This window comes from Lepus europaeus, chromosome 12 (genome assembly GCF_033115175.1).
Source record: "Lepus europaeus isolate LE1 chromosome 12, mLepTim1.pri, whole genome shotgun sequence".
In the NCBI taxonomy this organism is placed as follows: Eukaryota; Metazoa; Chordata; class Mammalia; order Lagomorpha; family Leporidae; genus Lepus; species Lepus europaeus.
The window spans coordinates 53506938-53579026 of record NC_084838.1 but is presented as its reverse complement, the minus strand read 5'-3'; positions in this window follow the sequence as shown (position 1 = coordinate 53579026).

Here is a 72089-nt window from a genome sequence, read left to right as displayed (position 1 = left end):
CTTTTTCATTCTCCTGTGCAATTCTTCCTTTATGTAGATTATATTTGGATCTCCTTTCCAAAATAACTTCTCTCTCTCCAGATGCAGCAATAGAGCCAACCTAAATTTATTTGTGAAAAGTCTCTGAAGTCTAGAGACAATTTAAAAAGTCAGAAAAAATTTGCAAGTGGAAAGCTGGGTTTAAAAAATGGGCAAAGAGCAATCTGGCTCATACAAATTCCATGAATGTTCTTCTAGGAATTCTTTCAATGGCCAAGTAATTAGTCAAGAATCAGCAAGTGAAATCACTCACTTTTCTGAAAAGTTAAGCAATTAAATTGAACATATTTCCAAAGCATGCAAACTATGAAGGTGGTTTGCAACCCAGTACCTATATCATTTTCTTATAATTCATCTGTTATGTTACCTTGTACCTGTTTGATGATTCTGCTCACTACAGATCTTTTTGGACTTATGGATTTTGAATCTCAAATTTAACAAATTATCTTTGCTGTCATTTTTCTAATTCGCATGTCTCATGGCACTATGCAATCAATGTAAGGCAAATGCTCCCACTTTATTGTCTTATATAAGCAGAAATGCTGGAACTTTACTATTTAAGAAAGGTTTTCTGTTTTTGTTGCATATATGCAGAGAATCTGCCTGTTCCACCAATATAAACTGCCATGAGGATCACCTTTTCACTTACATACCTTTACTCAAATACTCAGAATAATAACTTAAACATGAACTTTTTTATCAAATGGAATTTGCTGTCAAAGACATAGATATAATAATGTCTTAAAAATACTGATAATCTTTAACAGCATATAAATACATGAAATATTTGCAACTCGCAGGCAAGGCAAAGTCCAACGATCCTCACTTAAAACTAAAATTTTCTTCATCCAAGAATAACACACATCTTTTTCAAACTGAACATTAAATAAAATTTAGGTAACAGTTAATACATTCTCTATAAAGCTTTCCCTTGCTACTCTGCAATAGGATATTGCTTACCTGAATTCCTAACGAATTCCTTCCCAAAATTTGGCTATTTGACCAGCACTTTCACAATTTTTGTCATATTCAAGTATCATAATTGTCTTCACATTGTATTTAAGTTATTTAACTTTGAAAATCTTAAGTTTAAATTTTTTTTTTTTGTAAAATTTATGAAAGGCAGAGTGAGAGAGGGAGAGAGAGAGAGAGAGACAACAAGCTTCCATTCTTGGTTCACTTCCCAAATAGCCACAGTAGATGGAACAGGGCTAGGCTGAAGCCAGGAGCCAGCAACTCCATTCAGGTCCATCATCCGCTGCTTCCCAGACACATTATCAGCAAGCTGAATCAACAGTTGAGTAACTAAGACTCAAACTGGCCCAAGCAGTGGCTTAACTCACCACACTAAAATGCCCACTCCAACAAAGTTTCTTTTGAAAATAAACTCCAATGTATATTTCCTAGTAGATATTAAAAATAAAATATTCATATATGAATAAATATCATCTAAGTTTCAGTGAGAATTAACAGTACTAGATAGGTGTTAATGTGGTTTTGAGACAGGTGTTGATGGAATAGGAAACCCATTGTCATGGATGCTCCTAGGCTTCACACCTCTGCATCTGCATTTCTAGGTGGTCACAGCTGAAAGCAGATGGGCCCAACATGCAAATCTCCTATGGGTCTAGCTGTCTGGTTGCTACAAACATATGGTAAACAATTAAAATCCTACAAATGAAAACATTATAACCATGCTTAGAATAAAACAGTTGAATTTTATTAAAATTCCAAGCATTTCAAAAGCAACCTTTTGTAGAAGTGAAGGGAAGGGGGGAAAGATTGGAAGAGATTTATATACAATATCTTAGATCCTCTTTCTATTTCTAGTGTTTCTTATCATTTTCAAAAGTTTCATATACTTTATCTGATGTGAGTCTCTTAATAGGCCAAAGAGATAGAAAGTGACAAAGTCAAAGAATCATTATCATTGTATTTACAGACTTTTAAACAGTATATGAAAAGCAGGACTTTTCCTCCAGATAAAGCTAACTCAAATACCACATTTCTTTTTCAACTGAAACCAGCAAGTGATTCAGGTTGGATGAGAACAAAAGTTTTCTGCCTCTTGCTTAAAACTGTTTTTTTTTTTTCATATTTGAATTAGATAACAAAAAATAAATGAAGAAGTTTTAAATAAAAGTAATTATTGCTAAAATCTCAAACTATTTCCTTTTTGTAAATTATCTTCCATTTTGCCTATACACTTAGTTTTGTTATTTTTGTTTCCCCTTTTTTCTTTCTAAAATATCATATAATCTCTCCTACAATTATCCTCAACTTAAAAATGAGACAATAGAAAAAATGATCTTCCCAAATCATATCTACTGCTTAAATGATACAGCTAGAGCCCAGATCTTTTTATATTTTATTCTGAAGATCTTTCTACTTTTCACTGTCTGACATAGAACTAGACAGCCCAATTAAAAGAAAACAACCACAAGAATCTAAAGAAATAAATTAATTAAGATATGATCTTTTGGTTTACAGAAAGATTTACCAGTGCAAAAGTCTCCTATAAATCTTGAAATTCACCCTCTACATAATTAGACTTAGTCGTTAGCCTCAAGGAGCTCATGTATCATTTACAATTTGACAGAAATCCTAGAGAAAAAGGAAAATTTAGAGGTAAAGGATTTGGGTCAAGATCAAGTCAATCAGAAAAGAAAACATCTTGGAAACTGTAATGTGAACCAATGGAGAAAAGAATATTGAAGTTAAAAACAACTCTGCAGAAGCATATGGGCAACCCATGGTGCCATGCTCCTGTGTGCAGTTATCTGGGCTGTTTATATAAGAAACCTCAGAGAATAAAGCACAATTATACAACGTTGTTCCAGTTTTCCATAAGCACAGATGCAGTGGGACAGCAGGCTCATTTCAAGAGCATGCCTGAGTTCCTTACTAGGATCTATGTAAGATTTTTAAAAACCTGCCCTCTGACTTAGGATGCAAGAAAAATATTCTCAAAATACAGAATATTGTTAAACTGGATTGAAATCAATAGGGTGCACCTTAAAAATGATTTCTACATGATACCCATTTGTTATGCATCAACTAAAAATAAACAGAAAAATTAAAATTTTAGTGAATATTCTTAAGCCTTACTTATGATCTATTAAATCAGGAAATTTAGGGAATGGTTTGAGGATCTGCATTTTTAAGCAAACTCTCCAGGTATAACATTAAAGTCTGAAAACCAATGACATGGAGAAGTGATTGGATTCTTTTGACTATGAATTTCTTAGCCTCTCACTTTGATTTTCTCATGCCCCAGGTTTTGAGGTATCTCCTCCTTGATTGTTCACTTAGAAATACAAAAGAAGGTTCAGGTGTTTAGTAATTATAATAAAACACATTCATATGTGAAAGGTTGATATAAGTAAGTTCAAAGTTAATTTCCATGCTTGGAATCCAGCTCATCAATTGCACTGAAGACAGGGGAACAGTGGGTATCTCTATAATTGATGTAGGTGAGGATATGGGAAACTGGGAAAAGCAGAGGCAGACAAAACAAACTCATGAAACAAGTTTTTAAAACTGATAGGCCTATTGGCTTATGACAAATTACTTTCACTATCAAGATAAAGAATGAACAACGTGATATGGCTCTGTTTTCAGCTATTGCTGCTATGTGGGTTCATGAAAGTCTTTGTGGGCAACATGAGCTTGTATAGTGACCTTCCAGGAATTGTGGCTATTATTCTGTGTATTTATTTCTGGCTAAAAACTTCAATAATTGAAAGAAAAAAATAAGATGATGCATATACATGTCACAAAGAGAAGCAATACATTTGTAGATACCTTAGAAAAGTACTTAATACTGTTTAAGGTACTTTATACTAACATAGTTAATTTTAAATTGTCTTTAAACTGATCACCCAAGAACACTTACAAAATTCGTAGACTAAAATCACCATACTTTCGTGCTATACATTTTTGTTAAATTAATAGCTCAGATTAATATAGTCTTAAGCAGCATGAAATACAGGTACAATAAGCACTTTCTGGATATGGTAGCTATAATACCCTCTATAACAATAAATAATAATAGTTGAGAATACTGTTATTTTATTTATTTGGGAAGTATCCAAATAAATAAAAGCTATAGTTTATACAAAATTCTTGCTAAAACCTTAAGGCTTAAAAAAACACATATCAAATAGTATTTACTAAACATTCTTACTTTTTAAAGTGAATCTGTGAAAGATCCTCTTAAAGCAGATCTATGAAAACTCCAGAAATAAAAGAAGGAAAGATTGTAAACTAACCAGGAGAGAATTTGAGACCCTAGATAATAGACTCTTTGTCCTCTCAAAATTTGTCTTGACATAGAATTCTTTATGTATTATAGTTCCCACATAGAATTTCCACACATTTCACATAAGATTATGTTTCTAATTAAAAAGTTAACTTTTTAGTAGTAAAATTATTAAAATTGTTGAGTGCTTACTAAGATGCATATATCAGAAATTTGATAGACACTAAATCTTTAGACAAATGGTAAGCATCATCTGGATAAAATATCTTATTTTTTTATCTCAAGAATCCTGTAAGGTCAATATTCTTCTTCTCATTTTACAATTGAGAAAACTGTGGCTCAGAGGACAAATGATTTTTCCAAAAATATATGGGTTATAGGTGAGAATTTACTTTGAAGCCCATGATTTTCTCACTGTAATAATTTGACTTCCATGAGTCTGTGGACACAGTGATACATTTATAGTGACTGCTTTAAGAAGTTATGTTTTACAGGAGTCACTGTGCACTTACTCCCCATGTAGGATCTCTGTCCTTAATGTGTTGTACATTGTGAACTAACGGTATAACTAGTGCTCAAACAGTACTTTATACTGTGTGTTTCTGTGTGGGTGCAAACTGTTGAAATCTTTACTTAGTATATACTAAATTGATCTTTTGTATATAAAGATAATTGAAAATGAATCTTGATGAAGAATGGGATGGGAGAGGGAGTGGGAGATGGGATGGTTGTGGGTGGGAGGGAGGTTATGGGGGGGAAAAGCCACTATAATCCAAAAGCTGTACTTTGGAAATTTATATTTATTAAATAAAAGTTAAAAAAAAAAAGAAGTTATGTTTTGTGTGCCAAGAACTCAACATTATTTATTTATTTATTTATTGTTACTTGTGAGCCAGAGTTTCATCAAAGCCGTTTATAATGAGGAAAATAATTTTTTGACATCTCTCTTCTATGGCTATGTTTACAGTTTCAAAAATACACATTGAGGGTCTAACATGTGTTAAGCTCTGGAGATACAGTAGTTAACTAGGAGAAGTTTCCTCACCCTCAAGGAACTTCCATTCTTCCTTTTTCAAGCTTTCTTTCTTTATTTGAAAGTCAGAGTTAGAGAAAGACAGCAAGATGTCTTCCATCTACTGGCCCAAGTGGCTGCAAAGGCCAGGCCCAAGTCAGGCTGAAACCAGGAGACAGGAGCTTCATCTGTCTCCCACGTGGGTAGCTGGGGCCCAAGCACTTGGACCATGTTCACTACTTTTCCAGGCCATTAGCAGGGACCTAGATCAGAAGCAGAGCAGCTGGGACATAAACCAGCATCCATATGGGATGCTGGCATCATAGGCAGTGGCTTTATCCACTATGCTGTAACACTGGCCTCAAGGAGCTTACATTCTAGTGTAGGAGATAACAGTCACACACACAATAAAAAGTACACAAATATGTTCAGGTAGCAACCTGTGTTTTTGAAAAAGCAAAGCACAGTAATGGGATGAAGGGTAACTGCAGTTACCCTTTAGATAATGTGGTTAAGAAAGGCTTCTCTGCACAAGCAATGTTCTCACTGCAATCCAAACAACTAGAAAGAAGCAAGCAAGCCAAGGGGCAGGGAGTTCTTCCGTGTTTCCAAAGAACAGCCAGAGGGCCAGTGTGGCTAGAACGGAGTGAATGACTCAGTGCCTGGTAGGAGGGGAGAAGTCCAAGGAAGGGCACACATCCATAGTAACACATAGAGGAATGGTATACAGATGGCATGGACGCTGTCAGACAGGAAAGATGGCAATATGTTGGCATAGCAGGTTCTCAGTTCAACAGCTATGCCAGCATCTTGCCTCCTCTCCAGATCCAAGTTAAAGGAGCAATTCTAGGTCTCTTCAGAGCTTTACTTCTCCACAATCTTCCCTTGCACCTGAGGAAGGGAAAACACACTCATTAAAAGAAAAATATAAGCTTGTTTTTGGACACAAATACAGTCTGTCTTCCTTAGGTGGTCCAATCTTAAAGACATAGTTCAGCACAGGAAAGTTGCAGCTGGTTTCTTGTCCCCCCCCTTCAATGGTCTTTGATCCAAGATGAACTCAGAATGTTTACTGACTTCTTGTGAACTGCAGGGGGAAATCCTGACAAAAATTTTAAATCAATGAAGTCAAAAGTCGTTGACAGTTAATTGCAGGTTACTAAGCCATATTTGGAGTACACAGCACATCCTAGTGACTCTCAGTACAGTTTTTACTCTAATAATTCTACTAGTCCAGTTTCTGCCACTAATATGTACTTAAACAATAACAAGCTGTCACCTTTTAGTGTGTAATTAGCTCACTGCCTATATGATTGATATTTGCTAAATAAATAATGGTACGGTAAAATAATAGAGTATTTTGTGATACTTGTAAAAGATTAGGGCATAAGAAAGATACATGAGTGATTAATTATTTTAAAAGCTTAGGATTATTTTTAAAATAGTTGAGTAGCATTTTAGTATATTTTTGTCTTCCTTCTTACATGTTTCTATTTAAAAACTAATAAAAATTATTTACAAGCAATAAATGAGCACAAGATAGACCTACAAAAGTGAAACATTTATTTATGTAGTGCTACCATGGTACAGGTAAGGAAGAAACATACTAACTTGAATGACTCTAGAAACCAAAGTTCTGTGTTTCCTAAGGCAGGTACTAGGGATATACACAGTCTCTCACTTATAAATGTGAAGGACATAATGTGTACTTCCTGTGATGGTACAGGTGGTTATGAAGTTTCAATTGCACAAGGCCCTGTAAATCTTGTCCTGAAGCTAGGAAACTGGTAGATAAGGTAATAATTAACTTTCTAGAATACAACTCAATTTGATAGCATGATCTATTAATTGAAGATATTTAGGTGTTTTTGGCTTATCAAGTACAAAGCAATGAATTAAAATCAATGGCAAATAAAAGACAGATTAGGTAATGAAATATATCATTAAATCAAGAAGACTTAGCTGAGTAAACTTCTCCAAAAAATTCCTTTTTTAAAAACCTTGTTTATTGATTTATTTTATTTATTTGAAATGCAGAAAGACAAACAGATCTCTTATCCACTGGTTCACTCACTAAATGCCAAGAACAGTCAGGGCTGGTCCAGGCCAACGCTAGGTGACAGAATTCAATCTGCATCTTTCATGTGTATAACAGGAATCCAAGTAATTGAGCCATCACTTGCTACTTCCCAGGGTGAACAACAGCAAAAAGGCAGAATCAGGAGTGGAGTAGCTAGGAGTCAAACTCAGAGTGTCTTAACTGCTGCCAAATGCCCACTCTGTCTTTTCAATATTCCTAATACCTACTATTTCTTAATTGTGAAGTAGCTGCAGATTGCATTATTTTAAAAGGACATGATACATATTTGAAAACAACAGTTACTTGTGACATTTTTAGCCTTTTCATAAGAAAATTAAAGATTCACTTTGCAAAGACCACTGAATACTAGCATTATCTGATTTACTAGTTGGATGAAGCAGATATCTGAGAAGTCATATAGGCTGCTTTATATGAAGATCCGCAGAAGGGAAAAGGTAGAGTAATACAGTAATTCATGCCCTAACTTCTTTTTCCTATTTATTTGCATATTTAAAAACAGGAAGAAATTTTTTACATTGTCAAATAATTTCCCAATTTGTAGTATAAAAATCTAGAGGAAGACTACTCTGTCCCATTAAAAAAGTTTTCACTGTTGAAACTTGGGTCCTTTTTTAATTTCCCTGTTGTATCCAATTAGTATGCAGACATGAAGAATGAGAACAACTCACAGTTAACCAAAACACAAATACTCAGTGTATCTTTTCAGAACTAGAATATAATTTTCCTAATGGCTCATATTTAGAAAAAAAAAGTTTTTTAAATAAGGATGGAGTTGGATGAGCTGATTATGTATAAAGAGCTAGAATATCCTATTTTTCAAGTACAGAATTATGGAAAAATTTGTGGTCCAATCAAGAACATGACTGTGGGGAAAAAAAATAACATTCAATGAATGTGTTGGTATTGCTTTTGGGAACAGACAATTTAACAGGATGTGCTTAAAGCTACTCCCTAACTGATAGAAGCCAGATGTTCGTCTGCACTACAACTGGGGGTGGGGGTGTTGTAAAAAAGAAAGAAGCAAATTCAAATGAATAAACAGCATCTTACAAATTGTCAAAGGCAACCTCATGGCCAAAGGAGAGGCACAAAACCTATGGAGAAGCCCATACCTTAATGCCAGACACTGCACACTCAGTTACTTCTCATTCATAAACAAAAATTTCCCAATATGGGAAAAATAATTACTGTAAAATATTTTCAATTCATTTGTGTTTAAACACCCGACTATGAGGTTACTGAGGAGAAATACTGGAAAATCAATATTTTTAGAATAAAATAGATGACTTATAGGACTAATCAGGAAAAGAAAAGGCATTCGTGAGATTTAGGCTTTTCAAAGTGTCTTTACAATAGTAAGACTGAATATGAATATGTATATGTGTGGATTTTTACATACACATATGTAGTTTTAATTTTCATATAATTTCTTCCTATGGAAGAAAAACACCAAAAATGGATATAACTGTTTTAAATTTAGAAATATTAAAAACACACACTGCAAATCTTTATCACACATTAGAAATAATCCCTTGGCTGGAACTACATACTTAAAGAGAAACTGGCAAAATGAGTTAGATTTTTGTTCCCTGCCTTCCTCACTAGACCCCAATCTTGTCTGCTTGATGACCACATACTCTCCTCTCTGCCTATCCAATACACATCCCACCCCTGCTCACCCCCACTATGCTATTTATCAGCCTAGACTTCCCTCAAAGAGTCCATTTCCCAAAATTATACTCCTTTACTCATTCTAAACTCCCCTTTCCTTTTTTAAATATGTTCTTTATTGGAATGAGAGAGAGGAAATCCATCATTATAGGAATTCAAGATAAACTATAAGTAGTTAATCTTAAGCCTCTGAAGGGGCCTAAAGTTTTTAAATCAATATTATACAAAATTAGTTTTTAATTAGTAGAAAATATAGAAGATATTTTAATAGGGAGATCTATGGCTCCAGCACCACTTGCCCAAAATGGCTAAAATTAAACAACTCCCTATTTTTAAAAATTCATATAAATCCAGCAAAAAGAAAAAATGTGGGGATGGGGAAAGAAGCAACTATTTTTTCTGAGTAAACAGTGTGTATATAGTTTTCTCTACTTAAAGCTCAGAAAAATGACTGTGGTAGATATTATTATATCCTACTTATAAATGATTAAGTTGATAGCCGGTGCTGCAGCTCAATAGGCTAATCCTCCGCCTGCGGCGCCGGCACTCCAGGTTCTAGTCCTGGTCGGGGCGCCGGATTCTGTCCCGGTTACCCCTCTTCCAGGCCAGCTCTCTGCTATGGCCCGGGAGTGCAGTGGAGGATGGCCCAAGTGCTTGGGCCCTGCACCCACATGGGAGACCAGGAGGAAGCACCTGGCTCCTGGCTTCAGATCAGCACGGTGAACCGGCCGCAGTGCGCCGGCCGCGGTGGCCATTGGAGGGTGAACCAACGGCAAAAGGAAGACCTTTCTATCTCTCTCTCACTGTCCACTCTGCCTGTCAAAAATAAATAAATAAATAAATAAATAAATAATTAAGTTGAGGGTGAGAAAGTTTCATTATTGCAAAGAAACAGCCCAAGGTCATCATCCCACTGAATAATTGCATTCAGTTTATGTTTATTTGGCATTTATTATAAACCTGGAACTATGCTGAAGACAGGACCTCACAGTGGGTTCCCAAGTGGGAGTTGGAGATGAGGAGAAACCTTTAGTACAGTAAATATTTTCACATAATTTACTAAATCCTGTGATCAAGTTATGCACAAAGTATAATAAGAATACTGTGATGGATTACAATGATGGCCCCAATTCTGCCTGTATCCACTTCCTGGTCAAGTGATGTTGCAGTGCACAATCTGACTCTGAAGTTGGCTACATCATTTGTTTTGGTCACATCATGCAATTATCACCATAATTTGATAATAATGATATGGTGATTTAGGATATAGGCTGCATGACAGAAGACTGTGTCCCAACCCTAACTTGTACTTGAAAACTGCATAAAAAGCAAATTACTTAAATTATCTAAGCTTTGTTTTTCTATCTCTAATACAGACAATGCTTGCCTTACAAGGTTGTATGAGAAACAAATGAGATAATGTATATAAGAAAATAATGTATGTATGCGTTTACCACAATAGCTAGCAAATAATAAATCTTCAATGCAAACTAACATGCAAACCAGTTTTTCCCCCTTTTTCTAGTCTTCTGAATAATGAGTAAATGTTATCAAATAAAGGATAATGATTAGTGTTGTAGATTGAATGTTTGTCTTCCCCTGCCCCAAGAATTCATGTTAAAGCTCTAGCTTCTAGTGTGGCTATATTGCAGGTGGTGCCTCTATGGAATTAATTAAGGTTAAACTGAGATCATAAGGAGTGGACCTGATCCAACAGGATTTGTGACTTTATAAGAGACACCAGAAAGCTAGTCCTCTTTCTCTGTTTACACACACATATACTGAGGAAAGGCTGTATAAAAGCATAGCAAGAAGTCGGTCATCTGCAAGCCAGAAAGAAAGTCCTTACTAGAAACTGGATCAGCTGGAAACTTGCTATGGATTCTAGACTTTAGAATTATGAAACATAAACTAAATCATGTGCAACCCACCTCATCTATGCTGTTTGGTTATGACAGTCCAAACAGACTAACAAAATTGTGATAGTAATGTTTGACACAGCAGTTAAAGCACTGCTTGGGATACCAGCATCCCAAACTGGAGTGCCAAAGTTTGAGTCCCAGCTCTGCTTCCAAATTCAGCTCCCTGTTGTTGCACACTCTAGAAAGTAGCAGTGATGGCTCATGTGACTGGGATCCTGATGACCATGTGGGAGCCTTGGATTGATTGCCAGGCTCCTGCCTCTGGTGAGGCCCAGTCCCAGCTGTTGTGGGCATTTGGGGAGCAAATAAGCACCTTTCTTTGACTCTGCCTTTCAAACAGCAAATTAAAAAAAAAAAAAAAAAAAAAAAAACACTGAACAACAACAACAACAAAATTAGGATAAATGCCTTACTCTAACAAAGAAACAGACTAAGGAATTCTGAGTTATATTTGGTGGAGGATTTTACTTGTTTATTTTGAAATTTTCCCTTGTAGGTTATTTTGGTGTTGTGGATAAAGGAATATCAGCAAACGGGGCACAATCACTGTTTAGTTTTGAAGAGGCTTTTGTTCTAATTTAAACTGAATGCCCTGAGCCACTAAGGCAGTTTTCAGACCTACAGACTACCAAGGTTCCACAAAGAGCTAGATTCCAGAGGGGCTTTTGGGAAAGAATATGGCTTGCCCACATCAAAGAGACGGAAGTGAAGGTCAGAATGAACAGGTTACAAGAAATCCAGGATTGGGAGGGGAGGGTTAGACAGTCTGTAGGAGAGAACAGAAGTGATACCAACAACAACAGCTGTCATTTGTTTCTGCTCTATGCAGACAGGATGCTGGGCTTTATACATGTTATTATGGAATTATTTCCAAGCTTCCCCAGAGCCCTGCAGGCAAGCATCATCATTCCCATTTTAGTCTCTTTGTGGAGCATGTGCAGCACTGATGCTTCATAACCCAAATCTAGTTCATGAGAGGAATTCTGCTTCATTTAAAAACAAAATAATGCATGTTTTTCCTTGGTACCTTCTCCAGTTATGCTACTCGTTCACTAAATATATTGCCAAAGTCCTATCCAGGGCTAAAATTCTTTAATCTTAATACTCACCAGGGAAAGAAAAAAATATTAATACATGTTAAATAAGAATGAGAGTAAGTGCTCGTGTTTTTAGATGTTTCGTCTAAACACGTTAAAGTGCTGTGGAAATACTTCTTAAAATGTAGAAATCACTTAAGGCATAAGTCGCCATAAGAATCTCAAACTTAAGATAAAGAGAGGAAGCAAGGAAACCAAAAGAAATCTGGAGAACCAAAGATACATCTCTTACTGGAGTGAAGAGAAGCAAAGTCCCAACAGTACTAGGACTTGGTGAGTGCTATCAGGGCTGACCACGGGCCACTGTGGCAGTATCAGACTCAAACTGTCACCACTGGCCTTCTGTGTGACTCCTCCCACCAGCATTTGGTAATCAGATACAACCACAAGGGAAAAGTGTTTATTCATCCATATGCTGAAGAAGCCCCTTTCCTTGGCATTTTTATTTTTCACAGAGCTAGGTACATTACTGCAAATCTGTTTATTTTTTATTAAAATAAAGAGCTATTCACATAGTCTTAATTAAAATTGTTTGTTTTTGCCTGTATGAAGAGAGATTATCTTTGATTATGATGCCAGCCTAAGAATGTTCTCTCCAATACACAAGAAGCACAAAATCAAAACAATTTCATTTCCTGATGACAGCCATTAATGGACTTAGTTTTCCTAGTTATTTTATAATAGTTTTCTCTTCTAGATTTTTAGCAAGCAAAAAATACTTTAAAAGGAATGGAGAATGTTTCAGCAAGGTGATTTCAATTTTGATTGATGCCAGAAGGAAACACAAACTGTTCTACTTATTACATTGCAAAGAAACTACTACTGTAAAAACAATGACCTGAAATAAATACACAGAGCAGACTGAACTCAGAGGAAGCAAATACGACATAAGGCACTTTCAAACATCATGGGACGCTCAGGATAGAACCAAGAACTATATAGGCTTCATGAGCATACCGGTAAAAAGAAAACGCAAACCAAAAAAAATTTACAACTTATTGTTTAGCCATTTGAAACACTAGGCCATACATTTTAGAAATGTCTTCATATAATAACTGCCTCACATAAAATCTTTACAATCTTTACTTTTATAAGGAAGAAACATGTATTTTTAGAAATACTATTCTCTTTAAGTTATGCCTAGTAATAGTACTGAAATTTACTGTCATTTAATTCTATTGAGACATTTCAGAAACATCGGAAATATGAATATCCCTGATTAAATTGTATGTGTTCCCCAATAAACTTAAATATTTATATTTTTAAATAAATGCAGAAATATATAGCAAATTTATACTTAAAGTATCTGATGGGATAACAGTAGATACATCTTTGTATCTACGTACCTCTTTACATCTTCAAGCACATATTATAAGCACAGATATTTGTCTTTGTAATACAGTTTATTTTTTCCAAAGAAATATTCTATTTAATGAATACAAATTTTATAACTACAACTTTAGGAATATAGTTATTCTTCAAACCATACCTGCCCTCACACCCACACTTCCACCCTCCTCCTCCCTCTCCCATTCCCAGTCCCATTCTCCATTAAGATTCATTTTCAATTAACTTTGTAAACAGAAGACTAACTATACTAAGTAAATATTTCAACAATTTGCACACAAAGACACACACAAAAAAATGAGAAGAAGTTTTACAGTTAACTCTCATAATACAACTCATTAAAAACAAAGGTCCTGCATGGGAAGTTAGTGCAGTGACTCCTGTTGTTAATTTAACAATTAACACTCATGTATGACATCAGTGATCACCTGAGGCTCTTGACATGAGCTATCTAGGCTATCTAGGCTTTTGAATCCACAAAATCGGTCATTACTTAGACAAGGCTATAAGAAAAGTGGAAGTTCTCTCCTCCCTTCAGAGAAAAGTACATCCTTTTCTGATGGCCACTTCTTTCCTCTGGGGTCTCACTCATAGAGCTCCTTCATGTAGAACATTTTTTTGCCATGATGTCTTGGCTTTCCATGCCTGGAATGCTCTCATGGGCTTTCCAGCCAGATTAGGATGCTTTAAGGGCTGATTCTGAGGTCAGAGTGTTACTTAAAGGAATTGTCATTCTATGAGTCTGCTCTGTGGACTGCTTCTCATGTTGGAACATTCTCTCCCTTTTAATGCTATCTATTAATATTACCAGACACTTGATCCTATTTACATGTCCACTTTAGCACTTAATATGATTACCTTAACACTTAAGATGGCATTTTTACCACCAAGCTTAATGGGATTTGGAGTTCCATGGCAAGTTTTTAAACTATACCCTCAGAAGTAAGTCTATAGGGATATATGCAGAACCATATAGTTTTACAGTTACAAACTTCCTCCTCCCTCTCTTATTCCCACTCTTATTTTTTAATGAGATCCATCCTTAATTGACTTTATACACATATGATTAACTCTATGTCAAGTAAAGAAATAGTATGAATGAAAAAAAAAAAAGGAAAAGAAAACAAAAACTATTCCTCAACAGTCACAATAAGGGCCACTCAAGTCATCCCCTCTTGAAGTGTCAATTTGACTTCTACAGATTTCCTTTTAAGTGCTCTATTGGTTCTCAGAGATCAGGGAGAACATATGGTATTTGTCCCTTTGGGACTGGCTTATTTCACTAAGTATGGTGTTTTCCATTTCATGTTGCAAGTTACTGGATTTCATTTTTTTCTACTGTGTAGTTTCCCATAGTGTATATATCCCATAATTTCTTTATCCAGTCTTTAGTTGACAGGCATTTAGGTAGACTCCATGTCTTAGCTTTTGTGAATTGAGCTGCAATAAACATAGGAGTGCAGATACTATTTGCTGATTTCATTTCCCTTGGGTAAATTCCCAGGAGTGGGATGGCTGGGTTATGTGGTAGGTCTATATTCAGATTTCTGAGGTATCTCCATACTATCTTCCATAGTGGCTTTACCAGTTTACATTCCCACCAACAATGGATTAGGGTACCTTTTCCCCACATCCTTGCCAGCATTTGTTGTTTGTTGATTGCTATATGAAAGCCATTTTAACCAGGTGAGGTGAAACCTCATTGTGGTATTGATTTGCATTTCCTTGACAGCTAGTGATCATGAACATTTTTTCATGTGTCTGCTGGCCATTTGGAATTCCTCCTTTGAAAAATGTCAGTTTAAGTCCTTTGCCCATCTCTTAACTGGGTTTTTTGTTTTGTTATTGTGGAGTTTCTTGATCTCTTTGTAGATTCTGGTTTTTAATCCTTTATTAGTTGCATAGTTTGCAAATAATTTCTCCCGTTATGTCAGTTGCCTCTTCACTTTCCTGAGTGTTTCTTTTACAGTACAGAAACTTCTCAATCCCATTTGTTAATTTTGCCTTTGATTGCCTGTGCCTCTAGGGCTTTTTCAAAGAACTCTTTGCCTGTGCCAATGTCTTGCAGGGTTTCCCTGATGTTCTCTAATAATTTGATGGTGTCGGGTCAGAGATTTAGATCTTTAAACCATGTTGAGTGGATTTTTGTGTAAGGTGTAAGGTAGGGATCTTGTTTCATACTTCTGCACGTGGACATTCAGTTTCCCCAGCACCATTTGTTGAAGAGACTGGCCTTGCTCCAGGGATTGATTTTAGCTCCTTGGTCAAATATAATTGGATTGATTTCTGGCATTTCTATTCTATTCCATTGGTCTATCCATCTGTTTTTGTACCAGTACCAGGCTGTTTTGATTATAACTTCCTTGTAGTATGTCTTGAAATCTGGTATTGTGATACCTCCAGCTTTGTTTTTGTTGTATAAGATTGCTTTAGCTATTCAAGGTCTCCTGCATTTCCATACAAATTTCAGCCTCATTATTTCTATATCTGAGAAGAATGTCTTTGGTATTTTGATTGGTATCGCATTGAGTCTGTAATTGCTTTCAGAAGAATAGACATTTTGATGATATTGAGTCTTCCAATCCATGAACATGGAAGATTTTTTCATTTTTTTGTAACTTCTATTTCTTTAAGGTTTTGCAATTCTCATCACAGAGATCTTTGACATATTTTGTTAAAATTTATTCCAATGTATTTTTTTTGTAGCTATTGTAAATGGGATTGATCTTAGAAGTTCATTCTCAGCCTTGGCATTTATTGTGTATACAAAGGCTGTTGTTTTTTGTTCACTAGAGTTTTTATTATTCAATTTACCTCTGACTTGAAATATTTCTTAAAAATAACACAATTATGAGCAAATCAGATCCAATATATATGTCACAAAATTAGACTCCAATCTTATTCCAGAAGAAAAGCTTATTTTCCATTTCCCCAAAATTCCACAATCACTGATGAGGTGGATAAGACAGAACTGCTGAGAATACAGCTACAGCCTTGGGTTGGACCTAAATAAACCTCCCTCCTTTCTGGGAGTTGTAGTGCTTCCTGGTTCTCCAACAGAACAGAGGTTCTTAGTGCTTGCTGTTCACTAGAATCCTTTGAGCTTTTAAAAACTATATTGCTTTGGGACAGGCGTTGTGGCATAGTAGGCTAAGCTTCCAACTGTGGCACTGGCATCTCATATGGGCACTGGTTCATGTTCTGCTGTTCCTCTTCCAATCCAGCTATCTGCTAATATGCCTGGGAAAGGAACAGAGGATGGCCCAAGTGTTTGGGCCCCTGCACCTGCATGGGAGACCTGGAAGAAGCTCCTGGCTCCTGATTGGCCCAGCTCTGGCCATTACAGCCTTTAGGGAGTGAACCAAGAGATGGAAGACCTCTCCCTCTCTCTTCTTCTCTTTGTCTGTAACTCTACCTCTTAAATAAATAAATGAAATCTTAAAACAAAACAAACAGACAATGACTATGATGCCAGGACTCCCCTGCCTATACCTCACCCCAGAACTGTGAACAAATCAGAATCTCTTAGAGACAGGACATGAGCACTGGTATATTTATAAAGGCACTCCAACATGATTATAATTTGTAGCCAGAAGACAGAACCATAGATATAAGGCTCAGAGAGAGATGTATGGTTACACCCTGGTGTACTTGTCACTGATAACTAGTTTAGTGCAGGAAGAATGAGGGCAAGCCTCCAATGACTCTATCTTTATAGATAAAAGAGGTGGAATCAACTGTTAGGAGATGCCAAGTCTTGGGTATGATTTTATCACCAGCAAGCTGTTTGACTTTAAGCAAATCATCCAAGTCCCAAGGGACAGAACTAGAGAAGGAAAAATGGAAGGTACACCATTCCCAACTTCAGTAGTGTTCATGAAAGGTTCCTGGGGCTAAAGATAGTTTGAATAAGGTGATCTATTCTTAAAGGTCTGCTCTGGGAAAATTTTAAAACATACCATGAATATCAGGAATTGGCCCACTGGTCCTATGTTGAAAAGAATTTAGATGATCATAAGGATACTTGTTCTCTGCTGTTAACAACACCCACTCTTTGTAATACTGAACTCTGTGGGGAGGATGTGTTTATTCAAGGTACTCACACATCCTCAGTGGTTTCTATCTCTCTGCATTGCTTAGGCACTCTATAGCCCTGTCATTTTTTTTTCTGCCCAACACTGCACCAGACTGCATTCCTTTATGAGTCAATGTTGATAATCAATGTAAAGAAAATACAGTCAACTCACATCCAGATCATAACCTATATTTAAGGCTCTAAAACATTTTTCTGGAGGCAAATGCTCATTATGGAATAGAGACCAAATATGCACTGGCTCTTTTCCAAATTAACTCTTCATCCTGAAAAACTGGCCTATAGGCACTATATAGAGTCCCCCAAGCTCTGATTTCCTGTTAGAGGCAGCAAGGAGCCCTGATGGAACATGGGAGGCAACAAAGGGAGGGAGCTGAGATATTCATTTCCTAGGCTTCCTCCCTGTGGGGCTGCCAGCTTGTCTGCCACCCTCTACTGAAAGTCACAGCGCTTCTCACAAAAGCTTCTCTCCTTGAAGGGTCCAGTAACCACTCCCTTCCCTCACCTTTAGGCACTGGGGTAGAAACTGTTCCTGCTCATACCAGCTCTGTGAGTTCCTTACATTCTGCCATTCCCTATTTGAATTTGTTCATTTATTGAACTCTCCATGACTTATCCAAACTTGAATGAGCTGTTTCCTGACAGGCTCCTGACACATATTTACTAATCAAAGATTTTCACTTCTAGGTCTTCAAAGATATAATGAGAGACTCATGCAGTTTCAGGAGTGTTAACTATTTTAGACATATATTATGATCAGTTCTAGTTGGAATGGATGCCACCTGTGCCATCTACTCCTGTGCCATGCACTTACCCCTTAGCTACTAAATCATCAGGAGTCCAGAAGGAGAGGTACAGGGGAGAGATTCAGGAATTGCTGGGCTGGGACTATTTTCCAATCAGTATAGAAATAGTTCAATATTTTTAACCACTGGTCTAGCTAAGCTGGCTGAATATTATTCAATCATGCATACATGAAGTTCACACAGAATGATTTATAACAACAAACAAACAAGACTGAAAAAAAACCTTCTGTTTTCGATAACAAACCATAGTAAGTCCATGAGATGAAATGCAATGAAATATTCAAATGTTTTAGATGAATATGTACTGATATTTAAAAATAATTACAAACTATTTGGCAAAAAGCAAAGCAGTTACTAAGTAGCATGGACTAGAAAATCCCAATGTGGTTTAAATAAATATGTATATGCTTATTTATATGTTTAAGTAAGAAGATTGGGGAAATATATCAAAAAGTTGACAGTGTTTCTCTCTGGGTAGTGGAATAACACTTATGAACATCTTTAATTTCTTTACAGTTATGCTTTTCAAAATTTCTGCAATTAAGTTATTTATTTTTTATAGAAAAATGAGATTTTAACAAACTTTTTGAAAAATGAAGATCAGTAATTTATTTTTTTAAAATTTTTCTTGGACCTCACATTTTATTTTATTTAGTAAATATAATTTCCAAAGTACAGCTTATGGATTACAATGGCTTTTTCCCCCCCATAACTTCCTTCCCACCCGCACCCCTCCCATCTTCCGCTCCCTCTCCCATTCTATTCACATCAAGATTCATTTTCAATTATCTTTATATACAGAAGATCGATTTAGTATGTATTAAGTAAAGATTTCATCAGTTTGCACCCACACAGAACATAAAGTGTAAAATACTGTTTCAGTACTAGTTATAGCATTACTTCACATTGGACAACATATTAAGGACAAAGATCCCACATGAGCAGTAAGTACACAATGACTCCTGTTGTTGACTTAACAATTTGACACTCATTGTTTATGGCGTCAGAAATCTCCCTAGGCTCTAGTCATGAGTTTCCAAGGCAATGGAAGCCTCTTGAGTTCGCTGACTTTGATCTTATTTAGACAAGGTCATAGTCAAAGTGGAAGTTCTCTCCTCCCTTCAGAGAAAGGCACCTCCTTCTTTGATGGCCCCTTCCTTCTACTGGGATCTCACTCTCAGAGATCTTTCATTTAGGTACTCTTTTTTTTTTTTTTTTTCCAGAGTGTCTTGGCTTTCCATGCCCAAAATACTCTCATGGGCTCTTCAGCCAGATCCGAGTGCCTTAAGGGCTGATTCTGAGGCCAGAGTGGTGTTTAGGACATCTGCCATTCTATGAGTCTGCTGTGTATCCCACTTCCCATGTTGGATCATTCTCTCCCTTTTTGATTCTATCAGTTAGTATTAGCAGACACTAGTCTTGCTTGTGTGAACCCTTTGACTCTTAAACCTATCAGTATGATCAATTGTGAACTGAAATTGATCACTTGGACTAGTGAGATGGCATTGGTACATGCAATCTTGATGGGTTTGAATTGGAATCCCCTGGCACATTTCTAACTCCACCATTTGGGGTAAGTCCAATTGAGCATGTCCCAAATTGTACATCTCCTCCCTCTCTTATTCCCACTCTCATATTTAACAGGGATCACTTTTCAGTTAAATTTCAACACCTAAGAATAATTGTGTGTTAATTACAGAGTTCAACCAATAGTATTAACTAGGACAAAAAAATACTAAAAGGGATAAAGTTTTAAATTGTACATCAACAGTCAGGACAAGAGCTGATCAAGTCACTGTTTCTCATAGTGTCCCTTTCACTTCAATAGGTTTCCTTTTTTGTGGTTGGTTAGTTGTCACCGATCAGGGAGAACATATAATATTTGTCCCTTTGGGACTGGCTTAATTCACTCAGCATGATGTTTTCCAGATTCCTCCATTTTGTTGCAAATGACCGGATTTCATTGTTTTTGACTGCTGTATAGTATTCTATAAGCTCAGTAATTTAAAAAAGAAAGAAACTGCTACATTACATTTTAAATTGAATCTTAAAGATCTTTTGGTGATTTTCATTTCATTTCACCTCAACAAAGACTTATTGCTTAATCTTTACATACCAGGGAAGAGAGAACAGAGATGAACCTGGTACACTGAGGAGCTGATGACCAAGTAGGGAAGGTGGACAGATAAAAAATAATGTATCACTCAGATACAAACACAGAATTATCTAGAGACATACAGGGAAATGATGGAAGAATTTCCTCTAAAGGCGGTCCCAGAGAGCTTCCGAGAGAAACTGATAATAGAACAGGATTCTAAAGACTAACCAAGTTGAAAAGCCAGGTAGGGCAGGATGTGCCATGATGCCATGCAAAAGTGCTCAGGCATGAAATAGCCAGGAACTAAGCAGAATTATGTCTGTTCCCTTTCTCCTAAAACAGAAACTTTTAGGGTTCTTGACTTTGACCACAGGGAATATGCATTTATAGAAAACACACTATGTGACATAGATTGGGCTAGTTTTTGTTTTCTTTTTAACTGAGACCATATTGTGAATGAACCAACTAAGGCTTGGATAACTATGGACTATCTTGGACATACCTAGAATTACAGTCATATATATATATAGTAAGATGTTTCTTTTTATTGTTTTCTATCAGCTTCCCTCATTATGTGGAAAGGCATAAGAAGGATTGTTAGTGTCCAGGGTCTTGGATTTATCTACCAGAGCACTTCCTCATTGCCATAAGAGTTAAATATTAACTCACTGCTGATACTTGCCCATAGTGTATGTGTGTGTGTGTGTGTGTGTGAGTTTAAGGGGCAGGTGAGCATAGGATATGGCATAAATGTGAGTAGCTTGCAGAGTAATTAAACAAGAAATAATGTATGCCATATTGGAATAATCACTGTAGAAATAAAACCTTCAATGAAAACAAATCTTTTTGAAGTTCAGTATAAGGATTAAATTATGTTTAAATTATAGGATGTTCTGAAATTTTAATGAATACAAATATTCATTGTTTCAAAAATATGTACCCATATTAGGCCATGAGATTTTATTTGAATGGGTTAATTTTAGATGTCATTTTTTTACTAATTCTAAAGTATGAAAAAAGAGATTCTTTACTAATATGCTACATGGATTAAAATCTATAAAATGCTTAATCTAGACATCAGGCATCACTATACTTCCTGAATACAGGGAAAATCAAATTAAACCCAGTCTAATTCTCATACCATTGAGGGGTTTTATTTGCCCATGAATTTATTTGCCAAGACAATAAACTCAGCTTTTCTTCACCATGAATTCAATTACCTCCTAAGATGGACATTATTTACTCCTCTTAGATCTTTGTTCCTTGAAGCTCAGCTATCCTATTAAAAATCTTTAAACAATTTTAGTATAACTCAGTTATAGGTCAATCTTATACTACCTGCTTTAATAGATTCACGATGAAAGAGGGAACTGACATGAATTCCTTTACAGTTTTAAAAGGTTAATTAATATTCTCCAAGCACTTTGAAGGTAAGATGTGTCAAGAGTAATAATTATTTTAAAAACTAAAAATATCACAGGAAGTTGCCATTCTGTAATTTCTGTGACCTTTATGTTTTCTAAATCCATCCTTCCATTTTCCCGAGTCAGGAAGTAGTGAACATCTAAGAATATAATCTGTATTTTCATTCAAGGAAATGCAAAGCCAAGCCAGAGAGAGAGAGAGAGAGAGAATGAATCAATTTTCACACATTCTTGCCCTGCCCTGCACGACTGTATGCCATAAGCACAATTCATGTAAGAACACTGAACTGAGTGTGAAGGAAACATTGCATTCAAAAGCAGGGATAGGTCCCAATAGTCTCTTAGTGGAGTTCTTCGGATCCCCTAAAGAAAGAATCATATTGTCTGCAAATAGGGATAGTTTGACTTCTTCCTGCCCAGTTTGTATCCCTTTGATTTTGAAGTCCCAATTCTGAATCTCAAAGCCTTGTAATTGTGACCATATTTCCCCTAACTACAAAACCAGGAGAGATGGACTATATCCTCCACACAGATTCTCTATTCAGCTTCAACATTGTGTTACCCTCAAATAAGCAGATACTGAAAAGCAGTCCATTTATTACTATGTACCAAATAATCAGAAACCTGATTCAGACTGACAATGGAAACTTGATCAACTATAATTCCTGGTTTTTTTAATTTTTAAATTTTTTTTGACAGGCAGAGTTAGACAGTGAGAGAGACAGACAGACAGAAAGGTCTTCCTTCCGTTGGTTCACCCCCACCAAATGGCTGCTATGGACGGCGCACTGTGCCAGTAAAAGGCCTTGAAACAACGATCTCCAAAAAGACAAACTCCTTGTGAATCCAGTAGTGAGAATCTAAGTAAGCATCTAGAGGAACCTAGTGATTTTCTTACAGAAAATTATAAACTGTGGTAAAGCTGAGATTAGATCCCCTGTATCTTTGCATGCTAAGAAGCCTTCCTATTGTGTGGACTTCCAGACAGCACAGTGTTTTACATTTATCAAGTGAATACACAGTGTTTATGTGAGTATGCAGAGATTTCAAAATTTTTTCAAGATAAACATATTTTAATTCCATTTTCCACTAACTTTTGGAAGTACCCTTATATATGGGGTTCAGGGGACAATTGTAGAATTAAGAAGCATTGATGACACAACAGTACATCAGAAAATTTTGTCTCTAGAAAATCAACTGGGGGCTGTACTTCTGAAGCAAGTGACATTCAATCTGTTAAACCCCTAACAGTCTTGCAACTTAGCAACTTGATTAGCATAAAATGCCCACTGTTAAAAAGTAGAAATAAAATCGTTCAAATTTTCCATCACTTTGATAATGAGTGTCAAATTTTTTTGAAAGATTGTTAAGATGGCTAACAGCTTTTAAATAAATAAAACCATTTTTAAATGTTTTGGTGGCTCTCTTTTAAGATAATTTTGATTTTTCATATATTATTAATTATTTAGCATTTATCTGAATCTTCAGGGATTTCCCAAAGTTATAATCAAGTGTTCAAAGATTTCAAGAGAAGCACATTGCTTATAATATCTGAGACACAATATTAGCAGAAGAGTAGAACAGAGCTGGCTAGGGGAATACAATTTAAAAGGCATTTACTCCTTTAGGACTCATAATTGGAGTATTTTGTGAGTAAATATGTAAAACTTTCATATAATATGTACTAAAGATCATGCTTCTAAATAGGTAATTCTTAAAAGAAAAATTAAACTAATTCATAAATTTCAATAATTTAGTGAAAGTGGGCATCCTTGTTTTGTAATAGAGTCTATGGAGAACATCTTCAGTTTTTCCCCCATTCAGTAATATATTAGTTCTGGATTGTTCTAAGTGGCTTTTATTATGTTGAAGTACATTCCTTCTATATCTAATTTGTTCAGTTTTTAATCATGAAGGAATGTGGAATTTTATCAAGTGCCTTTTCTGCATTCAAAACATTGCATATTTTTAATAGTCCCAAGTTTAGGAAGGTGATAAAACAGCTGTCTTTGGCATTACAGGGATAATCCTTTGTTCGGTAGCTCCCAGAATTTTAACTGTGGTGATCAAATGTTCTACAATATACAAGGTGGCAATTAAAAACTATTTCATAAAGTTAGCATTCCCATCTCTTACAATCTTAAGTAACCAAGCAGGAAAAACAACTGTTTCTAAGATTCACATTTATTTGAAAGGCAGAATAAAAGAGATGGTGAGAGACAAGATCTTTCATCTGCTGGGTCACAACAGAAAAGACTGGAGCAGGCTGAAGCCAGAAGCCCAGAACCCCATCCAGTGTCCCACGTGGGTGGTGAGGATTCAAGAACTTGGGCCATTATCTACTACCTTCTCAGGTGCCTTAGAAGGAAGCTGGATCAGAAGTAGAGGAGCAGAGACTCAAGCTGGCATACCAATTTGGGATGCAGACATCCCAGACAGCAGCTTAACCTATTCTGCAACAATACTTGCCCCAAGAAAATTATCATTTAAAATTCCAGGAAAGCTGAAGACAATGCCAATCTACAGAAGAGCAGAAGAGAAAATATACGATGAAGTTATTCATAGATAGAGGGAAGAAAACTCTTGGAATAACAGAGAAATCATGATGTGGCATATTTCACTTGGGCAAGCAAAGTAGAACTCTTGGTTGATCCTTCCCAGTAAACCAAATGAAGAGGTGCTATTTTAAAGTGCTCACTCCCCAAAGCTTATGTCTCTGGAAGAATTTATAATGTACACGCCATAACAGGTACCTATTTGGACAAAGATACCATCACTTGTATGCATATGCAAGTGTGGCTTGTCACTTGTCACTGTGTGGATTATTTCTTGAAGAAGTTCTGTTTTCAGCAATTCTTGGGGGAAACAAACTAAGGCTCTTTTCCTACAGCTACCCATTTTAGGAGGTAGGGACTGAAACAGTCAGGGACTGAACAGCTATATTTGCTAATGTTGTAATCGTAAGTATAGTTACCACCCCAATTAACCAGAAACTAAAGAGGCTTTAAGGATAACACATTAGAAGAAGGGCTAACAGGGATGCTATAGATATCACAACATAATTGCAGAAGGGATCAGACTCTTAGGATGTGAAAGTTTGGATGGAATCTTAATTAGACTAGACTGGATAGTCTAATTGTCTCTTTTAACCTGATCAAAGAAGCAAAAAAAAGGTCTTTTGTAAAACCTTAATTTCTTAACCTACAAGAAATACCAAATCTACATTAAATGTGCATGATGCACCACTGCTGATCTGGCGTGTAGTTTGCAATGCAGCAGGAAGTTAAGTGAGGCAGTGGAAGGGATGGCCTTGGTGAGCTCCTTTTCCTCTGTTCTCTGCAACAAGGAAAGCAGGTAGCCATAAGTACACAGGCAGGGTGTGACAATTCCTTTGCAGGTGAAGGTCCTTTTGGAAAGTTTTCCTTAATGTTCTTATTGATCTTGTCCATAATATCTCCATATGTGCTTACATAGAAGTTGTTTACATTTTAAAAATATACTCCAAATCTGACTTTTTCAAATAAGACACAGGGTTGTGGAAAGCGTTTCTTGGCCACTCACCATGTGGCAGTCATTGTACATATAAGCTTTCAGTTAATATTGGCAATCAACCTATAAAATGTGTGACTACATTTCACATCTGAGAGAAGCCATTTCAGATGTGATGGAATTAAGGAAACAAGAGGTGAAGTGAATTGTTGAGGGCCACAGAGCTGAGAAGTAACAGGACCAAAATCAAATCAAATTCTGTCTTGCTCCAAACTGAAGGTAGTCACGATCATTTCTTAAAAGCATACTTAGATTATCTAGTTCTTATTCTAGGAACAGTCACAGAAGCCATGCAGCAGGGTTTCCCTAATTATGAACTACTGTTTAACTTTTTAAAAAAGATTTATTTTATTTATTTGAAAAGCAGAGTTACAGAGAGAGAGAGAGAGAGAAAGAGAGAGAGAGAGAGAGAGTATATCTTCCATCCATTGGTTCAGAGAGAGAGAGAGAGAGAGAGTATATCTTCCATCCATTGGTTCACTTCCCAGATGGCTGCAACAGCCTGGCACAGCCTCTTCTGGGTCTCCTACATGGGTGCAAGGGCCTAAGGACTTAGGCAACCTTCTGTTGCTTTCCCAGGCTCATTAGCAGGAAGCTGGATTGGAAGTGGAGCAGCCAGGACTCAAACCGGTGCTCAGGCAGTGGCTTAAACCGATACATGACAGACAACGCCAGGCCACTGGATTTTTGTTTGTTTGTTTTCTTTTTTTTTTTTTAAGTGATCACTTTTTACTTGGAACCAGAATTGAAACAGAGATAACATGTGGCCTTTCTTTATAGCCTTGCTTCTTATTCTCTTATTCCCAATCTTCTTTCCTGATGTTTCCAAATATTCTCCTCTACCACAATCATTTCTATCCTTTTCTCTCTACACTTTTGGAATTCAATAGGACCAACAGAGGCTTTGTCAAGTGGAAAATGGTGTGTGTATATTTCATATGTGAAATACAAAGCATTTTTATTTTCTGTGGTTATCTCTAATGCTGTTTCTACAAATTCTTGCCATGTGACATAATGATTTGACCATGCAACAGAAGTGCATATATCTGTGTTGTCCTAAATACATAACTGAGAAATTCTGAAACAAGGTGTTCCCTGTGTGTGTGTGCATACACATGTGTGAGTGCACACAAATAAATACAAATTTTGATGATCACAAAGTCAACATTTTAAATAGTTTCTCCAGGCATAGTCTACTGAGAAGCAAGAATCACTTTTGTGCCTAGGCTTTTAAATACTTGGTTATTTTGCCTCCCACCAGAAATCACTATAAATAAGACAATTAACCACCTAACCAAATCATGAAAACTCTAATGTAAGTATAGTCAAAGGCTAAACATATCATGATTTGCAGAGTGACTACTAGAATGAATGATCATTCTACAGTTTTGATTAATAGGGCCCAAACTATCAAATGTGTCCCATAATTTCAAAAAAAATAATAGAAGAAGTAAAGAAAGTATGAACATAGAAAGAAAAGAGTGGGAGTTTATGTAGTCAGCAGACTCACAATTTTTACAATAATCATTATAGGAAGTGTATTTTATATCATGACCTAGTACCCAATAATACATAACTAAAAGTTTTTACAAAGCAATATTTTTACTGTTACTATGTGCAATGCACTTTAATATTTCTCTATTTCCTATTTCATTTCTTAAATAATGCTGATGATGACTCATAAAACTGATTTAATGATGTATCAATGAGTCATACCTACATTTTGAAAAAACATTGTACCAGAGGACTAACAAATCTTATATTATCACTACTTTTGTCTTTTGCTCAAGCAAATAATATTAACGGATCCTAGCATTCTTCCCAATGAATTCAGCCAAGTTTCAGAACCCATTTTAAACTAGCACTCCAGGCAGCAATCAATAATTGGAATTGGGACATGAAGCAATCACTATAAAAATTCTAAGGGAATTAGGGTAGAGTAGTTATTTTTTGCTATTTTGCTCTCCTTGTAGCCTCAATGCTTATACAACATATTACATATTGTAGCCACTCAAATATCTACTGAAATTCTTACCAGCAAATGGCCACTAAGATCAGAGGTTCGGCTTGGTTTCTGAAGGCCTTGTGTGGGTCTTTGATCTCCTTCCTTTTGCTTTCCTAATTGTTGCCTTTAAATAAAAGATATTTCCAAACTCATTGAATTTGAGTTACATATGTGCTCTCTCTGCTATTCAAACCCAATCTTGGGGCTGGCACTGTGGCATAGCGGGTAAAGCCACCACCTGCAGTGCCAGCACCCCATATGGGTGCCAGTTTGAGTCCTGGCTGTTCCACTTCCGACCCAACTCTCTGCTATGGCCTGGGAAAGCAGTAGAAGATAGTCCAATTCCTTGGGCCCCTGCACCCACGTGGGAGACCCAGAAGAAGCTCCTGGCTCCTGGCTTCGGATCAGTGCAGCTCCAGCTATTGTAGCCATCTGGGGAGTAAACCAGGAGATGGAAGACCTCTTTCTCTCTCTCTCTCTCTCTCTCTCTCTCTCTCTGCCCCTGCCTCTGCTTCTCTGTAACTCTGCCTTTCAAATAAATGAATAAATCTTATAAAAAAAAAACAATTTTGCAGTAAGAGTTATCTGTAATTGGCTAATTTATGGTATTGCTGTTCCTTTTACAGATAATATTTTACACTTAAAGACTCACCAAAAACAAAAAAAGATGAAGCTGAAAAGTATGATACAGTCCCCATATAAATTGGTCCTGGAAGGAAGGAAAGAAGGAGGAAGGAAGAAAACTGGCATACCAGGTTCTGGGTTGGATATTGGAATGTGTGTATATGTATATGTATATATATATATATATATATATACACATATACATATATATACTATATATATACATATATATACATACATATATATATTTCATTTCAACCCTTCAATAAGATGATCAGTTTCATATCTGATCAGTTTCATATCACTACTCTATTTGACTGCTGGAGAAGTAAACCCTTAGAAAGAAGACATGAGGTTATGTAGTTAGTAAATGTTTGGCAGAGCTAGTATTTAAACCAAAGATTTCACTGCTCTTTTATTATTATTATATCTCAGCTGTTCCTGAAAATAGCATATTAAATTTCAAAGAAACAATCACCAGAAGCCTCAAACCCATTTGAGGTGTGTGAATTTAACAGATTACACACTGGAAAATAAAATCCTATACCTTAGTAATATATTTCATCATATAACTTTACTTTTTCTTTGCCAAATCTTTGTGAGTTATTCATTGCTGGGTATGTTTTGCTTGGCAGCTGTTAATCTTGGCTCAGACACAAGTTCTTACTGTAGAGTAATTCAGATGTGTTAAGTCCTCTATTACACAGAAAAAAAAAAAGACTTTGTGTGTGTTTATATGGGTGAAGTCCAAGGGAAAGTATAAAATGGAAACAATATATGAATTGGGGATGTGTGCATAGGGCAGTTAAAAGAAATTGAGGGCAGAATCAACAAATTTTGGCCTTTTGGCTCTCACTAGAAGCAGTGTAAGGAAATGGAGCGGAAGGGAGCAGTATAGGTCAAGTTTAACTCACACCCACTCCCACCTAAGTGTACACTGCTTGACGCAGTCACAGAACCTACAATGTGTAATTTGCCCAATCATGATCATGAGTCACTGTAAAATTTACTAAGAAAGTCATTTAAGAAAGCATATTTCTGCTATAAGTTTACAACGGCAGTTCTCCATCAGGAGCAATTTAGGGGACATTTGGCAAAGTCTAGAGACATTTTTGGTAGACAAAATCAGGAAAAGGGCAGGGATGCTGCTTCACAGTCTGCAATGCATAGGGCAGCCCTCTGTAATAACAAATTATGTGGCCAACGTGCCAACGGTGCTGAGGTTGACAAACCCTGGTTAAAAACATAACACTACTACCTGAGCAGTACAGTTACTATATTGTGGCTGTCTCTCTGGCCTTTCCTCTCCGCATCTATAAAATAGAGGCAATAACAGTATCTGATTCACTGGGCTGCTGTGAAGAATAAATGAATCTCATTTGTGTAAAGTATTCAGAACAGTGCCTATGACATAGTAAGTCAATCAAAGTTATTGTTATCCTCAGCAGCAGCAGCAAAGCTCACCAATGCACAGAACAGGATTTCCCGAAGTATAACCCCTTATTAGACTTCTAGGGGGAGAGAAAGGAGGATACTATGATCAATAAACTTAAAAAATGCCAAGTTAGAATCCAACAAGTTTCTTTATGACAGAAGTTATTGGAATATCTAATGAATAAAAAACATTCAGGATTTTTAAAACTGATGTGACCAGAGAATTCTGTGTAGAATAGAATACACTTTTAAGGAAAGCCTGGTGTGGTAACACAGTATGGATTGAGAATCTATTGATAGGCTTACACTATTGAGTCTACCACTTACCCAATATGAAGCATGGGTAAGTCCCTTAACCTTCCTTGCCCCACTGATCACCAAGCAAAAAAGGGAATTTAGACCTTTGCAGAACTTAACAGTCTTTGGTTCTCTGATGCTCCCAATCACTACATATCACAAGCAGACTTCAAAGACATGCGCTATCAGATGGCAAAGATGAAGGAGCTGTGACAACTGTAACATGCCCCCAGATACTGGGGAAGCTCAAATATTCAAATGTGAGAAATCAAAACGAACAAGATGGAAATAAATGCTAGCTTATTTGTTGTGTTTTCACAAATGCAGCCATGTATTTCAAGCAGAAAGCAAAGCTAGCAGAGGAGAATATGGAGGCAAAAAAAAGTTTCTACTTCTTAAAATGTAACCATGTAATTTACTGAATTATCTTTTGTTAGATGCTAAATACGGTCAGCAGAGGATATGGCTAGACAGGACTTCAACTTCAAAAAACTAATCTTCTTCTGGGGGCCGGTGCTGCGGTGTAGCGGGTAAAGCCGCCACCTGCAGTGCCAGCATCCCACATGGGCATCGGTTTGAGTCCTGGCTGCTCCTCTTCCGATTCAGCTCTCTGCTATGGCCAGGGAAAGCAGTTGAAGATAGCCCAAGTCCTTGGGCCCCTGCACCCGCGTGGGAGACCTGGAAGAAGCTCCTGGCTCCTGGCTTCAGATCGGTACATTTCCAGCCGTTGCGGCCATTTGGGGAGTGAACCAGAGGATGGAAGACCTTTCTCTCTCTATTTTCTCTCTCTCTCTCTCTCTCTCCCTCCCTCCCTTCCTCCCTCCCTCTCCTTTTCTCTCTGTGTAACTCTAACTTTCAAGTAAATAAAATAAATCTTAAAAAAAAGAACTAAACCTCTATTTATGAAGAAAGGTGCACATACTCATACAAGTATATTAGGCATCCAGCAAGGGCACTCATCTGATGAAATGTTTAAACAAAGTCCAGCAAAAGCAAAATAACATAAGTTATTGCCATTTTATGAGTCAAATGCTACAACAGCCACAAAACAAACAAACAAAAGCAAAATACAATTTAAAAATGACATGGAAAATCTATCACTCTATTTGAGTTTCAGAAGAATACGCTTTTGCCTGTTGTCCCAGCATCATTAGCAGGTGTCAAGAAGACATTACTCTGTAAGGGATGTGTGCTGTTTGTCCTTTACTATGCTCTCCATGCCTCTGAGTGCACTGGTACAGTCTGGCCTGAATCTTTCCCCATGCATTACAGAGATGAAACTTTTCATAGTGAAAAGAATATGTTCTACACTGTTCAGGGCACTATTTCATTATATTGCAAGTTTATGCTGTTTTAACTTGCATACCTAGAATCTTTCTTTCTGGAAGCCTAGTTAGAGTGCAGGTGGTTTACTGTTCGTTTTAATATCATTATCTGCTGAAACCCATGCAAGCCTGCTATTATAACAATAACCGCAAAAACAAAGCAAAACTTCCTTTTTTGCAGCCACTGATGTCAGATGAAACACTTAACATAAATCACAACAGAAATCAGTGACACTGAAATATCTAAATACTAAAACAAATTTTGATATAATATTTATGACTCTTTGTTAATGTATTAAATAATGACACCTACCACTAGGTCTAATGACAAAGCTGTATCACACATAAGCATTATTTTTTAAAGACTTATTTGAAACTTAGTTACAGAGATGGAGAGACAGAAAGAGAGAAATCTTCCATGTGCTGGTTCATCCCCTAAATGGTTGCAATGCCAGGAGCCAGGAGCTTCATTCAGAGGTCTCTCATAAGGGTACAGGAATCTAAGTACGTGAGCCATCTTCTGCTTTTCCAGGCCATTAGCAGGGAGCTGGATCAGAAGTGCAGTGGCCAGGACTCAAACTAGGACCCATATGGGATGCCAGCATCCCAGGCAGCAGCTTTCCCTGCCATGCCACAATGCTAGCCCCAAACATTATTTCTAATTATCTGCAGATACCATAAGGTGATATAAAAGTATCTGATTCCTACAGTGGGTTGTCATAGGTTCTGCTAAGTACCATACCCACTTGTTACCTCCATTCGTAATTCAATGAAATGCTAAATTTCAATTAGAGTTTAATGAAAATAAAATGCAATTTTTGGGGCTGGCACTGTGGCATAGCAGGTAAAGCCGCCACCTGCAGTTCCAGCATCCCATATGGGTGCCAGTTTGACCCCGGCTGCTCCACTTCTGATCCAGCTCTCTGCTATGGCCTGGGAGAGCAGTGGAAGATGGCCCAAGTCCTTGGGCCCCTGCACTAGCTGGGGAGATCTGAAGGTGGCTCCTGGCTCCTGGCTTTGCATTGGCACGGCTCTGGCAGTTGAAGCCACTTGGGAAGTGAACCAGCAGATGGAAGACTTCTCTCTGTCTCTGCTTCTCTGTAACTCTGCCTTTCAGATAAATAAATAAATCTTTTTTAAAAATGCAATTTTTGTTTTTTAATACAAGTTCCCTGTCCCCTAAATGCTGTCTATAAGCTCCCTGTGATCAACGAACTCCAGGTTAGGAATCCCAGGATTTAATGATTTCCCAAAGGTTCAAGAACTTCAATAACTAAAAAGGAAAAAAAAAATCTCCAATTCCTTCTTCCCATTGCAAATATTTATAGTGAGACATCTAAGTTTTGTAGTAAAAATATCCAGGGACATTTACAAAATATTTTAACTTACACCAGCTAGTTCATTTGACCCTTCCAGTATCCCTGTGAGGAAATTATCATGCTTAGCAACAACCCCATTTAACAAATGATGAAAGTGAGGAGGACAGCTTTTAGTCCATTCCAGTCACACAGCTAGGAGTTAAGTGCTGAACTGAGACTGAAACACAGGGCTGCCAACTTGAAGTCCATAACCATGCATGATAATGGTGTAGTATCTCTAAGGTCGAGGGTATGGAGGAGACAAAAGAAGTGCATGCTAAGACTCTTCCATTCCCAACACCTGCTTCCCCATACCGTTGCTTGGACAAGGCAGGGCCTGGTAACAGATAAGCAACATTTGCTTATTTCCTTGTTGTTCACTCTCATACATGATCATGCATAAACTAGGGCCATTTTCTAGACTGCCACAGGTTTCTGCAATTCTCTATTTATTATGCCAAACTTGTCTGTTTTGGCCTTTTCTTTCAATGATTTAAAATCACAGTCCTGGAGCCGGTACTGTGGCCTAGTAGGTTAAGCCGCTGCCTGCAGTGCCAGCATACCATATGGGTGCTGGTTCATATCCCAGATGCTCCTCTTCTGATCCAGCCCTTTGTTGGTAGCCTGGGAAAGCAGTGGAGGATGGCCCAGGTACTTGGACCCTGCATTTGCATGGGAGCCCAGAGGAGGCTCCTGGCTTCAGAACAGCTGAGCTCTGACAGTTGCGGCCATTTGGGGAGTGAATCAATGGATGGAAGATCTTTCTCTCTGTCTCTCTACTTATGGCTCTGCCTCTCAAATAAATAAAATCTTAAAAAAAAAAATGAGATAAACTAAAACCATAGTCCCTGTTTTCCTTCTTCAGACACAAAAAGAGATAATGGCCTCCTGTTTTCAATCTACTTTAAAATATTCTTTTGCTGAAAATCTCTTTTTCAGGATTCTTGGGTTTGCTTGCCTTTGTTGGTGTCCTGGGAGGTTGTTTTCTATCATCTTGCTCTCACCCTGTCTGTCTGCATGCACATAAAAGCTTTGCTTTCCTACAACATAACTGCTCTGTTCAAATTAGCTTAAAAAAAGGAATTCTGGCAAAAAAAAAAAAAACCCTAAAGTTTTCATTGCTATGACCATTTATGTCATTTTTCCAATCAAGAAAGCTGTCTTCCACATTTTAACTTTCTTCTCATATAAATTTAATCTGTCCAATTTTGTGTGTACGATTTTTCACTTTGAATTTGAACCCATTTGGATACTTTTTATTGCTATTAAATTTCCTTTTATTTCTCCTCATTTAAAAAAATTTTTTTGTTTATTTTTAGGGGGAGACAGACACATACACACACACACACACACACACACACATATATATATATATATATATATATATGAGAGAGAGAGAGAGAGAGAGAGAGAGAGAGAGAGAGACCAGCCTCTCCCTAAATGCCCACAATGGCTGGCTGGAACTGGGTTCCTGGGACTGGGCACTGGGCCTGGGCAGGCAGAAGCTCAGAGCCAGAAACTCAGTCCAAGCATCCCTTGTGGGTGGCAGGATCCCAGCTACTTGAGCCTTCACTGCTGCCTCCCGGGTCTGTACCGGCAAAATCAGAAATGAGGAGCTGAAGCCTGGAGTTGAACCCAAGGACTCTGATATGACACACAGGAGTCTTAACCAGTGTCTTTAAGGCTAAGCCAAACGCCTACCGCATCTCTGTTTTAATCATTGTTTTGTTCAGCCTGCAAACTGACTCAGCCCACTCTTCAGTGCTCTGTTTTTGTTCTTTTCTTGTGTTCCCATGCTGAATTTCAAACACTGCAGGGTTAGCCCTGAAAGGGGCCTTTTCACTTATCCTGTTCAGGAGTGCAGGGTCTTTAACCTCCACAAAATTAAAACTAACTTGTCTCAACCTCCAGTGCCATCTGGCACAGTGGGAGAGGAGCGGAGTGCTAAAGAGGAAGCTCAGATAGTGTTTTACCTGGATATGGAAATGCTTGAGTGAGTGAGTGTGTGGAGTGGCAGATCCCTGCCATGGGGAGTTCCCTTCAGTTCCCTGTCAGATACTGATAGCAGGCACTTGAAACCTACCCAAGAAGAGCCTTAAAGTAGACCATGTTTGCGAGACTCTTAGATAGCCCTGAAATGTGTCCTCAGTTTATACAACAGTAGCCCAGGTGACTTGCCTGAAGCCACACTGGAGTACCATATAGGTACCAGTGTTGACACTGGAGTCAACACTACAGATCAGCACTGGAACCCAGGACCCTCCCACTTGAGCACTGAGAGCACCATTTCCACCTTGTTCCTTGACTTTCACCCTTTCTGTGATGGATTCAGTTACGAGGACTTTAGTCTGAACTCAGGCCTTGTCTCTCAGCCCTCACCCTCTAATGGACTTTCTATTCACACAAGAGGTCAGGTGTGATAATAAAGGGACTTATCACTTACAAAACCTTCACAACAACTAATGAGGAAGATATGATTACCATGCCAGAAAGAAGGAGCTGCCATTGAAGAAGGTCTAGAATTCTATCCAAAGTTACACAGATAGTGGTAACACTATACTTGTTCCACACTTTGAGCATATGAGCAAATACACATCATCCTTTTATTCATTCCCTCACTGATTTCAGAAATACCAAGGGGGCAGGAGTTATGGTGCAGTGGACTAAGCTGCCACCTGGGATGTCAGCATCCCATATGGGTACCAGTTCAAGTCTTGGCTGCTCCATTCCTGATCCAGCTCCCTGATAATGAGCCTGAGAAAGCAACAGAAGATGGCCCTTGCCACCCATGTGGGAGACACGGAAGGAGTTCCAGGCTCCCGGCTTAGGTCTAGCCCAGCTCTGGCTGTTGCAGTCATTTGGGGAGTGAACCAGTGGACGGATCTTCTCTCTTTCCCCCAACGCCAATTCTTCCCCTCTCTCTGTAACTCTGCCTTTCAAATAAGTTAAATAAATATTTAAAAAATAAAGAAACATTGAACACTAACTATGGGTTAGGTGCCCCAAAGGCTACAACTGCATTCTAAATATGGTCCCCTTCTCCATTCACCCTCCAAAAAACACCCCTGTGATTCTTTTGCAATTTTTGTTCAGAGAAAATTCATAATCTGTTACCAGACTTAGTACTTTAAAGACATGACATATTTCTTTTGCTTATAAAAATTACTACCTATATTATCTGTATCTTTTGTCAGGCTTGAACATAAAGTGTTTTGAACTAGTTCTGAAATTCCAAGAAAAAATACAAAAAAAAAAAAAAAGAAAAAATACTATAGCTGAGGATTCTCAAAATACTATGAAATGACTGCAATTAAAAAAAAAATAATTCCACAAATATTCTGTTTAATTACTGTGAAACACAGCAATAACCAAGAACAAAGACGTAAGAACTGAAAAGACGGGTTTGAATTTTGGCATCACTTCATTTACTAGCTACTGACCTCTTTAATCTCACAGGGCTGGTTTTCTCATTAGACCTCTGCTTTTTGCTCGATTCCAATCCAGCTCCCTGCTAATGCACCTGGGAAGGAAACAGAAGATGGTACGAGCACTTGGATCACCGCCACTCTTAATGGGAGACCAGTATGGAGTTCCATTTATATTTAAAATTTCCAATATAATTTTAGCTAACACATAGAAACTTGTCTATCATTCTGAAGTATGTACTTATTTCTACTTTAATAAATTTAGCAAAAAATTCTATTAGGACTAATATAATTAACTTTTTCTTCAAAGATTTACTTTTCAAACAAATGTATTATTTTAAATTACTGTTAACTGTGTTATAATTAGCTTTCCATTTTCAATGGTCTCTTTTTGATAATGTATTAATTAAATAATACAGAACATTAGCTTTGACCAAGTACTAAATACATGCATTTTAAAAGGAAACTGAATCTTCTAAATGTTTTCATCATCTTTAACATTACTTACGATTTATGACCTTTTCTCCAGAACCTGAAAACCTCTAGATCCCAAGAATAAAAATTACATTAAAATGGCAGGTATGAGATTTCATTCTTCAAAAAAAAAGAACAGCTAGCTTTTTGTTTTGTTTTTATCCATTACATTTTCACATTTTCTTCTTTTATCTATAATAATATTTTCAGTCACTTCAGGTTCAAAAATAATAAATAACTGAAAAAATATGTTTTGACTAATTTAATTTTTAAGTTGATGTTTTTATTAAAAATTTCTTTTGTATAAAACTATTAATTTGTTTCCAGAGGTTAAAAAGTTCTATAAAATTCTATTTTTTAAATTTTATTAGAAATAATTACAATACCCTTACCATACAACAGTCCAGGTACAAATAATAGTTTTTACTTTGTTATAAATTCACACTACTGATTTTTATGACTATCAGTTAATTTGAATATACACATTAATTTAAAAAGTGGATGTTATACTTTTCATTTTTCAATCACCCTAATCCTGATTCCAAAAATAAAAATAAAGCATAAACAAACTACAATTTTATCATTATTATGATGCTGGCAAACGTGCAGCAGTGTTATAAACCATTGAAGTCAGGTGCAAGCTGGGATTTGCTTGTTTTGCTTTTAATTAATCTAGTTCTACTCTCACCCATAAAAAGTAAACCAACTTTGGGTCATGGCACAGAAAAGAAAGGTCAAGTGACAACAGTACTAGTCAATTATTTGAAAAGTCAGACTAGTTAAAAGCTAATTAAATTCTAATTTAAAAGCTTCATTCACTATACATAGATTTAACAAAGCAAGTTCACAGTTTTTTTGTTTTTAGTTTATTGCTTTGTATTTGAGACTTTAAAAAAAAAAAAAAGTTAACAAAGTTGAGATAATCAGTAAAAGGTCAGGCTAAAAGAAAGAAAAAATGACCAGTACCCCACAGGGTTACTCAATGACTTTATGACTGGAATTTCTACCTGAGCATGTACTATAATTCAAAAATCTCAGGTTATTTTAGCTTATAAGATCTTACTGCTTTGACTTTTAGGGAATCAATCCTTTACATGTATTTATACCTTGGACTCTTAAACTTGTTTCACCTCAAATATGTTAACAGTATTAGTCTACAAGAAATATTACATATCACATTTAGATCAGTTTCTCTAAAAAAAAAAATCACAAACAGGACAGTTTCTGGAACAGACTTTTCTGAACTAATTTATCTTATTTTTACATGTCCAGTTTACTAATGTGGCCAAAATCTACTTGAGATTTCAGAGATAATTTAAAATATCAGTTGTCTGATGCATGATTTTTTTTTCCTTTTTCTGCTGCGCTTCTCAGAATAAGAATTACTTCCAAGCAAAGAACTTAGATTTCAAGTACAAACAAGAAAATCCAACAGAGTTCCCACAGCAGAAGTGGAAGTTTTATGCGACCAATACAGTACCAGCTTACGCATTTAAAATTTACCATTGTATTGCACTTTCTCTCTCTTCCAAATTGTAGAGGCTGAGTAAGTCACAAAGAAACAAACCAGAGAGCTACAAGACAAACTCTAAATAATTCAAAATAAGTGAAAAACCTAAATGCAGTCTTGAACCGCAGTCTCCTACACACTACCCACCCTGGAGGACTTATAATCAAATCATACTTTTTTTTTTTTCCAATTAGGTTGAAAGCAGTTTGAATAAGGCTACTGCATATACACAAATGGCACTAATTTTCCCATTTGAGTATAAGTCTTTTAACTTCGGCTGTTATGCCCCTGGCAAGGAAGTGGAGCTGAACTGGACAAGACTAAAAGATTCCGTGGGTTTGATTTGCTGTGGATCATGAAGTCGGCTTTGGAAATGGCAGAGATGGCTCTTTGCTACTAACTACCAGGAATTAGTGCAAAGGAGCTGTGGGGAATCAGATTCTTAGAACTTCTCCTCTGGTTCTGAATTCACGTGGACATAGGCTTATAGGGCTGACGGATGAAAAGCTCACATAGCTAGTTTTACTAACTCTCCCTTTAAAATCTTTCACACCCTCCATACTGAATCCTTTGTCAAAGGCAGCACAGATACAGAAATGGAAACTGGGCCACAAACTACTTAGCATAAATGCTTCCAAAGCCAATATAAATAGCACTTCCTCATGTTAAAAGTATAACTTTTAATTAATATAACTATTGTTTTACTCAAAGAATTGGGGCTATTTTTGATGTTTTAAAAAACAGTCCCTCAAAAAGGGGCATTTCTCTTAAATGGGAAATTACCTATTTAATTAATTTTATAACACATTTAATTTATAAATTGGCTTCAAATAGTGCCATTTAGACAATATAGAGTAGGTTACATACTTGACATAGCCATGATTAAGGATTTTCAGAAACGATTTATTTTTCTGGGATCTGCTGTATTTTATAATATTCAATAACTTCATGTTGGCTAGACAGTCAATTACATAATACACTAAAAACTGCTTGGGATTTTGAAAGAATATTTTGACCATTAACTCTTCTTTTCAACCCCTTCCCTGATTCAAATTAACACACATATACACCATAATCATGTTTGAATTTTTTTCCCTTCATCTCAATCTTCCTCAGAATCCTCTTGGTAATTTCTTGGACTAGTCCTTCAAAAAGATGCGGAGAAAAAGCCTCAATAGCCACAAACAAAGCAGCCACATTGGGGTACTTACATTGTACCAATTTACTTCCAGTACACTTACTAGAAGGCACTGTTAAAAAGTCCTCAATGAAAATACAGTTCAAAATACTTAGATCAAATTTTACTATTTCTTACTTAAGATTTAACTCTGAATTCAATGAAAGCTTTTTTTATTTTGTATTCTCCGGAAATATATTCTAACAGAAAACTAACTTTTCCACTCTATACTATAAACATTTCTGAAACACTTGGGAGATCATTTCTAATGTTAATAGTTTTTAAATACATCAAGAAACTTAAAACATAATTAATTTTTTTATTTTTATGATTAAAAGAACTATCAGAAACATTATTCTCTTTGAATAAACCTATTTTATCCTAACACTAGATTTAATATCTAGGGATTGTACCTATTATTTCTCTATAATTTAAATTTGAGAGCCGACAAATTAATGCCAATAGTACCTAACTAAACACAGTGAAGAAAAACTAGAGCAATGATATGAAAAAATGTAATGACATCTACCGTAATTAAGTGCCAACATCTCAAGCAAACCACATTTCTCAAAAACCTATTACTGAGGAAAGGAATTGTTTATAATAAATGAAGTAAAGTATTTTGAATGATCCCAAATAGATACCTGCCAGATTTAATTATACCTTAAATTTTAAAGAAAATCAAGATAACTATTGTTTTAATCTGAGGAAAAATGATATATGGAAAAATTATTCTATTGTATCTCATTCAATGCTGCTCATTTGAGTATTTTAGCTTTACAAGTACATATTCTCCTTAACATTTTAAAAATACAATGTACAATTTTACCCTTATTGGATTTCCTCAAGCATATTTCTGGTTTCTAGAATAACTACTAGTTATTAAATTCTAGAAAAACACTATCCTTCCCATTTCTTCCCACTTCCAGTGTTAAAAAAGATGCACAACCATCAAGCATTTTATATCTCCCTTCTCAGTCATCTATTTAAAGTTTTAAAAAGAACCAACAGTCCATGTTATCAGTCAAGGGCTTCACCTGACATTTCAGAATCTGTTAAAACCATGTAATACTACAAAATACCACCCAGAGAATAACTCCAGTTTTAAGTGTTTCTTGACTTCCCACATTTGCTTATCATCAAGCAATAACCTCAAATACAGTAAAGTCCTCATGCGATCTAAGTTAATAAACACCATAAACCAATAATTCCATACCAATAATTCTATTAAGATAAGTGCCCCAAATCCACCTTACGATGTTTTCTGTGTCCTAAAATCAAAGCAGTTTGCCCAGTTTTCATGGGAGCCCCATACAGTTAAAAAGAGGCGTGGGCGGGAGACCTACATAGTTCTTTGGGGTAGGCTTAAACCACTGTCCACTTGACTTTTTTGCCATAAAACCAAGAGAAAGGCCTCAGGTAAAGATTAACTTCTAGAGACACGGAAAAAACGACCAAGGTCGGTGATTTAAAATAAGCTGAAAAGGCAGCCCCCTTCCCAAACACAAAAGCGCTCGGCAACAAAGTGGGCGGCCGTTTTTAAAAACTCTAAATTTTACCTATTCCATCAAAAGTTTCTGGAAAAGAAAGTATAAAAACGGAATCTTCTAAGTTTCTGTCCATGAGAGAAACATCTTAAGGCAGAGGTAATAAACTCTACAGAGGAGAGAGAGAAAAAAAAAAAAATAGGATCATTGTCCTAATTTCACTCCAAAGCTGTCACGATTTCCACAAGGAAGCTGAAAGGCCCGGTTCCAGAAAGCGGAGGTCCCGGGGCAGCGGACGGCTGTCCGGCTGTCATTCCCAGGCCCGGGACTCCTGCAGCGGGAACCAAAACGTCCCGCAGGAGCCGGCAAGGGGTCGCTCCTGCCAAAGCCTCCTCAACTTCTCCCCCGAGGCGCGCCAAGTGAACAGTTCCATCGAGTTTGTCCACGACGACCGCTGTCTCTCCGACGGGTCGGAGGCTCTTTTACGTGAAGTTCCGGGGGAAAAGAGGGGTCAGGATTTCACACAGCATCATTTTCGCAGCTGCACCGAGCGAAAACAAACTCTGACCCTCCTGGGCGTGGATTTTACCTCACGCCTAAAATTTTCTCTTCGCTTCAGGAGTGGGAAGCCGAGGAAGTTTTAAAGGCACAGTATCAAAGGGCAAACCGGCTCCTCTCACACGGCTGGCGGCAAGCGCTCGCCCTCACCGCGCTCACGGTCACGCAGAGCCGACTCCGAGGCTCAGGGGACAGCGGACCTCCGCCTTCGGAGCGGAACCACCTCCGATCCGGGCAGGAGGCGGCGGCGGCTCTGCCAAGAGCCAGGGCCGCCGCGCTCCGGGATGCGCTGGAGCCGGCCGCAGCATCCCGGCTCTGCCGCCCGCGCGGCCCTCCGACCCCGCGGCGCAGCGCCGCGTGCCCAGGCCCCAGAGCCTCCTCCGGAACTCCGCCAGGGACGCGCCCCAGCCCCGCTCCCCGGCGCGGCGGCACCCACGCTCTCTCCGCTTACCTGCGGGTCCCGGCAGGAGGGCGGGGGTGAGTGGGCGCCCCGGGCTGGGGCCGCATCCCGCCCCCCGCCCTCAGCCCGGGCCGCCGCGTCCCAGCTCCGGAAAGGGACCAAGCGTGGCCCCCCTCCCCCGGTCCACACCGCCACTGCGGCCCGGGACGCGCGTCTTTCGCCTCCAGGCGTTGGGCACGAAATCTGAGCGTCCCTGGCAGCACCCCAAGTTGTGCGCAGGCCGGAGCTCCTCCGGGGAGGCTGCCCCGGACCCCCGGCAGACGCGGGCGGGAGTGGACTACGCCGTACCTCCGGCCGGTCCACACCTGCCGCCGCCGGAGCCGCCAGCGCCGCGGCCCCTCCCCAGCTCCGCCCCTCGCCCGGCCCCCGCCGCCGCCGCCGCCGCCGCCGCCGCCGCCGCGCCGGGAGCGGGGGAGGGACGAGGCGCCCCGGCCCCAGAGCCCGAGCCGCGGCGCTGCGCCTCCGCTGTCCGGCCGGGGCGGGACCGGTCTCTCCGGCGTCGCGCAGCTCCGAGCGCCGTAATTTGGAAAGGGAAGCGGCAGCCGCGGCAGGCTCGCTGTAGCCGCAGCAGCCTTTGGCCGGCGGGGAGCGCCTCGCAGAGTCAGCGCTTAGGAGTGGAGAGGGAGCCCACCTGCCGGAGCCGGAGCTCCCGGGCGCACTCTCGGGGCGCAGACTTAGCCAAGTGAACTGCGGAAGTGCCTTCAGGGCCGGACCTCCGCCCGTGCAGAGGTCTCCTGGAAACGTCGCGGGCGGCAGGGCCCCCTGGCACTTACACCTGGCGTCCGGGGAAGGGAGGCTCCGTGCTCCTGGAGTGCCTTGTCCCCAGAGTGCGATGCTGTCCGTGCCTCGAGGCCTATCGCAGATGCCTTTCCTAACGTGAAGTTTTTCCAGGGCGCACCCGTGCCCCGGAGTCTTCCCCCTAACCCTTTTTTTTTTGGGGGGGGGGGTAGGGGCAGCCTGCGTGCTCTGAACCTCTCTGCCTGCCCTTCCCTTGGATGAGAGCGCCTGGGAAGATCGCAATGGGCGAGTTTTTATTGTGCTCTGTGGATTCTTATTCAGTGCTGTAGTATGCACGCAGAGAGATTTATGCTTTCCTAATCCCTTCCACTAAGGTTTAATTCTTGAAGTCAGAGGCTGCGAAACAAGTTTACTATCTCTGGAAGTTGTCAAGTAAAGACCGTGGCGGGGTGATGCGACCAGCGAGGTGACCTAGCCTCTGCAAGGCCAGCATGGCGCCGTCCACCTGCATGTAGGACTGGAAGACTGTATTTCGGTGTCTGAATGCAGTTTAATATTGGGGAAGATCAGTCTAGTTACTCACTAGGAAAAATTCTACAGGTGGAGTGGAGAAGGGAGTGAACCAAAAGGTTCTTCATAGTGGTATTTTATTGATGCTGGAATACATTTCCATGCAAAAAATTATTTATTCAACCAAAGTGAAAAATATTCCTTACATATTCCCTAATGAGTTGGTCCTCATTTCCTTAGCCAACTATAGAAAAAGGAAGCCAGATGCAGTTGATTTGTTGCATAAATTGCATTTCCATGAGCCTGTGAACTTCAAGGCTGTATAAAAACTCAACCTGGAGATTTTCTGTATAAATGAAGTTGAAGAAAGTGTGTTTGTATGCCATGCCTATGAAGTCAGTAGTATTTAATGGCTAAGGTGTGAAGTAAACAACGATTAGGAATCATTACACTTCAGCCTAAAACTCGTTGAATTGAGGAGCTCCATTTTAAAGACCTGGGAAATCTCAGCCATTTTGGTTATCTTGACCAAAAAAGAAGGAACAAAAATGAAGCAGGTTCTTGCTATGAAAATATTCCTGAAAAAATTGAAACATGAATTTTTTAAATGCGTAGTCACAATATAAAAGCAAAAGCAACTATTTTGCAGGTCTTGAAGAGCAGGCCTTAAAATGTAGACTATGAATCTTAGAATGAGCTAAGTGCTTTTCTTAAAAATAAAAAAAAAATAAAAAAATCTGTTTATAGGAAACTCAAAAGTATTCCTGAAAGTGAAAAGAATATATATATATATATATATATATATTACTCTAAATTTATCATGGAAAGCATAGCATCCTCAGATTCAAATAACTGTGGTAAACGTCTTAATTCTGCAGGTAAGGAGGAAAAAAAAAAAGACTTTATTGTGAATTCCACTAGGCAAGACTTTGTCCAGTTCAACACGAAAATATATTGAATAAACAAGCATAATCATTCATTTGTGGAACATATTTTTAAGCTTCTATACAGAAGCCCAAAATAATACTATAGAAAAGATTTTATAATTGCTTAACTAAAATTATATATCATAATATGATGAATAGGAAAGAGTCAAAGAAGGGGTAATTCATCCCGAACAAAAACAATTCTAAGTCCATAGAAGGAGAATTATCTTATAGACTTAAACTGAGACAAGCAAGCTGTTTTGCCTGTAGACAAATGCACAGAATCTCACAGTAAAGCCAGAATTAAAACACATACTTTCAACCACACAGACATCTGCAGCTTAAACTATCAAAAGGGATTGCCCAAAGTACTTCACGTACTACAATTCTTTGTTCCATTTTACTTCATAATAGCAACAGCATTGTGTGAAATTTGAGAATTTCCTACTCAGCCTTTACCTGCACAGGAAAGATGAGCCACTTCTCACTTTGTAGTTGTACCTGAAAGAGAACAAATCAGGCAGATTTTCTCCCAGCATCTAAAGTATTTCTACATAAATTGTTTACAAAGGTCAGTCTACTTTTTCACTTATTAATAATTTATATACCTTATATCTTGTTCTCTGTTGCCTAGTACATACTTTGACACTCAATGGCAATCTAAGAATTTCAGAAGAGAAAGGAATAGGATCTTTATTGAAAGTTTAAAAATATTTATTGGAGATTCTCTCTTTTCTTAAATTCATATTTGTATGTATTAATGTATATTTTATGTATAATATTATATGTAAACATGTATCACACATTCGAAGTACAAACAAATGGGAATAGAAAAGTCCAAAGAAACTTTCTCAAAAATAAATATTACACTAATTATAAAACAAATCATTAACTGAAAGAGTATAACATATTTATAAATACTTATTATTTAGAAGTTCTCCCCAAAGCAAATCTAAATCCTGGTGATTATTGTTAGTATTATTTTTGAAGACAAGGCATGCAAGGGGCATGAGAGAGAATTTCTTAGAGGCTTTTCTCTCATCATTTAAAGTTCTGATGAGCTTTACATAGGATTTAGCACCTAATTTCAGTTTGTGATTCATCTGTTTGATGATACAAATATTTTAATGTTTTCTTTTTAGTGAAAAGTATCTTGCTAAAAAGACAACCTAATCTATATCTTTGCAAAATGTTAATATCTGTTAAAACTAGATGAGTAGATGAACATCTGACATTATTTTGTAATGCTTCATAATTAAGAATAAAAATTGAAATAAATGAGAAAATGCAACAATGCTAAATAAAATAGTAAAATGATTTGAAATTTATTTGTGATCCCCTATATATCCTTATTCAACACGTAGAAGGATTTAAGTGGATTATCTTTCACTTGTAGACATTTTTGTAGCTGCGTCTCATGTCTGCTATTTTCAAATCATAGAGTTCCTAATTGTAAAGATACTGGTGGAAAGGAAGCATTTTCGGTGCATGTTAAAAAGGGGAAATGAATATTTCTAAAACCATGCCATTCTTTTCAAAGTAACTATTACAAGTAAAACAGGAACAAGCTGGAGATGTTATATGGCATTGTATCTTTTATTCTATGCTAAGTTCAAAATGTTATTTTGCATAATAGCATTATTTTCTTTTAACATTTTTGTCAAAAACACACATTTTATTTCACTGATATTCCATAAGTGAAAGTGGTGAAAGAATTATTTAAATTTTTAAAATAAACTGAATGTGAAAAGTGATCCATATCCTTTTTTTCCTTGTAATGGTTTATATAAGAACGTTTATAGAAATCTATGGTTTTCATTCTTTTAAAATGAAATAATAAATTCTTGGGTTATACAATTCCTTTAGGTATACATAAGTTTATTAAAGACTACAACAATTTCTAGGATTTTTAAGTGTTGTCCATTGTAGGAACTGTCATGGAACTTCTTAACTGAAAATCTATCAATGCTACCGGTTGCTGAAAGATCTCAGGAGTTGCTAACATACAGAAAGTTACTCTCTGACTCAGAAATAAATCATTCTTTATGATCAATGGTCTTCTTCATCTTTGAATCATCTATATTGTGAAGAATTCAAAGAACAGCAGTGGCGTCTAGAAGGGATAGTGGTGGTTATCACATCTAACCCACACTAGAATGATATGGGTACAACAGTATTGACTTGGCATTGACAAGTAGGTGATAGCACAATGTTCAGTACTTGCTAACTCGATTCCTTGTCTTACTCCCCTCTTGAAAGCACGTGAAAGCAATGTTTTAAAATAACATTAAATTTGCTCTAATTTAAAAAAGATAAACCATTCATACTCATTACTTGCAATCCACCCCACAATTTATAGAGACGTATCAAAATATTTACTACTACAGAAATAGAAATGGCATTATTTTATGCAAAACTCCAAACACTGTGACTCTTGTTCCAAAAAACTAAACAAAACAAAAGCCAATGAATTTCCTCTTACCCAACACCCTGGCGATGGCTTCCTCTTTGTGTAGGTTTAAGTTAGATGAGTGGTGAGATGGAGAGTAGCGCAGTGATATATGTGAGAGGAAAATGGGAGGGGCTGCTCCTTGAAGTGCTTTGTAGTAGAGGTATGGTATTGGACCACTACTATAGTCTTACTACTTAGTAAGCATGCTCTACAGACGAGCAATATTGGCATTGCTTGGGAACCTCTTAGAAATGTAGAATCCTGGGTCCTACCCTAGGCATACTGAGCTAGAACCTGCATGTTAAGAAGATCCCCAGGTGATCTGTATGTAAATTAATATTTGGGAAGTGCTGGACTGGATGGACAAAGTCCTGAGTTGGTAGAAATATTTCCTATCCTGTGGTTTTGGTTGTCTAGTTTTCTTGCCAGAAAAAGGCAGAAATATTTTAATTGAACTTTTATTCCATTTGTTTCATTTTCTACAATATGATCTTACTACCCTTAAAAGACTTTTGCTCAAGGGAACACTTTGCCTTTCAATCAGCTGTTATTCTAGACAAAAATTTTCTATTGTAAAAATTTATCAGGATCTAGAAATATCTAAAGATCAATTTAGACTAACTAAAAATTCTAGAAAGCCCATCCCTATATGGGGGGGGGGGGTGTGGATGGGAGAATGTGAGAAAAGAGTCACAAAAAGAAAAAGTAAACAGTGGTCTCTCCTAAGGGTAACAAAGGTCCCAAGTACCACCTTAAATTCTAGCCATTTATTTCTTATTCACAAAAATCAGATTTTATTCTTTCAAGAAATGCATTTGTATATATTAAAGAGAGAACAGTAATGAAATGATGATTGTTTTGAACAATATATGTATGATCAGATATTTCCATCAGGGAAAGAAAATACATCCTATTTAAAGAACTTTTTGTCATTACATTAGCATGCTAAGTTAGAATACAATAGTATTATTTTAGATTGAGTTGCAGAAATTATGTCTCAGTCATTCTCTTATTCCGGCATTTTAGAAGGCTCTGGAATAAAGTAGATTTCTTTACATCCCCCATTCTACCACAAACTGAATAAATCCCCAAAAATCTTATTTCTTAGTTTGCCTATCGGTAAAGATCAGGAAAATACTGTTAGATCTATTTCATGTGACTATTGTAAATATTAAGTACAATAATGAACAAATTTGTTAGCAGAGTAGTGCGTACATCGTTTATAACTAAAAGCAGAGAAAAAGAGACAATGAGAGAGAGAGAGAGAGAGAGAGACATCAGCTCCATCTCCCTTCCTCTGTAATGGTGCTGCTACACCTAGAGTTCAGTACTGTATAGAACACATCAAAGACCTTCAGATGTCTTTGGGCTGTTGCTTTTAAGGTTGAAAAAGCCAACATGTTTGGAACCACATCAAGGATCCCAATCTATTCCCACTCCCCATCCAATGAATGACTAGTTAAAAGGTCACACCAATGTGTCTGTTGGATACAAGAAAAAACAAGTCCACAACCAGGGGAAACCGGCACGTTCTTTGCATCCATATCCAACTTTGTGATGAGAACTAGAGTTTAAGCAAATGTCCAATTCAGACCCAAATTGTCATTGTGAGTGGGTGAGTGTGTGTATTTGTGTGAGAAAGAAAAAATGCAGATTATTTTTGCCCCTGCTATTTACTTCTATGAAATGATCTGCAAAGAGAGCTGGGTGTTTCAATGGAGACATGTTGCTATATCCAATATCCTGAGGGAGGAGGTACTCATGTTGCTAGGATGTAGGAGGAGAGGGTCGTCTTTCTCCTGCTGTCTATTTTATAAATCTCTCCTACCTGACACTCGCAGGATATATTCTCATAGCAGGTCTTCATCAGCAGAGAAGCTTTCCCGACCCTGTCCTCTTTCATCTTCTCCCCAAGTCAGTTGCTTTGTCTCTGGTTTTCCCACATTTAAAGACAAAACAATACAACCCAGTAATAGCATTCACACTACATCTCCTCCTTGAGCCTTTCCGTGCCAAACATTGTGCCATGTATTTTTGTTTGTTTGTTTTGCCAGTATGGCCTATGGCTAAACACATGACAGGTCCTCAACAAATGCAGAAATGAATGCTCTGATCCAGCACTTAAATTTCTCCAACTTGGTATCCTTAGGTATTCCATGAAAAACTGAGGGAGAGGTATTAGGTCAAAAAGTTATACTTTTTTTTTTTTTTCAAATGACATGACTCCTCAGAGCCTTAATATTGTAACATGCAATGTCTCCCATTTTCAACACTAAACCCACTCCCACCTTCTTTTCTTGGAGTTTAGCAGAGCACCATGTGCCAAACTCAGACCTAATACAATCAAAAGCAGTTCACACATTCAGCAATGGTACTTTTATACTTTCTTTTTTTTTAAAGATTTTTTTTTTATTATTTATTTGAAAGTCAGAGTTACACAGAGAGAGGAGAGGCAGAGAGAGAGGTCCTCCATCTGATGGTTCACTATCCAATTGGCTGCAATGGCCAGAGCTGCGCCAGTCCGAAGCCAGGAGCCAGGAGCTTCCTCCAGGTCTCCCATGTGGGTGCAGGGGCCCAAGGACTTAGGCCATCTTCCACTGCTTTCCCAGGCCACAGCAGAGAGCTGGTTCAGAAGAGGAGCAGCTGGGACTCGAACTGGCGCCCATAAGGGATCCTGGCGCTTCAGCCCAGGATGTTAACTCGCTGCACCACAACGCTGGCCCCTCTTTAATACTTTCTAATTACAAAGCAGAGAATTCTGGGTAACCCAAAGTTTCACAAGTATCATATTTTCAATACTATTTAATACAGTGGAATTCCAAGAAACAGCTTAGACACCCTCTTGGAATGTATATTATAAAAAGAGTTCACCTAGGTAGGATATGAATCTGACTAAAGTTATTTTATCTAAAGTAAATGAGCACACAGGACAAAAGAGGGAAGATATTTGGCACAATATTTTATCAAATAATGTTGTCAATATAGACAACACAGTAATTATAGCTCTGGTTCTGGAACTTGCAAACAGCTCTATCTAGCCATCTTGGGAGACACTTTGGAAGATGGACAACACAGGAGAAAGGTGATTCTGTGAAGTAAATCCCTGCAGGTGGTGATCTTTTTATACTAGGTTTTTCTCCTTTTTTTCCATCTTAGATATGTGGTAGTTAGATATATAGGTAGCCCTCCTCTGTCACCTTTCCTGTTTTTACCTCCTTTCCTTTATACTCCTCAGAACACTTCATTTTCTCCCTTTTTTGTTGAACCAAGGCTGGTAGATAATGCCTAGAATATTAATTAATTTAATATATTGTTAAAAATTGACCACAACTAATATGGAATAGACAGTGGCTTCACAGAACTGATGGAGCCCCCAGTTCTAGATTGCAGTTGAGAAAGCTCCCTGATCTGTCAGGGGTTAACCCATTAATTCCTGAGTCAAGTGACAAAGGGGTGTCCCGTATAAGGGACCAAGAAGGTAAGAAGGACACTGGAGGAGCTGTTTTTCAAATAGTACAGAACCCTATTAATAAATTTATCAATAAATCAGAGAACTCCAGATGCACAGCAGCCTTACATTCAATAACTTTCTGCTCACTGTGCACAGGGCCTTTTGCCTTGCTTTGAAGATAGGGCCAAGAGCAAGATTTTTATTCTAATACCAAATAAATTTCCTAACTTGTTGAACATTTAGTGATCAAATGATAAAGATTAAATCATGATTATTTCTATTTATCTAACTTGTCCCTGCTTAAAATTAGGTTTTAGGCAGTGGGGACAAAAGGGAAAATAAGAGATTAAGGAAGTTAAACCTGTGAGTGGGACTAGAACAAAACTAGTATTCAAACAGTGCTATATACTTTGTGTGTCTGTATGGGTGCAAACTGTTGAAATCTCTATTTAGGATATACTAAGTTGATCTTCTGCATATAAAGATAATTAAAAATGAATCTTAATGAAGAATGGGATGGGAGAAGGAATAGGAGATGGGATGGTCTGCAGGTGGGAGGGAGTTTATGAGGGGGGAGAACTGCTATAATCCAAAAGTTGTACTTTCAAAATTTATATTTATTAAATAAAAGTAAAAAAAAAGAATGAGTAGAAATACTGTAAAATCAAGGAATGCTTTGATTCGATTTTGTCTTTTTTTTTAAGATTTTATTTATTTACTTGAAAATCAGAGTTACAGAGAGGCAGAGGCAGAGTAGGGTGGGGCCTTCCATCTGCTGGTTCACTCCTCAAATGGCCGAAACAGCCAGAGCTGAGCTGATCCAAAGCCAGGAGCCAGGAACTTCTTCCAGGTCTCCCACGTGGGTGCAGGGGCCCAAGGACTTGGGCCATTTTCTACTGCTTTCCCAGGCCATAGCAGAGAGTAGAGCAGCTGGGGCTCGTATCAGCACCTATATGAGATGCTGGTACTGCACAAGGTGGCTTTACCCGCTACACTACAGTGCAGGATCCTCCATCTTGTCTTAAAATTTGTTTTTTCCTCCTTTCTCTCTCTCTCTCTCTCTCTCTCTCTCTCTCTCTCTCACTGACTAACCCTGCCTGTCAAAAAAAAAAAAAAGATTTTTTTTCTCTTTTTTGTATTCTATATTAACTACCACATATCCGAAAAAATACGTGATATTTGTCTTTTAGGGACTAGCTTATTTCACTAAGCATTATGGCCTCTAATCACATCTTTTTTGTTACAGAAGACAGGATTTCATTCTTTTTATGGCTGAGTAGTATTCCATCACATTATATCCAAAAAATAAAAACCCCAGTGTATATGAATAAAAAGATATTTCTTCTTTTGTAAACTTCTCTGCTAAAACTTTTTCCTTAGTATTTTTGTTACTGAATATTCAATTTTAAAGTTTTAAAATTGAAATGGGTCATATAGGTAAATGAAATGTCAAAGTTTTCAAAGGCCTGGTATAGAGGCCGGCGCTGTGGCATAGCTGCTTAAGATGCCGCCTGCAGTGTGGTATCCCATATGGCCACCAGTTGGAGTTCCGACCTCTCCACTTCTGATCCAGCTCCCTGCTAATGTACCTGGGAAAGTAGCAGAAGATGGTCCAAGTGCTTGGGCCCTTGCACTCACCTGGAAGACCAGAAGAAGCTCTTGGATTCCAGCTTCTGTCTGGCCCAGTCCTGACTATTGTGGCCATTTGAGGAGTGAATCAGTGAATGGAAAATCTCTGTCTCTTTCTCTCTCCCTGTAACTATGCCTTTCAAATAAATATTTTTTTTAAAAAAAGCCTAGTATAATTTATTATTTGTTGTGTTTCTAAGATCATAATAGACTTTTATTTTCTAATGTTGTGTTCAAAGAAATTGAAACTTTTTCATCTCAAGCAATACAATCCACAGATGTATATGTAACCTCAACACAGGACTCCACCTTGTTTGCCTATTGCAACTTTTTCCTAAGAAAAAGTGCTTGCACATAGATACTGTGGCCACTCTCAGGTTAAAAGATAGCCTGTCTTTTCAGGAAAGCCTAATCTTTTTTACTTTCTCAAAATTTTTTTTATACTTTTCCCCTTGGAGATTGCTTTACATTATTTTCTTAAACAGAAAGAGATGATTGACACATGAAAATAAAAAGTGATCCCTGTTAAATATAAGAGTGGGAATAAGAGAGGGAGGAGATGTACAATTTGGGACATGCTCAATTGGACTTGCCCCAAATGGTGGAGTTAGAAATGTGCCAGGGGATTCCAATACAATCCCATCAAGGTGGCATGTACCAATGCCATCTCACTAGTCCATGTGATCAATTTCAGTTCACAATTGATCATACTGATAGGTCTAAGAGTCAAAGGGATCACACAAACAAGACTAGTGTCTGCTAATACTAACTGATAGAATAAAAAAGGGAGAGAATGATCCAACATGGGAAGTGGGATACACAGCAGACTCATAGAATGGCAGATGTCCTAAACAGCACTCTGGCCTCAGAATCAACCCTTAAGGCATTCAGATATGGCTGAAGAGCCCATGATAGTATTTTGGGCATGGAAAGCCAAGACACTCTGGAAAAAAAAAAAAAAAGAAAGAAAGAAAGAAAGACCTAAATGAAAGATCTCTGCGTGTGAGATCCCAGTGGAAAGAATTGGCCATTAAAGGAGGTACCTTTCTCTGAAGGGAGGAGAGAACTTCCACTTTGATTATGACCTTGTCTAAATAAGATCAAAGTCGGCGAACTCAAAAGGCTTCCATTGCCTTGGAAACTCATGACTAGAGCCTAGGGAGATTACTGATGCCATAAACAGTGAGTGTCAAGTTGTTAAGTCAACAACAGGAGTCACTGTGTATCTCATGTGGGATCTCTGTCCTTAATGTGTTGTCCAATGTGAATTAATGCTATATAACTAGTACTGAAACAGTATTTTACACTTTATGTTCTGTGTGGGTGCAAACTGTTAAAATCTTTACTTAATATATACTAAATCAATCTTCTGTATATAAAGATAATTGAAAATGAATCGATGTGAATGGAATGGGAGAGGGAGCAGGAGATGGGAGGGGTGTGGATGGGAGGGAATCTATGGGGGGGAAGCCATTGTAATCCATAAACTGTACTTTGGAAATTTATATTTACTAAATAAAAGTTTTTTTAAAAAGGAGCATGGATTCCAATATCAAAAACTTCTGAGTTCAAACCTTAGAAAGCTCTATAAACTCATTGAGCTTTAATTTCCTACTTATGAAATGGGTATGATATTATTGTCTGAGGGTTGTCTTGGGGATTAAGTGGAATAATGTATGAAAACATAATAAACTTGCACACTAATGCACCTGAAGTAAAAAAAATAAAAAAAAAAACAGACTACAGAGGAAAAATATAAAACGAAAACTTTCCTGAGGATGAACAAAGATTAAGACAAAAATATGAGTGTGCAGTTTGTATTGCAGGCATACAGTTTGCACTCTAACAAAAAATGACAGACCTGGCTACATGTCGTAGCAAGTGAAGCCTCTGCCTGCAGCACCAACATACCATATGGATGATGGTTCGAGTACTGGCTGCTTCACTTCCTATCCAGCTCCCCACTAATGACCTGGGAAGGCAGTGGAGGATATCACAAGTGCTTGGACCCCTGCACCCTTGTGGGAGACCCAAAAGAAGCTCCTGGCCCCTGGCTTCGAATCAGTCCAGCTCCAGCCATTGTGGCCATTTGGGGGGTGAACCAGTGGATGGAAGACATCACTCTCTCTCTCTCTGCCTCTCCTTCTCTCTGTGTGTAACTCTGACTTTCAAATAAATAAATAAGTCTTTTTAAAACAATGACAGACCTGGGGCCAACATTGTGGCATACAAGGTTAACCAATGTCTGCGATGCCAGCATCCCATATGGGCACTAGTTCAAGTCCTGGCTGCTCCACTTCTGATCCAGCTCCCTGCTAAATGCTCCTAGAAAACCAGAGGAAGATGGCCTTGGTGCTTGGGCCCCTGCAACCACATGGGAAACCTGGAAGAAACTCCTGGCTCCTGGCTTTGGCCTGGCCCAGCCCTGGCTGTTACAGCCATTTGGGGAGTGAAGATCTCTCTCTCTCTCTCTCTCTCTCTCTCTCTCTCTCTCTCTTTCTCTGTCTGTCTCTGTCTCTGTCTCATTCTCTCTCTCTATATATCTGCCATTGTGGACATTTGGGGAATGAACCAACAGAAGGAATACCTTTCTCTCTGTCTCTCCCTCTCACTTTACCACTTTTAACTCTCTCCCTCTCCCTCTCTCTTTTAACTCTACCTCTCAAAACAAACAAAATCTTTTTTTTTTAAAGAATGCAGTATAAATTCACCTTTGCTAACTACTAGGTAAACCAGGTTTTACTCAAGTTTTTAAGATAGATGGAAAGATGTTTTTCTTTTTATACATTAAGTGATAAATTTTTGAAAGCTTAAAGACTTCAGTAGGTACAGCATGAAAAATGAGATTCTAAATGATTTAGTTGAAGTCATAAATTTAAAGTGTGCTGCAATGGAACCTAGAGATAGTTGAAAGAAGTTTCTACCTCTAAGAACAATAACAGGGAGACCACCAAGACAGGCAAAGTACTAGGCTGATAGTATTTGCTAGCTTGCAGTATCTCTTCTTTTCTTATAATTAAGCTCCCAAAATTCATATATACTAATGCAAATCTGTCCACATACCTAAAACACTTCCAAAAGAGTTTAAGAAGAAAACCGAATATATATAAATTAAATGTATGCACTTTCTAAAAGAACAACTTTCTGTCTTGGCCCATCTAAAATTTGTGAAGAGAAAACAAGAGTGTTTTTGAAATGAATTCTTCTAACCAAATGGGCTCTGATGTTCTCATTTTGTTTAAATGCATGAAAAATGAAAAGTAATTATTGAAAAAATAAATAACAGTGCCTTCTTAGTCTTTTCCAATTCTTAGGATCAATGTGTTTTTTATATAAATATTTATTTATGTGTGTATTTGGAGGGCAGAGAAGAAGAAATAGAGAGAGTGAGAGGGAGAGGGAGAGAGCTAGAGAGAGAGATTTTCCATTTACTGGTTCTTCTATCTACTGGTTCATTTTCCAATGACTACAATAGCCCAGACTGGGCCAGGCTGAAGCCAGAAGCCAGGAACTACATCAAAGTCTCCCATGTGACTCGCAGAGGCTCAAGCATTTGGGCCATCATCCACTGCCTTTCCAGGAGCATTAGCAGGAAGCTGAATGGGAAGCATGGCAGCAGGACTCAAACCGACACTCTGCAATGCTGGCATCAAAAGCAATGGGTTAACCCACAACACCACAGCGCTGGCCCTGGGATTTAATATGTTAAGCTTTATTCATACCAGATTAAATTACTCTTTTTATTAGTTAACCAACTCTTAACATGTTTTTTTACTTATTAACCTGTTGCTCTCCCTGACGTTTAAGAAAAATAAGGTTTGCTAAATTAATAGGGCATCATTCTTTTCCTCCATTGGTGTACAACTTCCGGTTTTCTAAGTGCCTTTCAGAAATATATATTCTTCTTACACTTTGTTTGTCAGCTTATTTTAAATAAAGTTGTTTAGGCACATTTACAACTGCAAGTTCAATCCTAAGAAGCTCTTCTTGCAGATCACAGAAAATAGGAGATGGAATGAGCCCAAATAGCTATATAAAAACCAAACACTTGTCAAAACAAAATTTACACTGTATAGAAAAATATCATTTGCCTCTGCTTTCTTGTATATTTAAATCTTTTAGAAATTATACTTTCACAATTAGCAAGTTTAATAAAAATATTACTTCATTTTGTACTTCATGGCCACATTCTTTTTTTGCTGTTTTTGGAGAAAAAACATTTGCTGATACAAATGAGAGAGTCAGAGAATTAGCTGATTTTTCAATGACAAAGTAAGCGAATGCAAGAAAATCCAAGTAGTAGACTGAGATAGAACTTAACAGAAAATCTGTTTAAATTGTACTGAGTTTCATGTTATATTGTTCAGTGTTTACTTTTTCATTAAAAAATTTATTTATTTATTTGAAAGGCAGAGTTACAGAGAAAGAGAGCAAGAGCGAGAGAGTGAGCGAGACAGAGAGACATGTTCACTCATGGTTCATTGCAATGAGTGGGGCTAGACCAGGTTGAAGCCAGGAATCAGGAGCCTCATCTGGGTTCCCACATGAGTGGCCGGCACCCAAACACTTCAGCTGTCTTCCATTGCCTTCCCAGGCACATTAGCAGGGAGCTGGATAGGAAGTGGAGCAGCCAGGACTTGAAAACACACTCACATAGGATGCAGACATCACAGGCAACTTAACCTACTGTGTCACAGTATCAGCCCCGGTATTTATCTTTTTAACATCACTAACATTCAAGCTACTTTTCCTCTGCCAAAAAAAGTCTGAAAAGCATTTTCCTTTAGAAAACCAGAATTAAGGGACTGATGCTGTGACATCAGCCTGCAGTGCCAGCATTCCCTATGGGCACCAATTCAAGTCCTGGCTGCTTCACCTCTGATCTAGCTCCCTGCTAATAGCCTGGGAAGGCAGTGGAAAGTGGCCCAAATGCTTAGGCCCTTGCATCCACATGGGAGACCTGGAAGAAACTCCTGGCTCCTGGCTTTGGCCTGGCCCAGCCCTAGCCATTGCAGCCATCTGGGGAGTGAACCAGTGTATGGAAGACCTCTTTCTCTGACTCTCCCTCTCTCTGTCTGTAACTCTGCCTCTCAAATAAATAAAACGTTAAAAAAAAGAAAATCAGAATTAGAAAGGCAAAAACAAGCACAGTGCTGCCATCAACAAGGGGTGAGATTCTGGGGCAAGCATCATGGTGCACTAGGCAAACTGCTGCTCCCGATGCCTGCAATCCCATGTTGGAGTGCTGGTCTGAGTCCCGGTTGCTCTTCCTCTGACCCAGCTTCCTGATCATGACTCAGGTATTTCTGTTTTTGCTATCCATGTGGAGAGCTGGATAGAATTCCTGACTCCTAGCTATGGCCTGATCCAGTCCCTGCTGTAGTAAACATCTGGGGAGCAAACCAGCAGATGGAAGATCTTGTACAACCTCCTCCCCACTCTGCCTTTCAAATGAATAAATCTTGTTAAGAAAATGGAGGAGGGATAGATTATTCCCTAGGAATGTAAGAAAGTAAGACCCAGGAAGGACAGGACTAGAAAAGTGAACTTTTCTCGTAGCCATGCATGAGGGAAAAGGCACAAGAGAAATTAACAAAATGAAATAACATTCACTAATAACAGAATGGAGGAAAACAGGAAAGTGGTATTTAATTGGTAGACCAAATGGAACCCCAGAGATTAGAACAATTCATTAGTAATTAGCTGCTCAGTAGGTGTCTAATAAGTGTTTTGCCTTTTACTAGACACTGGTTAAGAAAACAGAAAAATAAGCTAGGATTCTTCAATAACTTTACTTCTGGTGGTGGACACACCTAACTAGATAAACAATCATTGGATAGTATCTCTCTCTCTTTCTTTTAGATTTCTTTCTCTCTTTCTCTTTTTCTTTCTTCCTTTCTAAGATTTATTTATTGGGTCCAGTGCTGTGGAGGTGGGCCAATCCTAAGCCAGGAACCTGGAGCTTCATCTGGGTTTCCCACATTGGTGCAGAGGCCCAAGCACTTGGGCCATCTTCTGTTGTTTTCCCAGGTCTTAAGCAGAGAGCTAGATCAGAAGTGGAGCAGCCAGAACTTGAAATGGTTCCCCTATGGGATGCTGGCACTTCAGGCAGTGGCTTTACTCATTAAACCACAGCACTAGCTCCTAGTATTTTCTTTTATGTTGAAGATATTAAAAGTCAAAGGAATTCAGTGGTGTGGATCATCAAAGAAGACTGATAACCTCTGAGAACAGATCAGGTTTCCTTTTGGCTTTGCTCCTGACACTTCTCTCTGACACTAGTCATAACAGTCATTTTTCACTTGGGTCCTTGTCATCATAGTCAAATACACAAAAAATGATGTCTGTACAATAACTTAGATTTCAGTGAGAAAATCAATATAGCTCATAGCATAATTAGATTGCTAGTTGTTATAAAATTATTTTGTAATTTTTAAAATTAGTTTCCTCTTTATTCAGTATAGAATACAAAATGCACAGAAAGAAATGCTTTGAATATCAAAATATAATATTAAGACAAACTATTCAATAATGAGTTTGGTTCACTTAATTCTATGGAATAGAATAAAAAAATTGAACTGAGAGAAATCATAGAAATATTTTATCTAATCTCATTTTACAGATGAGGAAATAAAGTCTAATGATATGGCAATCACTTACAACAAACACATAATTAACAGATAATAAGATCCCATGTCGGGACAGCGCTGTGGCATAGCGGGTTAAGCTGCTGACTGCAGTGCCGGCATCTCATATGGGTGTTGGTTTGAGACTAGGCTGCTCCACTTCTGATCCAACTCTCTGCTATGACCTGGGAAAGCAGTGGGAGATGGCCCAAGGACTTGGCCCCAGCACCCACATGGGAGACCAGGAAGAAGCTCCTGGCTCCTGGCTTCAGATTGGAAAGCTCTGGTCATTGGTAGCCAATTGAGGAGCGAACCAGCTGATGGAAGACCCCGCTCTCTCCCTGCCTCTCCTTCTCTCTGTGTAACTCTGACTTTCAAATACATAAATAAATAATTTTTAAAAATCCCATGTCTACTGACTCCTTGTTCTTACTTCTACACCATGCTGCTCCTAATCCCAGTATTTTCCTATGTAAAATGGTATACTTTACATATTAATAATCTACAAATTTGTTATAGTAAAAAGTGCTTGATTTGAACCCAACAACCCTGACCCTAGACTCTCTATTCAGGTCAAGTACTGGTTAGTTAAGAGACCTTTATAAGCTTATTTATTCATTTGTCAGATGGTTATTGGGCACTTACTCTATCTCAGGTACCATTTTTAGAGGCTGGGAAGCAAACAAAAACTAACATTTTTGTTAAGGAAAATCAATAAATCAGCAAATAAATATTTGCTACACCAAGTATAATACATCTAATAAGAAAACTAAAACCAGATGAGGAACCAGAAAGTTGCAGAAAGGACTCTTTAAATTTTTAAATTTTAGTTTTTAATTAGTTTTTAACAGATTCAATGTGATTTGTTTATCTATGGCCATACCACCCTGAATGCACCCAGTCTCGTCTGATAAAAAGTTTTATTAGAGAAAACGTGTCCAACAATAACTAATATTGTAGAGTTCTCAACATGTGCTAAATTGTATATATATATATATAATTACCATTAAACCCATGCGTTATGCAGTGAAGTAGGTCCTATTAATAGCCCCTTTTACCAAGGAGGAAATTCAAGCCTGTAGAGGTTAACTAGCTTGCCCAGGTTTACCCAGGTGGTAAGTTATACAGCTAGGGTTTTAACCCAGAAGGTCTCTGCACAGACTGTCTTCTAAGCACAATCCTGTACTGCCTTTCTCATAGGGTAACAACAGAGCAGGGAGCTCTCTGAGTAGCTCCTTCTCTGCCTGTTCTGGACTCACTTGAGAACCATCAGGTGAAGAATATACTCAAAACTAAGCACTGTGTCTGTTGCAAAACAGACTTTGTAAGTCAGAATTCTTTGGCTGCAATTTGCAGAAACCTAAATGAAGATATCTGAATAAATAGGAAAAATGTATTGTTTCCCATAAGCAAATTGCCTGGGGAAGGATAGACTTTAGAAATAACTAAGGTAGGGGCCGGCACTGTGGCGCAGTGGGTTAATGCCCTGGCCTGAAACGCCGGCATCCCATGTGGGCACCAGTTCGAGTACCAAATGATCCCCTTCCGATCCAGCTCTCTGCTGTGGCCTGGGAAAGCAGTAGAAGATGACCCAATTGCTTGGGGCCCTGCACCCATGTGGGAGACCTGGAAGAAGCTCCTGGCTCCTGGCTTATGATTGGCACAGCTCTGGCCGTTGGGCCAATTGGGGAGTGAACCATTGGATGGAAGACCTCTCTCAATCTCTCTCTGCCTCTCCTCTCTCTCTATGTAACTGTGACTTTTAAATAAAAATAAATAAATCTTTTAAAAAAAATAACTAAGGTCAAGGACTAAAATGGTCACATGGAGACTCTGTCCCTGTATTGACTTTGTTCTTTCCTATAGAATGATTCTCTCCTTGTGATGAAGCAGGCTGCTTGCTGCATGCTTATTTTCTTTTACTTTTTAATAGCTAATTAATGAGCTCTTGCCATACTTATGAGTTTTATCTGTATTCACTCATGACAATAATTCTCACAACAGCTTGTACAATCAGAGCAACTATTGGGTCCATTTCCAGATGAATAAATTATAGCACAGAGATCTAAGTAGCTTTTCAAATTCACTGGCTTGAAAAGGAGAAAACCATAGGTAGTCTGTTCCAGGGCTACTGAACTTAAATCAACATATTCTGCTTGGGCTACATTTTAAAATTAAATCAATTAATTACAATTAAATTAGGCCAAAAGATGTGTATGTACTGAGGACAAACTTTGAACCACTAGCTCCAGGCAGATATTTTTCAGGGTCTAAACCATTTGATTTGACACCTTGTGGGATACATTTCACCTGTCTCCTGTTCCCTGTATTCTCTGTACTTTGCTTTCTCTCTTCCTTTTTCATACCTCTGTTGGATCCTTGTTCAATAACTCAGAATCATCCTTCTGCCTTTGAAGCTAACTATCTGAATCATCTTTTCTGCTTTTGAGATTAGTTCCTAAATCTGTTATTGCATAAGGTTTCTTGAGTACAATATCAGTAAATGTGTTTCATATTTCACTTTCTTGGTTTTTCTTTTCTTTTCTTTTCTTTTTTTTTTTTTTTTTTTTGACAGGCAGAGTTAGACAGTGAGAGAGAGAGTTCACTGTTGGTTCACCCCAAAAATGGCCGCTATGGCCCGCGCTGTGCTGATCCAAAGCCAGGAGCCAGGTGCTTCCTCCTGGTCTCCCATGCGGGTGCAGGGCCCAAGTACTTGGGCCATCCTCCACTGCCTTCCCGGGCCACAGCAGAGAGCTGGGCTGGAAGAGGAGCAACTGGGACAGAATCTGGTGCCCCAACCAGGACTAGAACCTGGGGTGCCGGCGCCGCAGGCGGAGGATTAGCCAAGTGATCCACGGCGTCGGCTTCATATTTCACTTTCAAATATAAAAAATACTTCGTAACCTAGACCGACATTTCCAAAGAAGACATAAAAAATGGCCATGGCATATGAAAAAATGCTCAGCATCACTAATCATTAGTAAAATGAAAATTCAGAAAAATTATGAGATATTGCCTCACATTTCTTAGTAAGGCAATTGTCAAAAAGACAAGAGATAAGAAATGTTGGCAAGGGTATGGAGAAAAGGGAACCCTAGTACAATGGTGGTGGAAATGTAGACTGACACAATCATTATGGAAGAAAATATGAAGGTTCCTGCAGAAGCTCTGACATGACTCAGAATTCTATCTCACATCTATATATACCCAAGGGAGATGAAATTACCACCTCCTAAAGATGGATGCACTCCCAGGTTCATTGCATACTATTCACAATAGCCTTGTATGGAAACAAATTAATGCCCATCAATGGATGACTGTATAAAGAAAATGGACTATAATGCAGCCTTCAAAAAGTTGTACTTGCCATTGGTCACAATGTAGCTAAACTTGAAGAACTGTATGCCCAATGAGATAAACCAGACACAGGAAGAAAAATATTATATTTTTAAAATATATTATACACATATATATATTATACCCTCATGTGTTTGTAGAATCATATAAAAATACCTCGAATGCTTATAAAATAAAGTGCTTAAAGAGATAAAGAAACAATGCTTGCAACAGGTGTGGGGTGCGCAAATAGGAGCTGGAGAAAGGTAGAGATGAAGGGCAGAAAAGATGAAGGACAGAAAATAGGAGGTATGTAGAATGAACAACTCGAGGTCTAATGTACAACACATATATCTATAGTAATAATATTGCATTGTACTCAGTATTTTTGTTAAATGAGTAGATTACAGTTGTTCTTTCCATTGGAAGAGGGGAATGTGAGATTATGGATATATTAATTTGTGCCACTCTAGAAACCATAGTTACTTATAACTGCTTTCTAACATCATATTACTTGCCTTAGATATATACAATAAATGAGAAGGTTTCCAACATGCAGAAATGATAAATGTTAGAGATGAAATGGTAAGTACCTGATCTGATCATTGTCCATCTGATCATGTCCATTATATCAAATTATAATATCATATCTCCCAAGTATGTGCAAATATTATGTATCTTTTTTAAAGTGCCTAGTGGTGGAGCTGGTGCTGTGGCGTAGTGGGTAAAGCCAGCTCTTGCAGTGCCAGCATGCGATATGGGTTTTGGTTCAAGTCCTGGCTGCTCCACTTCCAATCCAGCTCTCTGCTATGGCCTGGGAGAACAGTGGAAGATGGCCCAAGTCCTTGGGCCCCTGCACCCACCTGGGAGACCAGCAAGAAGCTCTGGTTCCTGGCTTTGGAGCGGCGCAGCTCCAGCCATTGCAGCCAATTGGAGAGTGAACCAGTGGATGGAAGACTTTCTCTCTCTCTCTCTCTCTGCCTCTCCTTCTCTCTCTGTGTAACTCTGACTTTCAAATAAATAAAAATAAATCTTAAAAAAAATAAAGTGCCTAGTGGAGGGAAAGCGACTGGACTTCCTAAAATGGAAGGAAGGGAAGACGGACTGTGACTGTCCTGGATCTCTGGGGCAGGCATCTGGGGTTGAAGGGAACAATTGGATCTGAAGAGCTGAGTAATTTTTCTTCAGGGGCTCTTTAAGACTTGCACAACAGGTTTAGTTTCTCTGTTCCCTCCTTTATGGAGCTGTTTCTTGAATTGCTTTCAACTTCGCATTTTCTGAAAATGTGGACAGTAGTTCACCTTGTGAAAGTAATCTCCCAGCAAAACAACCAACATAAGTTCATAATTATGTGTTGAAAAGAAAGAGAAATAATTGATCCTTAAAGGAATTCTGTAGAATTGAAGGCCATGTCTAAAATTGGAAAGCTCTCCTTACTTTGTGACTGCCAGGCATGGAAAAAGTTCTAATTTTGAAATCTTTATTACTCTTGCAGTTAAGTCCAATAGTCTACAATACTGAGTTTGTTTTCCTCATTAAAGAAAAAGCCCATGAAATTATTTTTCTGGCAGCCCTAAATACGAATTCACTAAGTGGAATTTGAAAAATTGGTGACAGAATATGCAATTCAGTACACTCCAACTCCTTTAATGATGTTCAGTCCCAGGTCTTGTTGGTGGCACACTTACAAGACAAATGCATATAAGGCAATTGGCTCTCCACAGTGTAGCACACAAGCAGTATGCCATGGGAAAGCTGCCAGAATCTGAAGTTCTTGTCAGGGACCCATTAGATTCTGAGTTCTATAGGGGTAGAGAGGTTCTGTTACTCATTTCTATATTCCAAATGCTAATCAGGGTTTTTTACTGTATGACAAATCGTTCTATGTAGCTCATTGAATGACTTGCCTCTGCTGAGACAGAGTAAGGAAATAATACAGTAAGAGAAGGGTGATCCAGCTTGAATGCAAGAGAGCCTGAATTAATGGATAGATGAAAAGATATAGATGGAAAGTGATAGAAAATTAGACGTGTGGTTTGTGGGCTAGGGAAGTCAGGAGAGCTGAGAGAGCAAGGTGGTAATTTGTCTTAGACAGGGTCAAAAGATTTTTCCTTTGCAGAGCTGGTGTTGGCTTCAGGGTCAGAGGGGAGTCCATGCAAAGGTGCTGGACACTAGCTCAAGACAGTAGGTTTTTTGTGTGGATGTTTGTTTTTATCAGCCCTAAGCAGGTGAGTTCAAAATAATTTTTCATGGAAAGCATCATAGGACAACATAAAAGGGACTTTGGAAAAAGAATTGTCTGAAGACTCCCATATCCATGGTGGGCATTGAGACACAGTGGGTTAAGCAGCTATTTGGAACACCTGCCCATATTAGAGTTCAAGTCCTAGCTGCTCTGCTTCTGATCCAGCTCTCTGCTAATATACATGAGAAACAGGGGATGGCATTTCAAGTATTTGAATTCTGACACTCATGTGTGAGACCTAAATGGAGTTCCTGGCTCCCAGTTTTGGCCTGACCCAGCCTGGCAGTTAGAGGCATTTGGATGGTGAACCAGTGAATGGAAGGTCTCTCTCTCTCTCTCTTTCTCTGTCTCTCTCTCTCTCGATCTCTCTTTCTCTCACTGTCACTCTTTTAAGTAAATAAGTAATAAAATAAATATTTTTAAAAGTTACTGACATCCAACTATTATTCTTTTTTAAAAAATTATTTTATTTGAAAGGCAAAGTTACAGAGAGGCAGAAGCAGAGAGAAAGAGAAAGGTCTTCCATCCACTGATTCATTCCCCAAATGACTGCAACTGCTGGAGCTGCACTGATCTGAAGCCAGGAGCCTGGAGCTTCTTCCAGGTCTGCCACAAGGGTACAGGGGCTCAAGAACTTGGGTCATCCTCTACTGCTTTCCCAGGACATAGCAGAGAGCTGGATCAGAAGTGGAGCAGCCAGGACTCCAACTGGCGCCCATATGGGATGTCAGTACTACAGGTGGTGGCTTTACCTGCTATGCCACAGTGCTGACCCCTCGAACTATTATTCTGATTCTCAGTTCTCGTTATTCTTGTATCCTGATGAGCTGTAGGATCCACCTTTACCTGGAGAAAGTCCCCAACAGCATAATTATGATGATGTCAGGGATGATGATGATGATAGGACAATAGCTAACACTTATCGAACACTTACTACATGCCTGACAATGCCCAGGGTCATTTAATTCTCATGTTATTTCATTCAGTTCTTCCATCAAATAGATGCTAATTAATATTTCTATCTTACATATATGGGCAATAAGGCACAAAGAGTTTAAATTGCCCAAGCTCACATGGATCATAAGTGAAGAATCTGAGCATCAATTAGATTTTCTTCTCCTAACTGTTATGATTTTCCTACTTAAGCTCAGATGCAGATGGTGTTTGAGAACAGTGTTAGTGATCTAGGCTGAGTTCCCAGAAGGCATTCTGAGCAATTAGATACCCATCCCACTTTGCTCTGCTTCCAAATCTCTCCAATATTTGCTTATCTGCAGAGGCAAGTTTTCTCACTTAGACCAATATTGAGATGAACTTGTTCTAACAGTTGCAAAAAAAAAAAAAAAGTAAAATTGAGGACATATGGGAAATCTGAATTTGGACTAGGTATGAGATGGATAGAAATGTGATAATTTTTTCAGAATGAAGAGTGTATAAGAAAATGTATAATTGCTAGGGATACACACTAAATAATTTAAGGGTTAAAAGTCTTGGTAACTGGACCTTACTTCAAAATAATTTAACATAGATAAAATAACTGAAGGAAATATGAGATATTTTTAAAGTTCATGAAAAACGGAATTAGATTCATAGAAAATGGAATTAAAAGAAAAGTTTTTTGGTCCAAAATTTTCCACATCCTATAAATTCAAAATGTTCATGTAAAATGTACATTGTGAAAAAACTATTTGTGGATTTCAAAATTTTTTGCACTAAAACAAACATCTTTTAATTCCATTTCCATGAACTTTTTGAAGAAATCTAGGAGGGTACAATGACAATAATTGTTAAGATCTGGTGATCACTATTTGGGACTTTATCATAATATTCTATTTTGAAGTATATTTGAAATTGTTACAATAAAATTAGAATAAATGTAACATTACGCTTTCCTAATTCCATATCATCATGCTTTAAATTCCTATAGTGGTAAACAGTACACAGTTCCCTGATGTAAACCATCTCTGAACATCATTTTCTTTCCTGGACCCATTCCTGTCTACAATGAACAAGCAGTGTGAAGGGCATTTATCTGTCCATCGGAGTAGATTACTAACAGCAACAGCAGTTGCAAAAGTATGTGGCATTCTCCCCTGGCTGAACCCCTTACAAGCTCACAGACTTGAGGTAAGCAACCTACCTTCTTTAGGCCTTTTCTGGGAAAGGGACTGTAGTTGCACCTACATGCAGACTGTTGTTAGGATTTAAGAGATAAGGTACACAAATCACTCAGCTCATTCCCTCTAACATGGTGGGCACTCAATAAACATTATTATTTTTAGCAGCAGTCAAAGATTTATGTTCTACCTCAGAAGTAGCTTCCACATGGCAGTTGGAGAAAAATCACCACTTAGTAATGAAAAAGCAATACAGTACAGTTCATTTTTCATCTTTCATACCTCAAGCAGAAATATTGTATGAGTTTTTGTCTCAGATCAAATAGATGTTGTTTTTCTTTTCACTACATTATTAGTTCCCTTGAGTGGAGAGTGAGAAGTCCATTGGACAATTTCTGAACTATGGATAAGCAAACACAAAAGAGATGAAGAACCTGGGTTTGTTGAGTGGGCACTGCTCATTCCAGACTGATGACAGCACAGCTCTGGGTTGGGAGCAGTGAAGAGAGAGAGAGCAGTTGCACCGACATTTCGACACAGTCCTAGAGCCATGGTCACTAACAGACCTCTAGGTCCAGGAAACTTCCCTCTCTCTCCTGAGGATGCTCAATTTGAGGGGTTCCTTCCAGCGAACTGAAAGGACCTGAAGAGAAAGCCGGCCTCTCGCGTTCCTCTTCCTCTCACTGCTCAGTGAATCTGGATGCAGAGCTTTCATCTTCTGATCTCCCAGTGGAAGTCCTCTTTCGTTTTGTGATGCCCTGTTAGGTTGCTTTGTTTGGCTTTTTCTGGGAGACCTGCCAGCCCCTGGCCTCAGAAAAAGGTTTGAAATGATGAGATCAAACGTTCGGAGACAGTGTTACATTTCCTTTTCTTCTCCAAGCTTTTCTTTGTCTAGCTCCATTCCCTCTGTTGTCTTAAATCTTCTCTCCCCTATGCAGCACTTCTACAGCCAAAGAAATTGCTAAGTCATAGAATCACACACTCTGAATTGATCCTAAGAGTACCCAAACCCAAAACAGGAATGTCTGTTACAACTTCAACCCCTGGACACACTCCATAAAAGGGAATTCATCACCATACTGGATGCTAATCTCATTTTTAATTTAGTACTTATAAAATTTTTGGTTATGATTTTAAAACTGTAACTAGTCTTAGTTGTAGTTACTGTGGAGTTGCACAGACTGTTTATGGGATGAGTAGGTATCACATTTCTTCCTTTACCATCTCTTCTCTATTTTTCAGATGTATAATGCCATCTTCTAAACGTTGTGGAGAAATTAAGGTGTGAAAGTAAAATATGATCATAAAGATATACAAACAGATAAGCTTTACAGAATTCATGCATTTATTCAAAATTAACTCGAAATGGGCCAGGTATTGGTACTACATCCTGGGAATATATAATAAGAGACACAGTTTATCATCTAGAAATTCAGGCATAAGAATGATAGAGAAAACCACAGGGTAAAAAATAAGTATGCATTAAAAGGGTACTTTTCCTTGATAAGTGATCATAGAAGCATTTCTATGGAAATTTCTTTACTTTTAATGACTTTTGAGACCTGGAAAGTATAAGAGTTGGCTAGACAAGGAAGTGTTTGTGTGTGTAGGAGACAGGCTGCAGAGGTGGATTAGAGAAAATAGAGGCATTCTAGGTTGGTGATGCAGGAATTGTAATAGTTATGAGGTTGGGAGGAACAAGATATATGACTATTAAAGGAATTTTTTAAACAAAATTTTGTGAGCAAAGCAAGTTTTCCAAGATAAAGCAGGACTTTGTAGGGCTCTGGACTTTATTCTGACATTAGTAAGAAACTAGGGGGGAATTTTAAGCTGAGAAGTTATAGGGTTTCAGACATCTTACCATGTGGCTACTCACTTTTGGACAGACTATTTATTCATTATTCTGATTCATACGTGGTGCAGAGAACCCACCAACATCCGTTGAGTCCATAGTAGGCTGTCACCATCTCCTTGATTCTGGACTTTGGACCGGTACATCCCAATAATGCGATTTCTTGGTTGCTAACTGTCACTCTGTGTAGTGTCACGTAGAACTTAAAGCCAGTTAAAATTAATACTTGGTTTAGGTTGGAGTTTTAACCCTTGATGGAGTACAAAGAAACCTCATGTTAAACTAACATGTGCAGGATTAACTTCATCTTCTCTTTCTCCATCTCATTCAGCCTGTACTATTAAAGAGCTTTGTTTCATTCTGATTCTTCTCTTTTCTTCCATATTTTTCTATTTATGAATGTTAATTTGGATAAAATAGAAAACAAGTAGAAATAATAATTCAAATAAACAGAGATGACTACTGTTGTCACTCTGTATTCACATCTCAAAACCAAGTATCATTTTCTATGACAAAGATCCTACTGTAATGTAGTTTTAGAGCCTTTTGTAGCTGTTACTATTAGATCATAATAATTTATTTTCCAAAGTTATTAAATTGTCTTCTTAAGTGTTTCTTGTTTGAGGACACTTAAGTTTCCTTATTTTTATATTATTAAGAAAATTTACAAAAAATATTTATACTTATATTTAAACATTTGCTTGTTTTTCAGAATATTTCTTCAAAATAGAACTCTGGAAACACATTTAGACCTTCTTTGGTAGCTATTTATAAACTATTTTTCAAAACAGGTGGACTAAATTTTTACATTTATATCTGCATTGCATATTCTTTAAAACTTAAGTAAAAATTAATTATTTTTCTTAATTGGAGAACATATAACTACATTATTGCCTTAACTTTCATTATTTATTGCTAACCAATGTTAAATGCTTTAACTGCTTTTTAAATAATTTTTATTTCCTTTCGTGAAAACTGTCAATTTTCATAGTTTCCTATGCAAGGTGATCTTACTGCTTGTCTTCTAAATTTGTATAATTTTTATAATTTATATATATGGCTTCTAATATATAGCTCTTACAAGTACTCATTGGAATTTTTAACTTTGTTTGTTATAGGTCTTAAAACTACAACCTTATCTACACACAAACCATTTGAGTGCTACAATAGTAAGAAAAAAAATGCAGAAGTTTCCTTGCTTGATTTACTTTTTATTTCCATTTGACACAAGCTTAGAAACAAAAATAAAAGAAAGGAAGTAAAAGAAGCTGCTTTCATTTAGGCTTTACCCTAAATTAATCTTATATGGATCCTTACAAATGCAGTTAGAAATAAGTCAGGGAGAGTCTTATTTCTCTAATAAAATCAATACTCAAAACTACAATTGGCAGCATAAGCTGGGGCATGCAAAGACTAATTCCCAGACTTGCCTTAATGTGTGTGTGTGTGTGTATGTGCGTGTTTCATTAATCAGATTCTGGAGAGGGAAGTAATAAAAATTCTTCTCTGATGTATGATAAGATCTCAGTCACCATCAAATGATGTTAACTAGGTATTTGTTATAATTTTTGTTTAAGGTATAATCCTTAATCAATTCTCCTTAGCAAGGACTTTGGGAGCAAACAGTCTTGAACCTATTTTCTCATCTGTAAAATGGAGATTCCAGTCCTTGCAATGCTTTTGTCAGATTAACCGTGGCAGTGAAAGTAAAGTACTGAGCAAGTGCTAGCATTCAAGAGACTCTTGGTAATATCAGACTCCACTCCCCCTCACCTCCCTGTCTCAAGCCATGAAAACTCTGTGGTTCCTAAGAAACACCAGGTACACATCTGGGTATACTCATCCTACATGGGTATTAACCTCAGTAGCATGCCAGCCTATCTGAATGGCAAAGTACATAAAGAATGAAAATTGCATATTACTCTTTGCTCAACAAATATTACTGAGAAGCAAATGTAAGGCTATGATCATGAAGGGCACTGGTCATAATGAGAAGAATAAAATTATCATCAAGTATTGATAAAGTTATATTGACACTTCCTGAGTAAAAACTCCAAGACATATATGTTAATCTAATTTTTACCACTTGGTTTCATTGCCTATTGTGCTTTTCCAATCCTAAATTTCTTTGGAAACAAGGAATAATCACAATGAACTGAGATATGAGTGAGATCAACTCTACAAATGTGCTCTGGGCTAATTCAGAAGAATCAGAAAAAAATGATGTATTTATTGAGCCAACTAGGTATATAGACAGGGATTCTGGCCACACACCATGGTACCATTCAATGACGGGAGGAATGGTATAGGTATCGTGCTGACGAAGTATTACAGGAAAGAAAATCCAAATAACAGGAATAAGCCATTTACTCCTGGGGGAATTGCTGACTCATCCTCTTCAAATAGGGCAGATTATTGATTGCTTAACTCTCTGTGGGACATTCAAGTTTCTTGAACCACAATTGCTTTTAATAGTAAGTATAGAGTGAGTAAATACTTATGAATTTGTTATAATGGTCTTATTGTTCATATTTTTGCTTTACAATATTTTTTTAATTTTCAAGATGTATATTCTAAAAGCTTTTTAAAACAGAAATGTCACTTTAGAGAAAAATGGTAAAAGAAGATATCATCTTTCATCTTTTTGATTCATTTTACTGAATAGAATGGAAACTTATACCTTATGATCTACAAAATGCCAAATGTCAACAATGGAGGTCACTGAATTTTTTTAAAAGAAATTATTTCCTTAAGCTAGCCAAAATCCTATTTTGCAGAATATTTGTAAGAGAAATAGAGGTTAAATTCTCTCTTATTTCAATTTGTGAATTTCTGGTCTTTCTCCAAAACTCTCAGATCAGAGAGATTTTAGATGATTTTTTTTTTCATTATTTCAAAAAACAGTATTGACAGTACATTAAATAATTGCCATAGGAGGCTTTTTATTCCTGAAGAAACTAATCATTTAAACATTAATTTAGCATTTGGAGTTTGCAAATGATATCACTACTCAACCAAGTCAAGCATTAAGTGAACTGTGGAATATGACTTTGGTTACCACTATTGAGTTACAGTCTTGGGTTCTCTTCTCTCATCCGGTTATACACATGACTTTTTGCGAGTTCTTTGTGAAGTCTGACAAGTTAAAAGTAAACTTTGTGGTTTCTAAGTCCTGTGCATTTAGGAAATCAAACAGAATAGAGCTATTAAAATAAAAGAAAAGTGATGAAAAAAAAAGAAAAGAAACTAAAGGAAAAGAAAAAAGAGAAAAAAGAAAGACACAAAAAAAGAGAAACCAAGAAATGGGTAAAACCTTAGAATAACATAGCTGTGTTTTGATTAATTAGAATATTTTTGCATTTTCTGCAATCTATTCCACCACAGCTCCACAGAAAATTTTCTCTCAAGGCAGGGTTGTAGAAAATTTTTAGAAGAAACCTGGGAAGTGACAGAAGTCTGTCCTGTCTTCTAAACGTAGGCAACATGTGACGTTTTATTGCTAGCTCATTGTTTTGTAAGTTAAAGCCAAAGTAAACACTTGCCATATTAATATAACAATACCGATTACATCTCTAAGGCGATAACCACCCCTGAGATTATGCAATGAGACTGGAATCATTATCATTTTCTACCCTCACCATTTCTAATCACCCCTGTACCTTCCAATGTACACATTGTATCCAAAGGAACATGACTTGATTTAACCTGATAATGTATAACTAGAATTGCTTGGTACAAGCAGAATTTAGCTCAGTTTCCGTGTCTGGGAAAACCACTTCAAATGATCTACAAAGAATGCTATGCTATTTGGAACTGATTTTAACATGTTCTCAACTATAGCTGTAATTTAATTCACATAAATATGTTACATGCTACATTTTTTAAAATACCTTTTATTTTAACCACTCTTTGTTCTATGAATGTTTAGGTTATTCCAAAAAGTATAAAAAGGAATGCCATCTATTCTTACTTCAATTTGCATCTTTTCTCCACGACAATTTGGAATTCACGACACCGACAAATGTTTTAAGAGCAGGGAGTAAAGGGCGGGCGCCGTGGCTCAAAAGGCTAATCCTCCGCCTGAGGCGCCGGCACACCGGGTTCTAGTCCCGGTCGGGGCGCGGGGGTTCTAGTCCCGGTCGGGGCGCCAGATTCTGTCCTGGTTGCCCCTCTTCCAGGCCAGCTCTCTGCTATGGCCCGGGAGTGCAGTGGAGGATGGCCCAAGTGCTTGGGCCCTGCACCCACATGGGAGACCAGGAGAAGCACCTGGCTCCTGGCTTCAGATCAGCGCAGTGCGCCGGCCCCAGCGGCCATTGGAGGGTGAACCAACGGCATAAAGGAAGATCTGTCTCTCTCTCTCTCTCTCTCACTGTCCACTCTGCCTGTCAAAAAAAAAAAAAAAAAAAAAAAAAAAAGCAGGGAGTAAAAATAAAGTGAAGGAAAGGAAACATTCAAAAGCGTTGGAGGAAATAAATTTTCAAAAATTAAACTTTCCACATTATTTGCCTGATTGCACTGCACAGATATCTCTCATAGTGTACACACGATTGCTTTTTGTTCTGTTTTTATTTTGTTTTGCTTTGTTTTTCAGAAGGTTATAAGAAAAGATATCTAAGAACATCTTTGAGTTAATGAATTAAATTTTGGTCC